Raw genomic sequence first — 72089 nt, 5'->3', positions numbered from 1 at the left:
CCTCCAACAGTTCTGGCATGAAAAACACGGAAAAGTGCCCCTTTATGGATTTGAAGAAAGTCTGTTTAGAAACTTTAGCTTAATAGTATCAGCTCTAATCAAATGGTTAGATAGTGATTTACCCTGAAGATAGACAAATTGTGAGGTGATTTTTTGTGCAGGAATCATGTATTGCTCCCATAGTACAGTGCCCCTTTCTTGGTTCCCACACACAGTATAATGTTCCCCCAGTACCTCCATCCCCAATTTTATTTTTTTGGGGTGTTTTTCATGCAATGTAGGGAAACCTGCATGAAAATGTTAAAAAATATCCCATCATATCCAGAGAAAGAAAAATACATATGGAGAATTTGGCATTAAATATCTCTTGTCTCCATGCTTTTTCAAACAAACTTTTATAAAAGCCTCAAACTTCTGAGTGTGAATCAAACATGAGATCTAACGTGATAGAAAATTACAGTCCAGTGAAGACGGGAAACATATAGACGACCGGTGGAGATGTAGTCAGTGACCGACTCTGGCTAAATATGTCTCTAGAGACATAGTAGAAGATGAAGATGTCGTCCTCATCATGAAGTAATTATTTTTCATTTAGCTTTATGGAAGATGAGTCTATGAGAAACGTATTCAGATGCAAACTCCAAGGAAGAAACTGCTTGTTGTCTGTGGCCTAAAATATATAGGTTTTATTAGTAGATGTAAAGAAGAAAACTAAATACTGTAAAATAATAAATCTCCTCATATGTTTCCCTTATTATCTCCAGTAATTGTATTATTACACAGGATTTTTATGATGTTACATCGGCTCATCATCTTCTCATTCAGGTCTCTACAATATCAGATCCTCTCAGTGAAGATCTATATAAGAGAATTTCCTGATTTACTCATCAAGGATGGATATGGATAGAGACAAGATGACGGAGAGGATATTACACCTCACCCTAGAGATCCTCTTCCGGCTTACTGGAGAGGTGAGAGATTCTGATGACGTCACATTACATCATTCTTATCTATGGGAATAACAGATGGACAGAACTGGAGAGGTGAGGACTCTGGAAATGTCTGTAGTGAGATTTATTAATGTGTCTCTCTATAACCAGGATTACAGAATAGTGAAGAAGACCTCTAGTGAGCGCTGTCAGGACCCTGTGTCTGAGGGATGGGGAAGACCCCTGAGCCCAATCACGGGACCTCCACCTCACCCCCTGATACATGAAGACATCAATGACCAGAAGATCCTAGAACTCACCTACAAGATGATTGAGCTGCTGACTGGAGAAGTGACACTGCTGGGAATGCTGGGACATTATACAGTAACGCTATGAAGGGATCAGGGGGATGACAGTATCATTGTATGTGTCAGGTTCCTATAAGGTGTCAGGATGTCGCTGTCTATTTTTCCATGGAGGAGTGGGAGTATTTAGAAGGACACAAAGATCTGTACAAGGACGTCATGATGGCGGTTCCTCAGCCCCTCATATCACCAGGTAATAGACAGGACTAAATACACACGGCCTATAATTATCTGTATGTAAAGAATGAATTCAGTCCCTGTATGTGTTTCCTCCAGATCTATCCAGTTACAGGACAACACCAGAGAGATGTCCCCGTCCTCTTCTTCCACAGGACTGTAAACAAGAAGATCCCAATATTCCTCAGGATCATCATGTAGATGGAGAGAAGGTGTCATGAGATCTCCCCTATGATGTGTAGACGGCTGTGAAGGTCTTGTGTTCAGTCTTGTTTTATCCACCAGTATTATATGTTTTATACTTGTGTAATGAGAACGGTGGAGATGACAGGATTAGAGCCGATCATAGATGTGACTTCTCCATCTGTCTGTGACTTTTACAATATTTGTTTCAGGGTGAAGATCTGACCCATATTAATACTACAGAGACATATGTGAGGGGTGATGAGCGGTGTAAAGAGGAGATTCCTACATATGACTACCCAGGTGAGTAGTAACCAATAAATGCAGAGAAGTCACAGATTCTTCTCAGTCAGCGGCTGTGGCTGCTTTATCGGTGGTGTAGTCTGGACGTATCACAATCGTGTGATCACCATTTTGCCGCTGGAGCATAACATTCTCCTCCACCCAAAAACTGTTCAAATGAATTAGGGCAAGGGTGGGCAATTCATTTTCCCGAGGGGCCACATTAGAGATCGTGACTGTTGTGAAGGGCCGAACCAATTGGCTGAAATTAATTCTGCTCAATATTAATATCAATATATTAATGATAATATTAATATAATTAATAATTAATTGCATCAATTAATTACATTAATATGGAGCTGAATTAAGCATGCTGACCTCTAACTATATACCACTTAAACCTGAATACAGCCCCTTCTATATATCGTATGAGCCCCCACACAGCCTCCCCATATACAGCATGAGCCCCCACACAGCCTCCCCATATACAGCATGAGCCCCCACACAGCCTCCCCATATACAGCATGAGCCCCCACACAGCCTCCTCAAATAAAGCATGAGCCCCACACAGCCTGCTCATATGCAGTATGTGCCCCACACAGCCACCCCATATACAGCATGAGCCCCACACAGCCTGCTCATATGCAGTATGAGCCCCACACAGCCTGCTCATATGCAGTATGAGCCCCACACAGCCTCCCCATATACAGCATGAGTTCAACACAGCTTCCCCATATACAGCATGAGCCCCCACCCAGCCTCCCCATACACAGCATGAGTTCAACACAGCCTCCCCATATACAACATGAGCCCCCGCACAGCTTCCCCATATACAGCATGAGCCCCCACCCAACCTCCCCATATACGGCATGAGCCCCACACAGCCTCCCCATATACAGCATGAGCCCCCACACAGCCTCCCCATATACAGCATGAGCCCCCACACAGCCTCCCCATATACAGCATGAGCCCCCACACAGCCTCCCCATATACAACATGAGCCCCCACACAGCCTCCCCATATACAGCATGAGCCCCCTCACAGCCTCCCCATATACAGCATGAGCCCCCTCACAGCCTCCCCATATACAGCATGAGCCCCCACACAGCCTCCCCATATACAGCATGAGCCCCCACACAGCCCATATTCAGCATGAGCCCCACACAGCCTCCCCATATACAGCATGAGCTCCACACAGCCTGCCCATATGCAGCATGAGCCCCATGCTCGGCATGAGAGCCCCATGGCCTGCCCCATGCTCGGCATGAGAGCCCCATGTCCTGCCCCATGCTCAGCATGAGAGCCCCATGGCCTTCCCCATGCTCGGCATGAGAGCCCAATGGCCTGCCCCATGCTCGGCATGAGAGCCCATGCTCACCTCGCTTCACCCGACGCTCTGCCTCTGTTGCCCTCTCCGCTGCTTCACATACTGATTTGTGGAGGAAGGGGCCAAAGGCCCCTCCTCCACCAATGTAGTCGGCGCGGATGGAGAGTTTGGAGACAGCAGACGGCCGGCGAGCAGGCGGTGGGGGAGGGCGTGGTGCGTCCCGTAGGCCACTGTTTTCCAGCCCCTCGGCCATTTCAGTCCGTGGGCTGGACTCGAGCAGCCAGAGGGCCGGATGTGCGGGCCGCACTTTGTCCAGGTTTGGCTTAGGGCAGTGAAAGCCCTTTTCTAGAGAACTTGCAACCTGGGAGGTCCACTGACCCCCTGGGATTAGAAGACGCTGACCATTACCTGCCCAGATCTGTAAACTACAAAGCCAAATGACAGCGTACGTAGAACGTGCTGACAAGTGAGAAAATCACTTGAAAAATAAATAGAAATTTTAGATTGCCAAGAGCCATTGAGCCCCATACTCCAATTACCCCAGAGAGGTTTCACCACTAGTTACTTATTTATTACTGATGAAGACTGTTGAGTTTGATCATTTCAGTAGATGTGTTGTTGTCTATACTCACAGTTTTGACTATAGTAGTTAGTGTCCAAAATACTCTGATTTAACCCCTTCCTGCAGCCAGTTTTGTTTTCCTAATTAGGCCCCATTTTTCAAATCTGACATGTGTCACTTTATGTGGTGATAACTTTGGAATTCTTCACAAAGGATAATAGGAAACAAATGGACCTTACAAATTATTTTCCAACTTCTCTTGAATCTGACAATCCCCTATATACGGTTGTACCCTACTGTCTGGCACATGGCAGGTTAAGAAGGGAAGGAGTGCCATTTAGCTATTTGAATGCAGATCTTGCTGGAATAGTTTGCAGACACAATGTATTGGGGTCACTGTTCGTGGTCACCTGGCAGCTCAAAAAATGGCCACCACAAACAGGCTTGGCTCTATCTATTCCGTTTTCCAAATCCCAGGGATTGTCTTGCTCATCACCCTTTAACACCTTCATGACCTTGACTTATGTATACGTCCAGGCGATTTTGTGTGCCCAGGAGCTATGCACACACAATCGCCACTGGCTGTCAGCTGATCTGATAGCTGACACCCAACACTCAGGGCACCGCTCCCAGCACTTTAACCCCCGAATTACTGTGATTGACATCCATCGCAGCATTTAGAAGACAGGCAGAGGGACAGAGCCCCCTCTGCCATCCGATCGGATTGCAAAAATCGGTGGTGGGCTCAGTGGCGTTTTTTTTTCCAGCACCGATTAGATTACGATCGCGCTGAAAAAAAATCGCAGCATGCTGGATTCAGATCACACACACATATATAAGACTTTGGGTGCGTGTGAAACATCGCACTGCACTCGGATATCACCCGAGCGCAGTTGATTCCCTCCGACACCAGCAACAGAGGAGTTGGAGAAATTGATTTCTCCATTCCCTCCGCAGCTGTGCTGCGATCCTCTCTGTGCTAGAGGATCAGAGCACTGACATTCGACTCCCGCTCGCAGCAAGCATGAGCTGAATGTCATTAGCATATCGGATCAGATACCTTATGCTAGTGGGCTCCCGGCCTTTCAGAGCATTTAGTGTGGAGAGGGCCTGGAGGCACGAGCTCTGGAGCTGTGATGTTCATGTTAAGCAAAGCTAAACCTTTGGTTGTTTATACTGAAGCGTGGCAAGGCAGGCACAGATCTGGCCAAGGTTACGAAAGAATTTCTGCATTACTCAAGGTTCTTAAGAGCACAATGTCCTCCATAATCCTTAAATGGAAGAAGTTTGGGACCACCAGAAGCCTTCCTAGACCTGGCCGTCCAGCCAAACTGAGCAATCGTGGGAGAAGAACCTTGGTGAGAGAGGTAAAGAAAAACCCCAAGATCACTGTGTCTGAGATCCAGAGATGCAGCAGGGAGATGGGAGAAAGTTTCACAAAGTCACTGCAGTCCTCCACCAGTGGACCGACATACAGTGCCTACAAGTAGTATTCAACCCCCTGCAGATTTAGCTGGTTTGATAAGATGCAAATAAGTTAGAGCCTTCAAACTGCAAACGAGAGTAGGATTTATGAACAGAAGCATAAATCTTACAAACCAAAAAGTTATATTGCTCAGTTGAATTTTATTAAATTTTAAACATAAAAGTGTGGGTCAATTATTATACAACCCCTATGTTTAATATTTTGTGGAATAACCCTTGTTTGCAATTACAGCTAATAATCATCTTTTATAAGACCTGATCAGGCCGGCACAGGTCTGTGGAGTTATCTTGGCCCACTCCTCCAAGCAGATCTTCTCCAAGTTATCTAGGTTCTTTGGGTGTCTCATGTGGACTTTATTCTTGAGCTCCTTCCACAAGTTTTCAATTGGGTTAAGGTCAGGAGACTGACTAGGCCACTCCAACACCTTGACTTTTTCCCTCTTGAACCAGGCCTTGGTTTTCTTGGCTGTGTGCTTTGGGTCGTTGTCTTGTTGGAAGATGAAATTACGACCCATCTTAAGATCCTTGATGGAGGAGCGGAGGTTCTTGGCCAAAATCTCCAGGTAGGCCGTGCTATCCATCTTCCCATGGATGCGGACCAGATGGCCAGGCCCCTTGGCAGAGAAACAGCCCCACAGCATGATGCTGCCACCACCATGCTTGACTGTAGGGATGGTATTCTTGGGGTCGTATGCAGTGCCATCCAGTCTCCAAACGTCACGTGTGTGGTTGACACCAAAGATCTCGATCTTGGTCTCATCAGACCATAGAACCTTGAACCAGTCTGTCTCAGAGTCCTCCAAGTGATCATGAGCAAACTGTAGACGAGCCTTGACATGACGTTTTGAAAGTAAAGGTACCTTACGGGCTCGTCTGGAACGGAGACCATTGCGGTGGAGTACGTTACTTATGGTATTGACTGAAACCATTGTCCCCACTGCCATGAGATCTTCCCGGAGCTCCTTCCTTGTTGTCCTTGGGTTAGCCTTGACTCTTCGGACAAGCCTGGCCTCGGCACGGGAGAACACTTTCAAAGGCTGTCCAGGCCGTGGAAGGCTAACAGTAGTTTCATAAGCCTTCCACTTACGGCTGATGCTCCCAACAGTGGAGACAGGTAGGCCCAACTCCTTGGAAAGGGTTTTGTACCCCTTGCCTGCCTTGTGACCCTCCACGATCTTGTCTCTGATGGCCTTGGAATGCTCCTTTGTCTTTCCCATGTTGACCATGTCTGAGTGCTGTTCACAAGTTTGGGGAGGGTCTTAAATAGTCAGAAAAGGCTGGCAAAAGATATCTTTAATCCACACATGTGAAGCTCATTATTCTTGGTGCCTGAACTACTTCTTAATACTTTAGGGGGACCAAACAGAATTCTTGTGGTTTGAGGGGTTGAATAATAAATGACACTCTGAATTAACTTTTAACGTTTAAAAAAAAAAAAAAAAAAAGTTGCTGCAGTGCATTTCCCACTTCCAGGCTGATCTACAGTACAAATGTCACAATGCCAAGTTAATTCTGCATGTGTCAACCAGCTAAATCTGCAGGGGGTTGAATACTACTTGTAGGCACTGTATACAGTACAGACCAAAAGTTTGTACAAACCAAAAGTTTGGACACACCTCATTTAAAGATTTTTCTGTATTTTCATGACTATGAAAATTGTACATTCACACTGAAGGCATCAAAACTATGAATTAACACATGTGGAATTATATACTTAACAAAAAAGTGTGAAACAACTGAAAATATGTCTTATATTCTAGGTTCTTCAAAGTAGCCACCTTTTGCTTTGATGACTGCTTTGCACGCTCTTGGCATTCTCTTGATGAGCTTCAATAGGTAGTCACCGGAAATGGTTTTCACTTCACAGGTGTGCCCTGTCAGGTTTAATAAGTGGGATTTCTTGCCTTATAAATGGGGTTGGGACCATCAGTTGTGTTGTGCAGAAGTCAGGTGGATACACAGCTGATAGTCCTACTGAATAGACTGTTAGCTGCTTTTTTCTTGCCATAATACAAATTCTAAGTAAAGAAAAACGAGTGGCCATCATTACTTTAAGAAATGAAGGTCAGTCAGTGCGAAAAATTGGGAAAACTTTGAATGTGTCCCCAAGTGCAGTTGCAAAAATCATCAAGCGCTACAAAGAAACTGGCTCACATGAGGACCACCCCAGGAAAGGAAGACCAAGAGTCACCTCTGCTTCTGAGGATAAGTTTATCTGAGTCACCAGCCTCAGAAATCGCAGGTCAACAGCAGCTCAGATTAGAGACCAGGTCAATGCCACACAGAGTTCTAGCAGCAGACACATCTCTACAACAACTGTTAAGAGGAGACTTTGTGCAGCAGGCCTTCATGGTAAAATAGCTGCTAGGAAACCACTGCTAAGGACAGGCAACAAGCAGAAGAGACTTGTTTGGGCTAAAGAACACAAGGAATGGACATTAGACCAGTGGAAATCTGTGCTTTGGTCTGATGAGTCCAAATTTGAGATCTTTAGTTCCAACCACCGTGTCTTTGTGCGACGCAGAAAAGGTGAACGGATGGACTCTACATGCCTGGTTCCCACCGTGAAGCATGGAGGAGGAGGTGTGATGGTGTGGGGGTGCTTTGCTGGTGACACTGTTGGGAATTTATTCAAAATTGAAGGCATACTGAACCAGCATGGCTACCACAGCATCTTGCAGCAACATGCTATTCCATCCGGTTTGCGTTTAGTTGGACCATCATTTATTTTTCAACAGGACAATGACCCCAAACACACCTCCAGGCTGTGTAAGGGCTATTTGACCAAGAAGGAGAGTGATGGGGTGCTACGCCAGATGACCTGGCCTCCACAGTCACCAGACCTGAATGGTTTGGTGTGAGCTGGACCGCAGAGTGAAGGCAAAAGGGCCAACAAGTGCTAAGCAGCTCTGGGAACTCCTCCAAGATTGTTGGAAGACCATTTCCGGTGACTACCTCTTGAAGCTCATCAAGAGAATGCCAAGAGTGTGCAAAGCAGTCATCAAAGCAAAAGGTGGCTACTTTGAAGAACCTAGAATATAAGACATATTTTCAGTTGTTTCACACTTTTTTTTTAAGTATATAATTCCACATGTGTTAATTCATAGTTTTGATGCCTTCAGTGTGAATGTACAATTTTCATAATCATGAAAATACAGAAAAATCTTTAAATGAGAAGGTGTGTCCAAACTTTTGGTCTGTACTGTATATGTTGTGGAGGATCCTGCAGTCTGATCCTTATTGGTCAATCTAGACTGTATAAATGACATCAATGCAGTTTAATAGCCATATAATAGCAATCTGTATATCAAAAAACAATACCTCACTGGTTATGCTATATCATATATAATCAATCCAATGACCGCACAAATGAAGAAAAATTTGCATATAAACCGATAAAAAAATATATATATATATATATATATATATATATATATACAACCAATGAGGTTTACATGGACCTGCACGATTTTGCATATACACCATACACACCATGTGTTTAGAGCTTGTATGCAAGTTAGAAGTTACTTACCGTCCATTAACATTCCTGACTGACAGTCCACGAGAGACGAGCAGCGGGACCTATGTAAGAAGGTCCGCAATAACTCACTGTGTCAGCGTTTTATTGCCCGATGCTTGTATGCAAGTTAGAAGTTAATTACTGTCCATTAACATTCCTGAATGACAGTCCACGAGAGACGAGCAGCGGGACCTATGTGAGAAGGTCCGCAATAACTCGTTGCGTCGGCGTTTTGATGTCCGATGCTTGAAGCTGTCAGTGCTGATTACTTGGATGTGGAGCTGGCGGCATGAGCACGCAGGGAGCCCCGGCCGGTGGCTTGCCTGCGGCTGAACTTGCCGCGTGTGAAGGAGCAGTGGCATTTTCCAGTTTTTATTTGTCAGTTCCACAGTTATTACCTCATAAAGTGATACTTGTCAGAATTGTAAAATTTGGACTGGTCATGAAGGTGAAAACAGGCTTTGGGGGGGTAAAGGAGTTAACCCCTACACATATATCTGGACTTACACAGAGACCTCAAGGCTTGGGCCACGGTGTAAGGCCACGGCCCCACTATCAGTATTTGGTCAGTATTTTCTCAGGAATGGTAGCCAAAACCAGGAGTGGGTGATAAATGCAGAATTGGTGACTTGTTTCTATTATACCTTTTCTCTGATTGTTCCTCACCTGGTTTTGGCTCCCACTCCGGAGAGAAAATACTGACCGAATCCTGAACAAATACTGATAGTGGGGCTGTGGCCTTACCTGCAGTTCTGTGGAGTGAGACGGCAAGAAGAATAGTCAGGTAGCCGGGTCAGAACCAGCAGGGCCGAGAAAATACAAAATCAGAAGACACCAGTAGTCAGTAAACGGGCCGAGGTCACAACAGAAACAAATACACAAGCCGTTAGCTGAGCACAGAGGACTGAACCAGAGGAGAACAAGGCTGTATCTGGCAGCTTCCGGCAATATGCTTCCAGCTTTAGTAGGGTGTGGTGCTTTCCAGTTGGCTGAAGCAGGGAGCAGATTACTCCAGCTGGACAGCACACACACCCATACTGCTAGACTGGATGGTACTACTGGTCCCAGGCACCCTAATCTTACTGGCTGGACAGAGCCTGCACCACCCAGAACTTCTGGTTCTGACGTCTCCTCCATCACCAGCGCCACCTGCAGGATGAATAAGGCGGCTCCTAGTGACGTCACAGGAGCAGATCCCGGAGGAGATGGGACACAATTACAGAAGCCCTAATATAACAAAATGGCAGAAAACCAGAGCAGTAGAAATCCCCATAAAGTGACTCAATTTTGGAAATTATAATTCTCAGTGAAATAATCTATAGGAGTAGTGAGTATTTTGACTCCACAGCACTTTCCTGAAATTAACACACACTGGATGTTGTAGATTGAAAATTGCAAATATATTATTTCATTACCCAACACATAGTGCCCATATTGTGCTAAAGGAGACACACAACATCAATTAAGTGGGTTCTTCTCACTATAGTAATGTCAAATACATGGAGGCTAAATGTGGCTTGGGGGCACTGCAAGGCTCAGAAGTGAGGGGGAGATCTGACTTTGGGGGAGTGGATATTGCTGGATTGGTTTATGGAAGCCATGTTGCTTTTCAAAAGCCTTTGAGCCACTAATAATGTGGAAACCTCTGTTTTTCCATTGACATATGATGGACCTGAGTGGGGACTTGTTTTTTGTGAGATGAGTAGAAGTTTTTATTGGTATTATTTTTGACTGCATAATATTCTTTTGTGGCTTTTTATTCCATATTTGGGAGGCAGAATGAACAATCAGTTGAACACCACGGTCTACTGCTTCATGCTATGAGGTTTTCTATTAGACTGTGAACTATCAGTGTCTTGGTGAATAATTCAATTTTTTTGCATAACTTGCCATTTTTACTGACAGTTTAAGTAGAAATGTTCAAAAATATAAAATTCAAGGATACTTTATTAAAAAAAATAATAATTTGCTTTCTTCTTGGCAGATGACTGTACCAGGAGATCAGAGGAACAGCTGACGTCTTCAATTTTCAAATCAAATAATTTTGAGATCCCACAGGATACAATTGAAGTGAATGCCATTATTCCAGATATACCATCATCCCTTCACAGCAAAGATCTGTCATCTGATCCTTTGAAACAGGTCCTGTCTTCTGATTCATTACCGACTACTAAGGAAAATCAAAGTCACAAAATAAGCATTAAAAAACGAATTGCTTCTAAAGCAAAAAAGCCATTTTCACATTCAGAATATGGAAATCATTTTCCGCTTGAAACGTCTTTTCTTAAACATCAAAAAATTCACACAGCAGATAATAGATTTTCGTGTGGGAGTTGTTTTAACCAGAAATCAGATCTTGTTAGTCACCAGAGAGTTCACACAGGGGAGAAGCCATTTTCATGTTCAGAATGTGGGAAATGTTTTGTGAAGAATATATCTCTTCTCAATCACCAGAGAGTCCACACAGGGGAAAAGCCTTTTTCATGTTCAGAATGTGGGAAATGTTTTAAATGGAAAACAAATCTTGATAGCCACCAGAGAATCCACAGAAGCGAGAAGCCATTTTCATGTTCAGAATGTGAGAAATCTTTTACAGAGAAAACACATCTCATCACACATCAGAGAACTCACACAGGGGAGAAGCCTTTTTCATGTTCAGAATGTGGGAAATGTTTTGCAAAGAAATCAACTCTTAATACACATCAGAGAACTCACACAGGAGAGAAGCCATTTTCATGTTCAGAATGTGGAAAATGTTTTATAGAGAAATCAAAGCTTATCAGACATCAGATAACTCACACAGGGAAGATGCCTTTTTCATGTTCAGAATGTGGAAAATGTTTTCTAGATAAATCAACTCTTTTTACACATCAAAGAACTCACACAGGGGAGAAGCCTTTTTCATGTTCAGAATGTGGGAAATGTTTTAACCAGAAATCAGATTTTGTTAAGCACCAGAGAATCCACACAGGGGAGAAGCCTTTTTCATGTTCAGAATGTGGGAAATGTTTTCGCCAGAAATCAGATTTTGTTAAGCACCAGAGAACCCACACAGGGGAGAAGCCTTTTTCATGTTCAGATTGTGGGAAAAGTTTTGTACAGAAATCACATCTTAATATACATCAGAGAACTCACACAGGGGAGAAGCCTTTTTCATGTTCAGAATGTGGGATATATTTTACACGGAAATCATCTCTTAAGAAACATCAGAGACGTCACACAGGGGAGAAGTCTTTTTCATGTTCAGAATGTGGGAAATGTTTTGTAGATAAATCATCTCTTCTTAGTCACCAGAGAAGTCACACAGGGTAAAAGCCTTTTTTATTTTCTTAAATTATATTCTTATTGTTCAGAATACATTTCCTCTTCTCAGACGGGACGTAAGCCCCTTAAGAAAAGTCTTTAAACGAGTATTTGAACCATATAATCAAATTTTATTGGAAAAAAATCATTATTTAAAACATGATAAAACTAATCACAGTGCTTCACAAATATGGACGGGCTAATAAATATGCAATCTAAACAGTATATGTGTAAACTTTTTATATCCCAATGTCACCAAAAATCATGAATCACTAGTTTACAATATATTATTCACAAATGTGACTATATTGCTATCTCATGACATGTAAAAGTAAAAATGAATCTAATAATAGCATTGAAAAATACCTATGTCTGTGAAGCAATTGTCACTATTAATTTGTATGGTGCTGTGTAATGACCATGCTGCCACCTTATGGAGAACTTAAAACTACAACCAATATTGTTAATAGTGTAGAAAGGTGCCCATAGGGAACAGAAACAGCTGTCAAAAAGTATGAAGCGCAATCACTATGTCACGTGGACAAAGGGATAAAAGCTAATGAATGGCATTACCTGAATCAATGTTATGTGCTGAAGCCCGTCCGTCCGTTATTGTTCAGAATGTAGGAAATATTTCATACAGAAATCAAATTTTGTTAAGCACCAGACTGAGCAGTCACACAGGTGAGAAGCTTTTTTCCTGTTCTTAATGTGGGAAATGTTTTACTTGGAAATCAATTCTTAATAAACTTCAAAGAAATCACACAGAGGAGAAGCCTTTTTCATGTTCAGAATGTTGAAAACGTTTTAACCGAAAATTGGATCTTCTTAAAGGGGTTGTTCACTACTAGGACAACCCTTTTTTCATGTTTGGCCTTGATAAAATAAAAAAACTCATACTCGGGTCCCGTGTTGGTGCTGTTCCAGCAGTGTTGTGACTCACATTATTTTACACGGAAATCAACTCTTAATACACATCAGAAAAGTCACACAGGGGTGAAACTTTTTCATGTTCAGAGTGTGGGAAATATTTTACATGGGAATCATCTCTTAAGAAACATCAGAAAAGTCACACAGAGGAGAAGCTTTTTTCATGTTCAAAATGTGGGAAATGTTTTAACTAGAAAGTGCATCTTGATAGCCACGGGAGAACCCACACAGAGGAGAATGCCGCGACTGCACCCTACTGGTCTCTGTACAGATTAGAAAGGCCATAGCTGCACAACTAAAAACACAACCTAGGACCTAACCCTTAAATAGGCATTTGAGGAGTTTCTCATACCAGAGAGGAGGCCGCAACACACTGTCAATAAAGGGAAAGAAAAGTGTGAAGTAAGATATGAAAAACCCTGAGTGAGAAACCCATTCATATAGGGCAAAGAAGACAAGCTAATGAGAACCAAAAATAAAAGGAATAAGTATAACTTTCCAGAAACCTAACCTTGGTAGAAAGAAAAGGTACTGGGAGGGAAAGCAAACAGAGAAGGAGGATTGTTTCACCTTTGTGGTGAAACTTACAAAATTCATTCTCACTCACAATTATTTGAATTTCATAACAACATTTATCTACAGGAGACTGGTACAGCAATGGGAAGTAAAATGGCTCCACAGTGCGCAAATCTTTTTCTGGTTTTCTGTTGTTTATCCCTCTGTGGATTCAGTGCTGCCTGCAGCCCTCCATTATACATACCACATGTGTTATGCATTTCACAACCCAGAAAGGTGAGAAATTTCTGTTTTCTCACAACTTAATCTGGTAACAGCGCAATTTGCGCTTCCCTTTTTATTTATTTTTAGTTTCCAGGTGGAGCATAGGCCTGGGAAAAAACATGGGAATGATGATACCTTATCAAGGGTCTTTGTATGGTGGCAGAAGGTGCCAAAGGTGGGCAGATGGGGGAGGGATTGTAAGGTTGCAGCTGGACATGTCGTGGACGGGAGGTAAGTGTCCTCAAGGTGCCAAGCCTTGGTGATGTACGGAAGACCAATTTTCCTCTTTACTCTCCAAATCACACCTCACCACCTGTGAACTTGACCCAATCCCGTCCCATCTCATCCCCAACCTTACCACAGTCTTCATCCCAACCCTTACCCACCTTTTCAACCTGTCAATAACAACTGGTATTTTCCCCTCATACTTCAAACATGCCTCGATCACACCCATCCTCAAAAAGCCCTCCCTTGACCCATCCTCTCTGACTAGCTATTGCCCCATATCACTTCTCCCTTACGTCTCAAAACTACTGGAACAACACATCCATTCTGAACTGTCTTCCCACCTCTTCTCCTGCTCTCTCTTTGACCGCCTCCAATCTGGCTTTCGACCGCACCATTCTACTGAGACTGCCCTGACTAAAGTCACCAACAACCAACTAACCACCAAATCCAAGCGACACTACTCTGTCTTCCTCCTCCTAGACCTGTCATCTGCCTTCGACACAGTGAACCATACCCTCTTACTACAAATTCTCTCATCTCTTGGCATCAAAGACTTGGCCGTATCTTGGATCTCCTCATACTTAACAGACAGGACATTCAGTGTCTCCCACTAACACACCACCTCCTCATCTCACCCCCTATCTGTCGATGTCCCCCAAGGTTCAGTCCTAAGACCCCTGCTCTTCTCCATCTACACCATTGGCTAGGACAACTCATAGAGTCTCATGGCTTTCAGTACCACCTCTATGCTGACGGCACACAGATCTACCTCTCTGGACCCGATATCTCCTCCCTACTAACCAAAATCCCACAATGTCTGTCCGCCATCTCATCCTTCTTCTCTGACAGATTTCTAAAACTTAACATGGATAAAACAGAATTCATGGTCTTTCCGCCATCTCATTCATCCCCCCGCCTGACCTATCTATCAACGTCAATGGCTGCCCACTCTACCCAGTCCCTCAAGCTCACTGCCCGATTAATCCACCTGTCCCCACGCTATTCCCCGGCCTCTCCCCTCTGTCAATCCCTTCACTGGCTCCCCGTTGCCCAGAGAATCCAGTTCAAAACCCTAACCCTGGCCTACAAAGCCATCCACAACCTGTCTCCTTATATCTCTGACCTAGTCTCCTGGTACATACCCGCACGCAACCTCCGATCCTCACAAGATCTCCTTCTCTACTCCCCTCTTATCTCCTCTTCCCACAATCGCGTACAAGATTTCTCCCGTGCATCCCCCCTACTCTGGAATTCTCTACCCCAACATATCAGACTCTCACCTACCATGGAAACCTTCAAAAGGAACCTGAAGACTCACCTCTTCCGACAAGCCTACAATCTGCAGTAACCATTGCTCCACCATACTGGTGCACGACTAGCTCTACCCTCACTTACTGTATGCTGAACTATCCCTTGTAGATATCCCCTGGATTTATAATTTTAACAGCATGATTTTAAAGGAATTCTAATAAACATGAAGTTTTAACACACATTCAGATTCCTATTTGGATGTTTGTTGTTGGATCCTTGCTTTTTGTTGATATCCCTTGTAGATTGTGAGCCCTCGCGGGCAGGGTCCTCGTTCCTCCTGTACCAGTTGTTGTCACGTTTTGTTAAAGATCTTTGTAATAGTTCATGTATGTATACCCCTTTTTCACATGTAAAGCGCCATGGAATAAATAGAGCTATAATAATAAATAATAATAATAATGTAGGACTCGGAAAAGTAGGCTGCAGCACACATAGTGCTGAGAGGTATTTAATGGGCTCGGATTATAGGGCCGTGTTTTACGGGCATCTAAAAGAGCTGGGGTGATCAGCTGCTCACTTACCTCCAGTCCAGGTCTTGGAAGGCCTGATTTAAGACAGCTGAGCTTGTCTCAGTCTGTGTGTGTGTGTTGTGCAAAGTGAGCAGACCTTGCATGTGCTGCTCAGACCTTGCTGAAGGCAGAGAAAGGCATCTGCATTTAAACGACTGAGGCCGCGCTGTATGGACTAGATATTTTGTGTTTTGTTCTGTTATACCTTTTTGGAACCTGAAATAGGCTGTTATGTTTTGTTTCCTGCCTGGTTTATGGACATTTAATAAACCACCAGTTTGTTTGAACCTGCGCACTGCATCCCTGTATGAACCAGCGCCTACCACAGAGCAAACTCCTCACAACACTTTAATATATTTCATCCCACCATCAACTCATCACGCAACTATTCACTCCTGTACTGAATTTAACTTTTTAGACACCTTCAAGCTATTGAACAATGAAATAGAGATGTCCCTGTCCCTCTACTTGGGTCAGTCTCCATCCAAAACACATAATAAAACTCTATTGTCTACAACCAACCCATTAGATATGTGATGGTGTGATATGATATGTGGGTATCTTTTTGTGTATAGTTATATTTTACTGATTTTCATAGTGTTCTCTTGTTGCTCTGTGTCCCTCTAATGTTGACTTCTCTTGTAGGATGAGTTGATATTTGTTAATTGATGAATAGCTGGTATTTATCATCTGATATCAGCTCCCACAGTTTATTATACTGTTATCTTTGCCCAGGGTCAGTGAATAATGCTGTTTGCTAATATGCTAATGACATATTGAACCAGGCTAGCTTGTTGATTTTGCAATGTAATGGAAATACCAGCAATGGGACCTCCCTCCCTGACCTGTGAATGAGGAGAAGGGACTTTTAAATATCACAGCCAGGAGAGACACTGGTGGGATTCTGTATGGGACGAGGATGTGAGGACAGCATGCCAGAGAGAATGGGAGAAGCCTGGATGACTTTGGAAATATTTCTTGAAGGAATATATATGGAGAAACATATGGACTATTTTATCCTCTGTCTGCTGGATTGTTGGACTCTCATCTCCCAGGGCGTTAGTACCATTACCGGACTGCATTCATGTTTCTGGACTATTTTTATCCTCTGTGTGGTGGATTGTATATGGATCTTTCAGTATTGCCTATAATAAAGGTCTTGGAATTGTTCAATCTTCTCTTGCTCTGTTGATTGTGTGATGTTGGAGAAGGACCCCGTGACAAGATACAATCAGATATGTTCCAACCCTATGGACAGAGACAACACCTTGGTGGCCTCAGAAGGACTTTTTTGAACGAGGGATACCATACAAGAAGAATTGAAAACCAGATTGCAAGAGCCACCAGAATATCAAGGAATCATCTCCTACATTACAAAACTAAACAAGAAAGCAATCTGGTGCCTCTAATAGTCCCCTAAAATCCAATTCTGGGGGTGCTAAGTAGAGCTACATGGAAATTACAACCATTATTACAAAAAGATGCCCGCTTACAATCTATATTTCCAGATCCCCCACTTCTGTGTTTTAGGCAGCCCCCAAAACTAAAAAGCATCATTTCAGAAGCTCCATGTCCTCACCAACAGCTACAGGAACTTTTCCCTGCAACCAGAAACAAATGTAAAATCTGTCTATTTATAATGAACACAGACAAGATAAAGATTCCCAACTCAAATCAGGAGACAACCACAAGATCCCAAGTACTTTCAGCTGCATCACATCTAATGTAGCGTGCTTAATTATATGTACCAAATGTCCAGATAGGGGTCTGTACGTAGGGGAGACAGGGCAAAAACTTAGAACAAGGATGAATTGTTATCGCCACACAATAAAAGAAAAAAGATTAGATCTACCTGTGGCCTAACATTTTTTTATCCCTGATCACAGCATCATGGACATGAAATTACTTGTATTAAAAGGTAACTTCAAATCTCAGACGGAAAAATGTGGAATTACAAACTTATGACAATCTTTGACACACTCAGGGAGCAGGAATTAATGTGTCACATGGATATATGTCTTTCTACATCAACTAAGGAATGTGCTCCTCAGACTGTTTGGGGGCATCACAATCATGGACCAGATCTCAATCACAGGGCAATAAAACTTTTATACTCCTTCTCAATGAACTGTTCCAATATTCACAGCCACAACTGCTTCTCCCTCTCCCATACTGATAGTTCTGTTTCACATCACTTGTCTTATCTATTGCATTATTCCTGTGCCCTGTTGTGTATAAATATGTGACTCTTCAGATTTTGTGTTATACTATGTCTACTGAAGAGATCTGAGTAGTCTCGAAAGCTTGTAATTTGTTACCATCTTTTCAGTTAAACAAAGGTATCAACCACTGAAGACTCTCAAATTTTAATATTTTTTTCCAAACAGCAATTTTAAGATCTATACACAGGTGTTCAATGGGATTTAGATCCGGACTCATTGCTGGTCACTTCACAACTCTACAGCACTTTGTTTCCATCCATTTCTGGGTGCTTCTTGATGTATGCTTGGGGTCATTGTCATTCTGGAAGACTCATTACCTAGAACATAAACCCAGCTTTTTGACACTAGGCACTACATTGCCACACAAAATCCTTTCTTAATCTTCAGATTTCAGGATGCCTTGCACACAGTCAAGGCACCCAGTGCCAGAGGCAGCAAAAGAACTCAAAAACATATTTGAACCTCCACCATATTTGACTGTAGTTACTGTGTTCTGTTCTTTTCTTTGTAGGCTTCATTTTCTTTAAACAGTAGAATGATGTGCTTTACCAAAAACTCTATATTGGTCTCATCTGTCCACAAGACGCTTCCCCAGAAGGATTTTGGCTTATTCATGTACATTTTGGCCAACTGCAGTGTAGCTTCTTTATGCCTCTGTGTCAGCAGTGAGGTCCTCCTGGGTCTCCTGCCATAGCGTTTCATTTAATTCAAATGTTGACTGATAGTTCACACTGGCACTGATGCACCCTGAGCATGCAAGATGGCTTGAATTTATTTGGAACTTTAGTGGGGCTGCTTATCCACCATCTGGACTATCCTGCGTTGCAACTTTTCGTCAGTTTCTCTCTTCTGTCCACATCCAGAGAGATTAGCTACAGTTCCATGGGTTGTAAATGTGTTGATTATGTTGCGCACCATGGACAAAGGAACATCCAGATCTCTGGAGATGGACTTGAAAATTATCAACAATTTCAAGGTTACAACAATTTTGGTTCTCAAGTCCTCAAACAGTTCTCTTCTTCTCTTTCGTTCTCCATACTTAGTGTGGCACACACATGCACACAATGCAAAGATTGAATCAACTTCTCCCTTTTTTATCTGGTTTCAGGTGTAATTTTCATGTTGCCACAATTGAGTTTGAACGAGCTTCACATGCATGAAATAAAGTTGTTTACCCACACCCCACAATTTTGACAAGGTGCCAACAATTTTGTCCGGCGCATTTTTGGTGGTTTTGTGTGAAATTATGTTCAATTTGCCTTTTTTTCTCTTTTTTTTTATTGTGTTGTTCCAATACACACAAAGGAAATAAACGTGTATAACAAAACATGTGTGATTGTAATAATTTTCTGGAACAATTTCAAGGGAGCCAACACTATGGCCATGACTTGTTTTTGTTGCCTTTTAAATGTGTTGCAGCATATCATCCTCTACATGTTCAGCTATATTAGGAGGCTTGCAGCAATCGCAAATTAGCAGCTTTCCATTATTGCCATTTCCATGTACATTTACCCATACTGGCCCTACATTGTCGTCATTGAGCACAGGTTATAAATTGGATTTAACGAAAATACCCATCCCTCTATCTTTTGTTTCTTTCCTAACTTTTTAAGTGTAGTGTAACCCTCTGTTTGTCACCCAGTCATGGCTTTCTAGCCAGGTTTCCGTAATGCCCACCACATTGTAATCTGTGGCTGACACAAGAGCCTCTAATTCATTCATTTTGTTTGCAAGTCTTATTGCATTTGCCAGCAGACATTTATTACTCCTACTCGCCTACTTAATTTCCTTGCATGTCCTAGCCCCCATAAATCCTCATTGACCCCTACTGTCTCTCTGTCTACTGTATGTCCTTATTTACACAAGTACCCTCCCTCCCCCCAGATCCTACTTTAAAAGCTCCTTCATCCATCTGACCATTTTTTCCCGCAGCACAGCTGCACCCTCCCCGTTAAGGTGCAGCCTGTCCCTATCGTAGCGCCTGTAGCTGACAGAGAAGCTGGCCCAGTTCTCCATGAATCCAAACCCTTTCTTCCTGCCACTTATTTAACTCTTTAAGATCCAGTTAACTTTCTAGTGATGATAGTGGAATCTGCAGTATTTCTGAAGACACTTCCTTGGAGGCCCTGTACTTCAGCTTCTCTCCTAATTCCCTGTAATCATTTTCAAAGACCCTCCACCTCCCTCTAACTTTGTCATTGGTACCCATGTGTACCATGACTGCTGGATTTTCCCCAGCCCCACCCAATAATCTGTCTATCTGATCACATGAAGATCCCCAAATTAATTTAGGAGCTATCTTAAGGACCATAATCTTTCCACTTAACGAGATAATGCAGACGGCACCTGACCCACCTGGAACAAAGCACTCGCCCTACCTCATACTACTGATACCCTTCCAAATCCACCTCAATTATGTCTTGAGGCCCCATCAATTTTTTTTTTAAAAGAGAAGAATAGAAAGAATTATGATTTTCCAGGCCATAGGAAGTTGCAACTTAACTTACAGGATTTAACATTTTTATAATTTTATAAGGACCTACAAATTTAGGCACAAACTTTCTAGATGTGATCTTTAAGTGCAGATATTTTGAAGACAACCACACAAAATCTCCCTCCCTAAAGATAGAAGCCTTCCTACCTCTGTGGTTAGCACCACTTTTGGCCTGGTCACTAGCTACTAAAAGATCCCTTTTGACCTCCCTCCAGACCTTAATTAATTGGGGACAAAATCTCTCCTCCTCTGACATGGAGGATTGTAATCCTGAAAAATTCCCAAACACTACAAACTACAGCAGCTAAAAAAAAAGCAAGGTCCCGGTAGTCTTAGAGGAATGGTTATTTAGAGCACACTTGGTATGGGACAAAAATTCCACCCAGTCTTTCTGATTAGAGGAGACAAAACATCCCTAATACTGCTCTATTTCCAGGATCATCCTTTTCTGTTTGACTGTTAGTCTCGGGATGATACACTAAGAGAAAAAACAGATTGATACCCAATCTGGAGCAAAAACTAAGCCAAAAACTAGCCAGAAATTGAACTCCTCAATCGAAAATTATGTTTTTGGGAACACCATGAAGTTTAACGATTTGAGAAATTAACAAAGTTGCTAAGATCCTAGCAGTTTGCATGTTTTGAAGTGGGACCAAAAGAACGATTTTGCTAAAACGGTCTACCACCACCCACATGACAGTAATACCACCAGTTAAGCAAATCAGTGACAAAGTCCATAGACAAGTGGGTCCAGGTTTGTAATGGAACATCGTTAGGGAAGAGATAACTAGAGGCTTTAGCCCTGGCACAGACTTTCAGACTTTGCATTTTCAGACATACTCTTCAATATCCTTAAGAGCATTCTGCCACTAAAAAGACCCAGAAAGTGATCTTGAAGAGGCAGAAGAACCCACATGGCCAGCGAAAAAGGAATCATGTACTTCATTAAGAAGATCTATGACTAAAGAGGGCAGTACATAAAGCTTATTTATAGGTAAACCTTCCTGCGCACTGTCCTGAGCATCCTGAATGTGTGAAGCCCAGCTGTGCTTGGTATCACAAATCCTAGAAGGGTGTGTTGAAGGATTCCTCCACAAGAGGCCCCCATAACCATTCACACATCTCCACCTTCCACCTCAGACCACCAGAGGGAGACCGTTAGGGATATAAAAGGGAAGGTGGAGCTAGGCAGCAGTTGGTTTGAGTCAGAGTCTAGTTCAGTCTGGTTTAGCAGTGAATCCAGTGCAGTCTGAGAGGAGTTACCTCAGAGGACAAAAGCCTGTTCCAGCTCCTGCAATTGCTAACCTGCAGTGGAGCTTATCCAGATCAAGACTCCGTGTAGCTCAGAGAGGTGAGCTTCAGGTGTGCCGGCGCCATAAGATCGGTGAAGCGCGGCAAGCTGCCGTTAGTGTGAGTAGCCTAGAGAGGGCCCAAGTAGGCCGAAGGCGAGTAGACAGAGTTAGTTCATAGGGGGCAGAGGAGCTTAACTAGCTCACCCCGAAGAAGCAGTTACCGGACACCGGGTCCGAAGCTTACCGGGATCTCCATGACCCAGTAAGATAAACCAGAATCCCTGGAGAACTACAAGTCCCAGGATCGCTAAAGTGCTGATACGTACCAGAGCCAGGAGACACATAGGCCCCGTAGGTCGGGAGCGTTCACTCCAAGAGAAGGCCCTACCACAAGGTCAGCTAGCGCAGGACAGAGACAAAGTTAGGCCTAGCTCCAGGCAGGTCAGAAACTTACTACGCAGAGTCAAGAAGCATGAGGCCCAAAACCTGCTCATTGGGGAAGATCCGGACATACACCCTTCACCCTACAGTGCTCCGGGGAGTGCCTGAATTTCCATCAGTAAAAGGTACTGAAGTGACTATTGTGTCCATCCCTGTTCTTGCTCTGACCCGGCTGAGTCTCTCCGTCCTGCATACCCCGTCCGTACCCTGCCCTGAGGCCTAGCTCCACCTGTGGGGAGCCATACCATCTAGCTGCCTGATCACCGGCCTCAGTGGACTGCGCAGCGCTGGTGAATATCATCAGAAACCATAGGTGGCGTCACAAACTCTTTTATAAACTTAACAAATCACTAACCCTTTTTTAAAGGAGAGGCCCAGGGTACGGGCCCGGGAGCCGACCACCGCGACATCCCTAAAGGCCAGGCTAAAGGCCCGGGTACCGATTCATCCCCATCTCCCCCTGGGCTAGTCAAATGCGCTGCCTGAGATCTTCCCCACCCCTTCACTAAGAATCTTGACTTGAATTTCGTGTTGACATTCGTAGAGCCAGGGAGATAAGTAACGGCAAAATCAAACCGGGCAAAAAATACAAGGCCCACCAAGCCTGTCTGGTGTTTAAGCACTTAGCACCGTCAACGTACAACAGATTCTTATGATCGGTCAAGACAGTCACCTTATCTGCTGGACCTCAAATTGACATTTCTCCAGTTTAGCAAATAAATGGTTGTCACATAGAGCCTGAAGAAACTCTCTGACATGCTCGTGATGCTCCTCCAGAGTATGTGAATAAATCAATATGTCATACAGGTAAATCACCACAAGTCTACCCACTAGTGAGCAAAAAATATTATGATATTTTAAAAGACTGAAGGTGCATTGCTTAACCCAAATGGCATCACCAAATTTTTAAAATGACACTGAGGCGTAATGAATGCGGTCTTCCGTTCGTCACCCTGATGTATGAGTATAAAGTTATATGCCCCTCTCAAGTCAAGTTTGGAAAACCATTTAGCTCCAGATAATTGCTTAAACTGGTTCGGTATAAGGGGCAAAGGACAGGGATTGTGAACCGTGATTTTATTAATCTCTCTAAAATTCAAGCACGGATGCAACTCTCCATCCTTTTTTTAACAAGTAAAAACCCCCACTACAACTGGAGAGGTGGATGGCCGTATATGACCCTTAGGGCAGAGACACACTGCCGTATAACTCGTGTGAGGATCGCATCGCACTGAATGGACTGGCCCGCACCTCTCCTGACCTGAACATGACAGCATGATGGATTTCTTTGCAGCTGTCAAGCTCAGGTCAGGAGAGGTGTCGGCCAGTATGAGGTTCGAGGCGATCCTCGCAGGAGAAGTACGGCCATCTGTCTCTGCCCTCAGCCGGACTCTTCTGAATATAGTCTGTCAAGGCCGCCCTCCCTGGAAAGGGTTAAACAAACTAGATTTCGGCCTTTTAGCTCCTGGTATGAGGTGGATAGCACAATCATATGCCGCCATATAGTAGACGTCCGGTAACTGGTAATAATCACCTCATGTGTCGTCTATTTGTCTCCAAGCAGGAAAATCCCACGTTACATTCACACATAAAACTGTAGAAAAGGCGGCGCGGGGTAATTGTGCCCGTAGTGAGGGGCAAATAATGCCGGAAATGTCACTGACTGCGGAGACGTCTCCATGTAGCGTCTTCACTCCGGATATCACTGTACAGGAGCCGCACAGTTCACACTGTGCATCCACTGAGGCCCCTGATCATGTGACCCCTGACTCCTCCCCTCCTGTGACCTCATCACAGGTCCTATGCGCACAGAACAGCCATATATGTGGTGGCGGCTCTGCAGGTGGAGGTATGTGGATATTCCCCATTACTGGGCATTAACCCCTTCTGCACGGAGACTCTTTTGGGGTCTCTGTGTGGTGTGAACAGTGAGATAACAGCTGTGGACAGAATGCGGCTTAGCTGGTTCCCGTCCACATTAGATCCATTCAGACGACTGCAGGATGAAGGACAGAAGCCCAGAGAAGTCCTCACACAACGCCATTATTCCTCTCCTAGCTCCAGCACAGTAATGTAGATGCTAGTGATGACATTCGGGGGATTTGCAGGAATATGTGGCAGATACTTGCTGGATCTTCTGCTTTCTGGACCGGTTCCACTTGTAAGTCTTATTAACCCTTTCACCCCAGAGTCTGTTTCACCTTCCTTACAGGTCACTTTTTTCAATTCTGACCAGTGTGTGAAGAATTAAAGCAATGGCAAAGGGAAAAAATTAAAATGTTACTTTTTCCCACAAAAATCTTACTTTACCCCCAAATTTTGCATTTTCAAAAGGGTAACAGGAGAAAGTGCATCATACAATTTGTTGTGCAATTTTTCCTGAGTAAGCCGATATCCTATGTGTGGTAGGAAAACTACTGTTTGGGTGTATGGCAGGGCTCGGAAGGGAAGGAGTCCACTTGACTTTTTGTATGCAAAAATTTTTGGAATCGAGAGCATACCCCATGTCGGCCCCTGATGTGCCTATACAGTGACAACCCCCCACAAGGGACACAATTTTTGAAGATAGACCCCTCAAGGAATTTATCTAGTTTTGTGGTGAGCACCTGGAACACACAGGTGCTTCACATAATGTTATAATAAGCCGAAGACTAACAACTCCCATACAACAAACTGTAATAATTATGTTATTGAACATATATTAAAAAGACAACAATTAAAAACAAAACCAGAATTAAAAAAGGGAAATCTACTGCAAATGAACAAGTAACAGGTAAAAAAGTTTTACTTATAGTTTATGCCAGATGTAAAAATACATATATAGATCCATATGGAGAAATATCTAATAAACACTAACTATATGATTACTTCATACATATAAATATAAAGTGCATAGTGCATGTATGAGCACCACATATCTGTTAGTAGTGTCAGTTCATTTTTTAATGTCTCCCCCGAGTGGGACCATATGGAATCTTATGAAAACTCCAGAAATAAAGATATTTGGTCTCATTCAAAATCCTCTATGGCTAGTTGCTGAGGTTATGCTATACAAATACAAAATTATTATTATTATTTATATAGCTCCATTGATTCCATGGCGCTGTACATAAGAAGGGGTTACATACAAAATACAGATATCACTTACAGTAAGCAAACTAACAATGATAGACTGGTACAGAGGGAAGAGGACCCTGCCCTTGTGGGCTTACATTCTACTGGACGATGGGGAAGGAGACAGTAGGTTGGGGGGTTGCAGTAGCTCCGGTGTTGTTGAGGTGGCAGCAAGCAAGGTCATGGCAGGCTGTAAGCTTGTTTAAAGAGATGTATTTTCAGGTTCCATCTGAAGGATAAAAGTGTGGTGGATAATCGGACGTGTTGAGGCACAGAATTTCATAGGATGAGGGATATTCGGAAGAAATCTTGGAGGCGATTAACCTCCACCTGTAGAGCCGCCACCACATATATGGTTGGTAGAGACTAAATCCAAGTTGACAAAATACAACTAGTGCTGTGATAGGGTAACAAGAGGTACACAATGTATTCAGGTATATTAATAACCCCTACAGAGCCATCTTTAATTGTTTAGCACAGGCTTTTGCAGAGCCTTTGTACTACCAGTAACGTGGAAGCCCCCTATATTTCCATTGACAGAAGACGCACCTGAGCGGGGACTTGCATTTTTTGTAGATTGAATTGAAGCATTTTTTGAAAACATTTTACATAACATTTTCTATCACATTTATCCTGCGCTCTACGTTGAGCACTTACATTGGGGTTTCCATCTACAGTGGGGGAAATAATTATTTGATCCCTTGCTGTTTTTGCAAGTTTGCCCACTGACAAAGACATGAACAGTCTATAATTTTAAGGGTAGGTTAATTTTAACATTAAAAAATGGAATATCCAAAACAATCAAGAAAATCACATTGTATAAATTATATATTTTTTTGCATTTGGCAGTGAGAAATAAGTATTTGATCCCTCTGGCAAACATCACTTAATACTTGGTGGCAAAACCCTTGTTGGCAAGCACAGCAGTCAGACGTTGTTTGTAGTTGATGATGAGGTTTGCGCACATGTCATGAGGAATTTTGGTCCACTCCTCTTTGCAGGTCATCTCTAAATCATTAAGATTTTGAGGCTGTCGCTTGGCAACTCAGAGCTTCAACTCCCTCCATAAGTTTTCTATGGGGCATGAACCCATCTATCTTCCTTTCAGTAAGGTGAAGTCATCTTGTCCCCTTTGCAGAAAAGCACCCTCAAAGTATAATGCTTCCCCCACCATGCTTCACGGTTGGGACGATGTTCTTAGGGTTGTACTCATTCTTCTTCTTCCTCCAAACATGGCGAGTTGAGTTAATGCCAAAGAGCTCAATTTTTGTCTCATCTGACCACAGCACCTTATCCCAATAACTCACAGAATCATCCAGGTGTTCATTGACAAAATTCAGACAAGCCTGCACATGTGCCTTGCTGAGCAGGGGGACCTTGAGGGCACTGCAGGATTTTAAACCTTTAATGTGTAATCTGTTACCAATGGTTTTCTTGGTGACTGTAGTCGCAGGTGCCTTGAGATCATTAACAAATTCCAGCCCATGTAGTTATAGCCTGATCTCTCACCTTCCTCATGATCAAGGATACCCCATGAGGTGAGATTTTGCATGGTGCCCCAGATCGATGTCGATTGACAGTCATTTTGTATTTCTTCCATTGTCTTACTATTGCACCAACAGTTGTCTCGTTCTCACCCAGCGTCTTACTTATGGTTTTGTAGCCCATTCCAGCTTTGTGCAGGTCTATAATCTTGTCCCTGACATCCTTAGAAAGCTCTTTGGTCTTGCCCATTTTGTAGAGGTTAGAGTCTGACTGATTAATTAAGTCTGTGGATAGTAGTCTTTTTCAGGTGACTATATAAGACAGCTGTCTTTAATGCAGGTAATGAGTTGATTAGGAGCATCTAACTGGTCTGTAGGAGTCAGAACTCATAATGGTTTGTAGGGCATCAAATACTTTTTTCTCACTGCAAAATACAAAAAATTATCTAATGTATACAATGAGATTTTCTTGATTTTATTTTTTGGATATTCTATCTCTCAATGTTAAAATTAACCTACCCTTAAAATTATAGACTGTTCATGTCTTTGTCAGTGGGCGAACTTACAAAAACAGCAAGGGATCAAATAATTATTTCCCTCCACTGTAAATCTCTGAGTGACATGATTCAGATAAAACCCATTCACTATAATGAGGCAGCAGAGTTACTGTCGACTCCATTTCGTCTCTGTTTAGCGTTGTCTTTTTTTCCAGAAGTACACAAAACTTTGGTCTATTGCGCTTTTATGCACGCTTAAAAATATGGACACTGCCAAATCATAGGACAGACTTGAGTCCACAGTGTCTTAATCTGCCTTATTATAGGGAATCTTCCATTGGGTTTTCCGTCTGAATCACATATTTCAGAGATCTACACGGAAACCCTGTTGTAAGCGCTCAGCGTAGAGCGCAGGATAAATGTGCGCCATGCCTTATTGCGATCTTTGGGAGGAAGAATGAACAAATCAACAGCAGGTGAAGAATTGTTTTTATTTATTTTTTATGCCATTCCTCATGTGGACGACTTTATTCTATGGGTTTTTGCCACCTTTTTTATTTTTTACACTGTTCACTGAAGGGGTTAACTAGTGTGACAGTTTTATAGATCAGATCGTTCTGGACGCGGTATTTGAGTACCAGGGGGTGACAGTAAGAGAGACATAACCAGTCCGGGATGAAAGCACTGTACCAGAAATGTATTTTTATTCAATAAGGAGTACTTCCACCAGTTCAGGGGCACCGCGATAGGCAGCCCGTGTGCACCATCATATGCCAACCTGCTCCTGGGCTAGTGGGAGGAAACTATTGTTTTTGGTGACACTTCGCAGTGCCCTGAGGAGAGTATTATCATGTGGCTCCGCTACATTGATGATATCTTTGTCATCTGGAAGGGCACTGCGGAGACGTTCAAGGATTTTGTCAAGAAACTCAATGTCAACAATATTGGGTTACATTTTATGTATGAGTTGAATTCATCTAGCCTGGCCTTTTTGGACATTAAAATTGAGATCAATTCCAAGGGTGAAATTATCACTAAGACCCATAGGAAAGAAACGGCCACAAATTCCCTCCTGAGGTGGGAGAGCAACCATCCGGCCCCCCTCAGGAGGGAAATCCCCAAGAGACAATATTTAAGAATGCACCAGAATTGCTCTACCTTGTGGTCCTTCAAGAAGCAGGCAGATGACCTCAAGATAAGGTTTAAAGACAGAGGTTACCTCGAAAGAGCCTTGAGGGAGGCATACAACAAGGCGTTAAAAAACCTGATCAAAGTGAAACTACACGATTCGTCATGAGATATTGCAATAGAGAGGAGATTAGATCAATCCTCCAAAGGAGTATTAAAGATGGACACAGACATGGAGAATGAGATCACACCTTACCCACAAATCACATACCGAAAAGGTAAATCTTTGAGGGATAGGCTAGTGCGTAGCCAGTGTCAGCTGAGAACCACCCCAACTTGGTTGGATAGAGGAATCAAAGGGTGTTTCACATGTGGGGTAAGATGTAAGATGTGTGAATCGATCCAGTCAGGCAATGTTCAGAAGCAATGTTACTGGTATCAGGTACTCCATTCGGCACTTCATAAATTGTCGCACTAAGGGCATCATCTATAAGGGCACATGTGAGAATGTGGTGGAGTACGTTGAAAAAACAAGAAGAGAATTTCGTAGGCGGGTGGGGAAACATACGAGATATATGGAATAAAAAAGACACACTGGTCGCTAATCACATCAACCTACTGCATCACGGAGATGTAAGGAAGATCCTATTTATGGGGGTAGAGAAAATTACATCTCCGGTGAAAGGAGGTAACTGGGATAGGTCGATTTTACAGAGGGAGACCCGTTGGATTTTCAACCTCACAACGGTACACCCGAATGGCCTGAATAAGCAAATGTCCTTAACTCCTTTCTTTGAAATAGAGGTGTAATAGGGACATATAGTCAGGGACAGCCACCGATGAGTGGGGGTGCCATTGCGCAGGACAGGGTGCCAACCTCCGCGTTAGGTAGGTGTGCAGATAGAGAGGGAAACGCTAGGGCATTTATAGATCTTTTCCACCCATTCTTTGGCAGTTTGGTTTGGTAGGGCAGTTCTGTATTGACTAGACACACCTGCCCACACTGTAACAAAACCCTCACTGGCAACAACAGTCGCTGATGAATAGCACTCTCTTTGATGTCTCCAACATCGTTGACAGCCATCATTTCTGCTCAGCGTGAATCGATTTTAACCAATGAACAGCACTGAAGTCCACTGTTCCCTCGTCCAGCGTAGATGCTACCTGGCCCATGCAAGTCGATGACGCCTGTGCCTGGTGGTGTGGTCAGGTACCCTAGCAGACCACACTGATGTAAACTGTTTTGAATGGTCTGACATGACACTTGGGTGCCTCTCACCTCCCTTAAATGTGCCTGCAGTTGTGTGGCGTTCATCATCCAGTTCCGAAAGGCATTGTTCACAATGAAGCAGTCATCAGTGTGGGGTGTGGCCAAAAGATGTCCACTTCTCTGCCTTTCTGTGACTTTTCCACTCTCTCTGTATCTCTATTGCAACCTGCTGATGATGACACTCGGTGACACTCAAAGCTCAGTGACCACTTTCATCTGAAAACATCCTGCTTCAATTTCAACGCCTACATTTTTTGGGCGATTCATGGATCAAACACTTGTTGTGAATTTTGCCATTAGGCTCCTTGTTAGAGAACAGCAAGTTGTGCAAAAAGTACTGTAGGGTTTCTACTCACTCAGCAGCGGTTGAGCAAGGCACCGGTTTCATTAAAATGTCCAGGCTAGTTTATTAGAACTTCATAAACCACTCAGCATAAGCTAACAAAAAGACGCCTTTAACATACCTGGCGGCGTCCTTGCATAGTGGTCCATCTCCCACTGTACAAGGGCGCGCACTTGATCTCCAGTCCAGTCTCCAGTTCAGTCAGTTGGCTTCTGGTCACTGATATGCCAGGTCCCGTTTATGTTTCCTGCCTCTGGTATCAGTTCCCGTGTTTGAACTGTGTCCTGTCTGTATTATCTTCTAGCCTGTTGTCTTCTGCCTATCCTGGAGGCTGTATTTCTAGGCCTGTGTGAACACGCTCCTTGCCTGTTCGTTCCGCCTTCTAGAGGCCGCATACCTAGACCCGCTCCTGTATCTTGCTGCTGTGTCTGTTCTTGTCTGAATACTCTCCTAGCCCCTTTCCTGTTTTTCTCTATGTCCGTACCTTCCCTTTTTCTGCAGAGTCTGAACTCGTACCTAACTCCTGCTCGTTGTCACTGTCACTTCCGTTTGTGAGTTTGTGGTCCACTCGCTACTTCACTGCAAGTACCCTGTGGGTATCTGGTTCTGCCTTTCCCTTCCTGTCTGTTCCGTGTGTACTGAGCCCTGTCCCCTCCGCTCTGCCTTGCTTGCCCCTTCGGCGGTTCATGCTTGCTCAGCCCTGTCCACCGCGTCTGCGGTTTCGCCTTGCTCAGCCCTGTCCACCGCGTCTGCGGTTTCGCTTTGCTCAGCCCTGTCCACCGCGTCTGCGGTTTCGCTTTGCTCAGCCCTGTCCACCGCGTCTGCGGTTTCGCTTTGCTCAGCCCTGTCCACCGCGTCTGCGGTTTCGCTTTGCTCAGCCCTGTCCACCGCTTCTGCGGTTTCGCTTTGCTCAGCCCTGTCCACCGCGTCTGCGGTTTCGCTTTGCTCAGCCCTGTCCACCGCGTCTGCGGTTTCGCTTTGCTCAGCCCTGTCCACCGCGTCTGCGGTTTCGCTTTGCTCAGCCCTGTCCACCGCATCTGCGGTTTCGCTTTGCTCAGCCCTGTCCACCGCGTCTGCGGTTTCGCTTTGCTCAGCCCTGTCCACCGCGTCTGCGGTTTCGCTTTGCTCAGCCCTGTAGACCGCGTCTGCGGTTTCGCTTTGCTCAGCCCTGTCCACCGCGTCTGTGGTTCTGCTCTGCTCTGCCTTGACTACCGCACCTGCGGTTTCGCTTTACTCTGTTTGTTTGCCAAATGTGCGGCTCCGAATTTGTCTCCCAGTCTGTACTGGACCCTACCCAGCCTGCGCTCTAGTCTGCCTGTTCCTGTATTCCCCGGTGTGGGTCAACAGCCGTGTCCGGAGTCTGACCTGGAGTAGACCCTGGTCCCTCTGCTCGGTTCCTCCCTGGTGCACTGGCGTCGTATGCCGTCGTGCGACCTTGGTCGGATCGGGCAGATACTTAGTTACGCCCCTCCAGACACTCTCCGGTTCATGGCACAGTGGAACCACTAAACACGCACACGCCAGTCAGTCCGGGCGTGTGCATTACAGCATGCTCATGCCATGGTTCCCGTTGAGCCCCACGGCCTTCGCTCTCTGAGACGTTTTCCAGCGAATATGTGCATTAAAAATAAATAAAAAAAAAAATATATATATTTTTTTTGTTTAGCTGAGTTCCAGGCGAATTACGCACCCGTCCAGATGGATCTTTCTGCACTCGTTCCTGCGGATCCGCCACGGTACTATGGGGATCCAAGACAGAGTCGTACATTTGTGGAGCAATGCATGCTACACTTCAAGTTCTACCCTCTTTGTTTTCCCACCGATCGGGCTAAGGTGGGATTCATGATGTCTTACCTAGCGGGTGATGCCTTGAAATGGATTACCCCCCTATGGGACGCACAGGATCCTATCGTCCTGGACATAATGGCCTTCCTGGTGGCCTTTCTAATGGTCTTCGATGATCCGAACCCGGAGGCTCCTGCTGAAGCTTCACTTTCCAATATCCCGGAGCAGCCCCGATGGGTAATGTGTGTGGGTAGCGCACTAGTCCTCCTGCCCGAAGAGACTACTGCCCATCCAGAATCCACACAGGATGACTACGCTCTTCGGAATACTTCTCCCAACCTCAAGAGGCAGTCCAGACGTGCTAGGCGTAGAGGCAAGCCGTCACGCCTGGGTCTGTCCTCCCAAAGACCTCCTGATTCCAACCTTGAAGTCCCTGCTGAAGCTTCATTTCCCTGTATCCCAGAGCAGCCCCTACGGGTAATATGCATGGGTAGCGCACCTGTTCTCCTGCCCGAAGAGACTTCTGCCCACCTAGAATCCTCCGGGATACCACCTGATGACAAATGGAGAGAGACTTCCCTACACCCGGTACCCGATACTTCGTCGGCTCCGTCCTGTGAGCCTGACAATGGGTACCTCAAAGCGGTAGTTAACCCCGAGTCTCTATACCCCTCCGACCAGGCGGAGGACCTCCAGTTGTCTCCAGAACCCTTCGGGGTGCTACCTGGTAGCAAATGTACAGAGTCTTCCCTATACTCTGTACCTGATACCTCGCCCGCTTCGTCCAGTGAGTCCGACCTAGTGTACTCCAAAGCAGAGGTTATCCCCGAGTCTCTACACCCCTCCGACCAGGCGGAGGACCTCCAGTTGTCTCCTGAACCCTTCGGAGTGCTACCTGATAGCGAATGGACAGAGACTCTCCTATACTCGGTATCTGATACCTCGCCCGCTTCTTCCAGTGAGTCCGACCTAGTGTACTCCGAAGCAGAGGTTATCCCCGAGTCTCTACACCCCTCCGACCAGGCGGAGGACCTCCAGTTGTCTCCTGAACCCTTCGGGGTGCTACCTGATAGCGAATGGACAGAGACTCTCCTATACTCGGTTCCTGATACGTCGCCCGCTTCTTCCAGTGAGTCCGACCTACTGCACTCCGAAGCAGAGGTTACCCATGAGTCTCTTCACCCTTCCGACCTGGCGGAGGACCTCCAGTTGTCTCCTGAACCCTTCGGGGTGCTACCTGGTAGCGAAAGGACAGAGACTCTCCTATACTCTGTACCTGATACCTCGCTCGCTTTGTCCAGTGAGTCCAACCTAGTGTACTCCGAAGCAGAGTTTACTCCCAAGTCTCTACACCCCTCCGACCAGGCGGAGGACCTCCAGTTGTCTCCAGAACCCTTCGGGGTGCCACCTGGTGGTGAATGGACAGAGACTTTTCTATATTCGGCACCCGATACCTCGCCTGCTTCGTCCAGTGAGTCCGACCTAGTGTTTTCTGAAGCAGAGGTTACCCCCGAGTCTCTGCACTCGTCTGACCCGGCAGAAGACCTCCAGGTGTCTCCTGAACCCTTCGGGGTGCTACTTGATAGCGAAGGAACAGAGACTCTCCTATACTCGGTACCTGATACCTCGCCTGCTTCATCCAGTGAGTCTGAACAAGTGTAGTCCGAAGCGGAGGTTACCCCCGAGTCTCTGCCCCCCTCCAACCCGGTGGAGGACTTCCAGTTGTCTTCTGTACCCTCTGGGGTGCCACCTGAAAATATGTGGAGAGAGACTTCCTTGTGTGCTGTTCCTGGTACTCCACCCGTTTCGTCTGTTGCTGAGGATGGCTGGATAGGAGGAAGCATCCAAGCTACCCAGAGGAGACCAGTTTTTCCGGTGGACAGTGGAAGTGATCTCCTTGAAGTGAAGGATTGGCCCTCGAATTCCCTGCGGAAGATTCTGGCAGGCCTGAAGAAGAGGGGGCGTAAGGGGGGGGTACTGTAACATACCTGGCGGCGTCCTTGCATAGTGGTCCATCTCCCACTGTACAAGGGCGTGCACTTGATCTCCAGTCCAGTCTGCCAGCCTGGCTTCCCTCCATGCTGTCTGTTTGCCTCTGTGTCTGCTGCTTAAGGGTGGCGCCCGATCACTTCCTGCTTTTTGTACCTGCTGCAGGCACACCCCTTGTGCATCCTCAGCCTATTGCTGTCTGTCACCTGGTATTTAAGCCAGCTGCTCCAATTAACCCATGCCTGAGCATTGTGTTCAGTTAGTTGGCTTCTGGTCACTGATATGCCAGGTCCCGTTTATGTTTCCTGCCTTTGGTATCAGTTCCCGTGTCTGAACTGTGTCCTGTCTGTATTATCTTCTAGCCTGTTGTCTTCTGCCTATCCTGGAGGCAGTATTTCCAGGCCTGTGTGAACACGCTCCTTGCCTGTTCGTTCCGCCTTCTAGGGGCCGCATACCTAGACTCGCTCCTGTATCTTGCTGCTGTGTCTGTTCTTGTCTGAATACTCTCCTAGCCCCTTTCCTGTTTTTCTCTATGTCCGTACCTTCCCTTTTTCTGCAGAGTCTGAACTCGTACCTAACTCCTGCTCGTTGTCACTGTACTTCTGTTTGTGAGTTTGTGGTCCACTCGCTACTTCACTGCAAGTACCCTGTGGGTATCTGGTTCTGCCTTTCCCTTCCTGTCTGTTCCATGTGTACTGAGCCCTGTCCCCTCCGCTCTGCCTTGCTTGCCCCTTCGGCGGTTCTTGCTTGCTCAGCCCTGTCCACCGCGTCTGCGGTTTCACTTTGCTCAGCCCTGTCCACTGCGTCTGCGGTTTCGCTTTGCTCAGCCTTGTCCACCGCGTCTGCAGTTTCGCTTTGCTCAGCCCTGTCCACCGCGTCTGTGGTTTCGCCTTGCTCAGCCCTGTCCACCACGGCTGCGGTTTCGCTTTGCTCAGCCCTGTCCACCGCGTCTGCGGTTTCGCTTTGCTCAGCCCTGTCCACCGCGTCTGCGGTTTCTCTTTGCTCAGCCCTGTCCACCGCGTCTGCGGTTTCGCTTTGCTCAGCCCTGTCCACCGCGTCTGCGGTTTCACTTTGCTCAGCCCTGTCCACCGCGTCTGCGGTTTCGCTTTGCTCAGCCCTGTCCACCACGTCTGCGGTTTCGCTTTGCTCAGCCCTGTCCACCGCGTCTGCGGTTTCGCTTTGCTCAGCACTGTCCACCGCGTCTGCGGTTTCGCTTTGCTCAGCCCTGTCCACCGCATCTGCGGTTTCACTTTGCTCAGCACTGTCCACCGCGTCTGCGGTTTCGCTTTGCTCAGCCCTGTCCACCGCGTCTGCGGTTTCGCTTTGCTCAGCCCTGTCCACCGCGTTTGCGGTTTCGCTTTGCTCAGCCCTGTCCACCGCGTCTGCAGTTTCGCTTTGCTCAGCCCTGTCCACTGCGTCTGCGGTTTCGCTTTGCTCAGCCCTGTCCACCACGTCTGCGGTTTCGCTGTGCTCAGCCCTGTCCATCGCGTCTGCGGTTTTGCTTTGCTCAGCCCTGTCCACCGCGTCTGCGGTTTTGCTTTGCTCAGCCCTGTCCACCGCGTCTGCGGTTTCGCTTTGCTCAGCCCTGTCCACCGCGTCTGCGGTTTCGCTTTGCTCAGCCCTGCCACCGCGTCTGCGGTTTCGCTTTGCTCAGCCCTATCCACCGCGGCTGCGGTTTCGCTTTACTCAGCCTTGTCCACAGCGTCTGCGGTTTCGCTTTACTCAGCCTTGTCCACCGCGTCTGCGGTTCTGCTCTGCTCAGCCTTGTCTACCGCGTCTGCGGTTCTGCTCTGCTCTGCCTTGACTACCGCACCTGCGGTTTCGCTTTACTCTGTTTGTTTACCGCATGTGCGGCTCCGAATTTGTCTCCCAGTCTGTACTGGACCCTACCCAGCCTGCGCTCTAGTCTGCCTGTTCCTGTATTCCCCGGTGTGGGTCAACAGCCGTGTCCGGAGTCTGACCTGGAGTAGACCCTGGTCCCTCTGCTCGGTTCCTCCCTGGTGCACTGGCGTCTTATGCCGTCGTGCGACCTTGGTCGGATCGGGCAGATACTTAGTTACGCCCCTCCAGACACTCTCCGGTTCATGGCACAGTGGAACCACTAAACACGCACACGCCAGTCAGCCCGGGCGTGTGCATTACAACGCCCTTTTCCAGCACAGTGAAAAACAGAAAGTAAATAGTTCAGACAGTGCTGTGGGTTCGCCTACTCAGGTCAGTGTCCTTTAGCAGATAGCCTGTAGGTCTCCACAGTTCCAGTCACAGACACTGAATGAGACACTTGGTCTTCATTTTATCTGCCATACCACACCCCCGGCTGGGACTATGTGAGCCCCACTCTTTGACTGCTCGTAAACTCGGCCCTGATACGCCCTATTAACCCTCAGCACTATCTGTCCTTGAGTCTGCTTTCCAAGGCTTACATCACCGAAGCTACCAACCTCGATGATATATATCTCCCCTCAAGCACCTGTGTTACATGCACGCCGCCTAAGCTCAGATAGGGGCGAGACCGATTACATGAATTCGTTGGAATTCTGGGGGAACAGTTATTCCGGGCGACCATAGGCTGCAGCTTCTCTGAGGCACAGGACAGATTCAATTGCTGACCAGACACATTTGAAAGAGTCCTCATAAACGGTAGAACAGTAACATTTAATGAGGTATGGCCAATGCAATGTACATGTCTCTTTGAGCAACAGGCTCCAGTAATAACAGTACAATCTTCTTTGCAACTCAGCAGTACACAGTGTATTATCCTGTAGCACAGTTTAAATGCATACACAACCACAGGCTTTTCCTTCACAAGGACTCAATTGTACACAGCATTCTTTATCCTGCATGGAGATGGGGGGGGGTGTTTGATGAGGGAGACGATCCCTATGACAGGATTACTTCCAGTCCTTATCTTCCTGGTCGACAATGCTCCACACTGTTAGTTCAGGGAGTCTATCTGACCTGTGTTTAGCTTCCCACCTGACCTGAATTCTGTTTTCTTGCCTTCTATGAGATACAGATCATAAGCCACCTTTCTCTTCGGCTCTGGACAGAGAGTAAACAACTTCCCCACAATCCCCCTGGGGCTCTGCTAAAACACTCCCCTTCTTCTGTGACTGTGTTAACCCCTCTAGTTGGTGGATGCTTCTGGAGCACAACACTTCCTGTCTCCTGTGCTTGTGTTACTTCTAATAGTTGCTGAATGCTTTTAAAGCAGCAGCACTACTTCTGCACGTCACACCTGTCCGGCGGCCATCTTACAGTACTGAAACATTGAACAGTTGGACATGTGTATCAAAACATTAAGAAATGGTCACATTAAAGAGGTTATCCACTGCAATGTGTAGTTGGCAGATGGATTTAAACCTAGGAAATAAGGCTTTCTTCAAATACCTTGTGTTTCCAAATGTGCCTGTGAGCAGCGCTATCGTTGTCCTCTTAGCACCATCATGTGACCCCCGGCTGCAGTTGCCTCTGATGTCTGGTGACTTCACGTCAAGTTCCGGAATTGATTGACTGGGCTGTGGGCAGCGTTTCACCACATGTCACAGCCCAGCATCGTGTGCGCTCTCTCTTCACTGCTTTCATTAACAGAGTGCCGCAAGCCCGCGAGATGCTGGGCTATGAAGTGATGAAACTTCGCCCACAGCCCGGTCAATCATTGAGACTGGGACATCAGTGATGTCGGGTCAACTTCCAGTTCTGGGAGTTGCCATTTTTGCCCAGTCTCTTTCTTATGGTGGAGTCATGAACATTGACCTTAACTGAGGCACGTGAGGTCTGCAGTTATTTGGATGTTGTTGTGGGGTCTTTTGTGAGCTCTAGGATGAGTCGTCGCTGCACTCTTGGGGTAATTTTGATCGGCAGGCCACTACTGGGAACATTCACCACTGTTCCATGTTTTTTGCTATTTGTGAATAATGGCTCTCACTGTGGTTCGCTGGCATGTCAAAGCTTTAGAAATGGCTTTATAACCTTTTCCAGACTGACAGATCCCAATTACTTTGTTTCTCATTTGTTCCTGAATTTCTTTGGATCGCAGCATGATGGCTAGCTTTTGAGGATCTTTTAGTCTACTTTACTTTTTCAGGCAGGTTCTATTTAAGTGATTCCTTGATTGAGAACAGGTGTGGCAGTAATCAGGCCTCTATATGGCTAGCGAAATTGAACTCCGCTTCCCAAAGATGTGATAAACCACAGTTAATTTATGTTTTAATGGGGAGTTGGGGGGGGGGGCAATCACTTTTTCACACAGGGCTCTGTAGGTTTGGATTTCTTTTTCCCTTAATAATAAAGACCTTCATTTAAAAACTGCATTTTGTGTTTACTTGTGTTACCTTTGTCTAATGTTTAAATTTATTTTGTGATCTGAAACATTTAAGTGTGAAAGAATAAGAAATCAGGAAAGGGTCGAACACTTTTTCACACCACTGTTGGTTTTATTAGTAGATGTAAAGGAATCTAAATACTGTACAATAATCTCCTCATATGTTCCCCTTATTATTCCCAGTAATTGTATTATTACACAGGATTTTTATGATATTACATCGGCTCATCATCTTCTCATTCTGATCTCTACAATATCGGATCCTCTTAGTGAATATCTTCTATATAAGAGAATTTTCCTGAATTACGCATCAAAGATGGATATGGACAGAGACAAGATGGCTGAGAAAATATTACACCTCACCCTAGAGATCCTCTTCCGACTTACTGGAGAGGTGAGAGATTCTGATGATGTCTCATTACATCATTCTTATCTAAGGGAATAACAGATGGACAGAACTGGAGAGGTGAGGACTCTGTAAATGTCTGGAGGGAGATTTATTAATGTGTCTCTCCATAATCAGGATTACACACTAGTGAAGAAGACCTCTAGCGAGCGCTGTCAGGACCCTGTGTCTGAATTATGGGGAAGACCCCTGAGTCCAATCACATGGCCTCCACCTCACCCCCTGATGCATGAGGACATCAATGACCAGAAGATCCTAGAACTCATCTACAAGATGATTGAGCTACTGACTGGAGAGGTGACACTGCTGGGAATGCTGGGACATTATACAGTAACGCTATGGAGGGATCGAGGTGGTGACTGTATCATTGTATGTGTCAGGTTCCTATAAGATGTCAGGATGTTGCTGTCTATTTCTCCATCGAGGAGTGGGAGTATTTAGAAGGACACAAAGATCTGTACAAGGACGTCATGATGGAGGTTCCCCAGCCCCTCACATCACCAGGTAATAGACAGGACTGAATACACACAGCCTATAATTATCTGTATGTAAAGAATAAATTCAGTCCCTGTATGTGTTTCCTCCAGATCTATCCAGTAAGAGGACAACACCAGAGAGATGTCCCCGTCCTCTTCTTCCACAGGACTGTGAACAAGAAGATCCCAATGTTCCTCAGGATCATCAGGTAGGTGGAGAGAAGGTGTCATGTGATCTCCCCTATGATGTATAGACGGCTGTGAAGGTCTTGTGTTCAGTCTTGTTTTATCCACCAGTATTATATGTTTTATACTTGTGTAATGAGAACGGTGGAGATGACAGGATTAGAGCTGCTCATAGATGTGACTTCTCCATCTGTCTGTGACTTTTATAATATTTGTTTCAGGGTGAAGATCTGACCCATATTAATACTACAGAGACATATGTGAGGGGTGATGAGCGGTGTAAAGAGCAGATTCCTACATATGACTACCCAGGTGAGTAGTAACCACTAAATGCAGAGAAGTCACAGATTCTTCTTAGGCACCGGCTGTGGCTGCTTTATCAGTGGTGTAGTCCGGCCGTATCACAATCGTGTGATCACCATTTTGCCTCTAGACCACAACATTCTCTCAAGACCAGGTCCCGTCTCCCTGAGCTAACTTAACTTTTATGATTGAAAATATTAAATGTGCAGTGAGGGCCAAGTGTGAATTTCTGTAAAATAACAGCAGTTTTACCCTTAATCCTGACTTTTCAATTTCTTTTTAAACCGACTAACTTCAAACCAGATTGTGATAAACTATACAGAAAACATTACATCTGTGCCATGATATATCTCTAAGCTGTGTGTGGCTGATGGCTGTAATATACATTTATTCACGTCTGCAGGAGATGTGTGGCCATGGCTCGAGCCCTGGTTTCATGGATTTGTTGAGGGCAATAACCCTTCATGGTTGACCAAGTGAGTGTCAAATTATTATGTTGATTGCAATCCACAGAAAACCAAACGGAAACAATGTTCTGTATTGGGAGGATTCAAAGAATCTCTGATCCCGTTTATTTTGCTTAGCATTTTATATTGTTTTGAGCATATCAATAGCCAATCACCTACAGGCTGACCAATGTTAGTACAATTATTACGGAAACACATATATGGTCACAGTAGTTCGAAGCACGATGGAATTTTACAAGGTCCATCCTGGCCTAAACTAGTTAGATAACAGGAGCGGAGTGTCTGACAAAAAAAAAAATGTTATTGTGAGAAAAGTTAGTGTGGGAAAGATGAGGCGAGAGAAAAGAAGGAAAGAATGTATGTTGTGCAAGGAGTGATAATAACATGATTTTGAAACAAGCAGACAAAATGGAGTTGCTATAGCATGAATATCATTATGTCCTTTACATTTTCCCCCCTAAAAATTATGTTATTATCAACATTAGAGGTGCTATCCCAGGGTCATGCTTTGAGCCTGAGGGACATTGGTCTTCACTCAATTAGTGCCCTTGTTACCAATCGAGGCTGTCGCGGCATGTCCATCCCCCCTTGTTGGTTGATATAATCATAAAGCTCTGATCTTCAGACGTGAGTTTGGTCGGGGCGTGCGGGTGAAGGTCATCATTCCCTTGTCGTCCAGGTCCTCAATGCTGGTCACATCTGGGAGGTCCGTGTACAGTACCACTGGATGTCGGTTAACAGCGTTCTCCTTGCTCTCTGATGACTGGCAGGTTTTCCTCATGCAAAATGGGATACAATAAAAGACTAGTTTTAGTAAGACATATATTAACAAGATGCAAGCAACAATATGCAACATTCCTTGTAATATTCCAGCAATCCACCCACCAATCCCTTTAAACCAATTAGCAGGATTTAAAAAGGAGAATGTATCAGACCACCAACTGTCTTTGATCAATTCGTTATGTTTGTTATATTCTTCCCTGAGTTTCCTAATGTCTTCCATTTTAGTCTTTAACCGTATGGTAGAGTCGGGGTCAATATAGTGACAACAGGCTGGGCCTATAACCTGACACATCCCTCCTTGAGCTGCTGTCAAATAGTCCAGCACTAAAGTATGTTGATTAGCTACTGTAATATGTTGATTCTGCACTGCAACAGTAGTATTAATTACTTCCAGCACACTCCAAATCTGGTCATCTAAGTAGTCAGTGACTTCCACTAATTTGTCCCACATTTGTGTTACAATAGGGTAGAGGAAGACAGTACTGGCTATCTTATTGGGTATACTCATTTGTACTAAATGAGGTCTTCCTGATGGGCGTGGATGGCTCTCATATCTACTTTACTATGGGGAATAAGATAAGTGGCTGGAGTAAGCCGGGCCAACGTACAAGTCCACCCTACTCTGACTGGGAGCCATTTATACGCATTATTCCCACAGACCCAATATGTGGCTGATGGCTGATCCCATAAAGCAGAGTGCTGTAATACTAATTTATGTACCAAATCGATAAAAGCGGTGTTATTTGATAACATACACCATGAAGGCATTTGTCCCAGGGGGCTACAGTATCCAATATCCGGATTGCCACATGTTGGATCACTAGGCTTATATTCAGAAGATTCATTGCAAGGGATGTTACCAGATATTTTATAACATGTGTCATTGGTACCTTTTATAAACAGATTTGCATGTACCCATGAGTGATTATGAATGTATCTTTCCAACAATGACAGTTTAAAAGCATCTGCCGTACTAGGAGTAGCATTAAAACTGATTTGTAGACCTTCAGTTGGTATGAAGCCTAAATTAGTCAAGGAAGACTTGTTTCTGGGCACCCATTTGTTTCCTTTAAGGGCAAGAAATTGTAGGTGTCTACTGGTAGCAGTAAGATTTCCTTGCCACCAGGGGAGATACAGTGGTGTTCCATAATCTACTAAACTTAGTAGCGTTATTAGCAAGGGCATCGCTACAATTGGGCCAGTTTAGTATTTCTTCCAGAGTGACTGGGACCGCCAGAAAAGGCATACTAGTGGCTGAAACTGGTGAGTGAGTACATATCCAACAGTCACTGATCGGGTTGTTCTCTAATTGACTCAATTCTTGTACCAAAATCTGGTGGTGAGTAATGAACTTGTTATTAAAAGGGTCAGTACTCTGTTGTAGGCTATTCCAGGTATTGACTAGTCTAACCATACATATTATCATAAAACATCTCAGGATGGTTGACGTTTGCAGTGTGAAGCATGGATCCATGTTGACTTCCCTTCAAGTTTTACTGCTGTTTGGGTTGTAAGGAGCACTTGGTATGGTCCGTCATACAATGGTTCTAGTCCGTGTTTCCGAACATGCCTCTTCACATACACATAATCTCCGGGCTTGAGGGTTATGATAACCTTCTGCATCAGCTGGATCTGGAATAGAAGATGATACTAACGCATGGGTGTTAGTTAAGGCTTTGGCAAGCTGAATCACATATTGCACAACATGATCTGTTTCTTCTGATAATCGGTGTGGGGTAAATCGAGCTATAGCTGGTTGTGACCGAAATAGTATCTCATAGGGTGACAGTTTATGTTTCCCTATGGGGGTGGTGTGTATGTGATATAGTGCAATGGGAAGGAGCTCAGGCCACTGGGCCGTAGTCTCCTGCATCATTTTGATCAATTGCCTTTTCAGTGTGCCATTCAATCTCTCCACCTTGCCGCTTGACTGTGGATGGTAAGGAGTATGCAGCACCACTGTTGATCCGATCATGGTAAGTATTTCTTGATATACGCATGAGGAAAAGGCTGGTCCCTGATCACTTTCAATAACTTCTGGGACTCCATACCGGCAAACAACTTCAGAGACCAGTTTCATGGCGGTAGTCTTGGCAGTCATATTTGGAACAGCAAATGCTTCTGGCCAGCTGGAAAACATATCCACTACCACTAAGCAGTATTCATATCGTCCTGCTTTACGGAGAGTGATATGATCAACTTGCAATCATTGGAACGGATACTCTGGTTTAGCAAGGTGTTTTGTCGGTACATTCTGTAATCTGCCTGGGTTGCAGGTTTGGCATATTGTGCAAACTTTGTTTTGTGCGCTCAACATGGTGGAAATTCATGGGGCCCAATAGAGTTTCTGTACCAGTAGCAAAGCTTGATTCTTCCCTCGATGCACCGGTCCATGGGCCAAGGCTGCAAAGGCCTGATATAGGAGTAGAGGCAAACAATACAGTTGTCCCTTTTTCCATAGCCCATCTATCAATTTAGCTCCCGCCTCCTTCCGTGACTCGTTCTTCTTTAGAGACTTTTTGCTATGTGCAGCGTAGCTTTGTGATTGGAGGGACCAGTTGATGAATTTCTGCAAGTTAATCCTGGGTTGGCACAGAATTTAGCTGTTTGGTCTGCTGCCACGTAACAGCCATGGACATGGATGTCGGAAGAAGAGCTGCTCGCTTAGCATGGAGATCAGCAAGTGCATTACCTCTTGCTTCAGGGGCATCTGGTTGGGTATGAGCTTTTACCTTTACGACAGCCAACTGTCTTGGTAGTTGTACCGCTTCCATCAATTGTCTGACGCTTTCAGCATTTTTCACAGGAGAACCTGCAGTCGTGACAAAGCCTCTCCTTGCCCAGATCTCCCCAAAGTCATGTGCAATCCCGAAGGCGTATCTCGAGTCAGTAAATATATTCACATGTTTTCCTTCGGCCTGTTAACAAGCAGCAATCCGAGCTTTGAGCTCTGCTTCATGTGCTGACATACTGGGAGGTAAGGCTGCAGCCTCTACCAATGTATCTTCAGTTGTGACAGCATATCCAGTATGAAACCTGCCAGAGGTGTCAGCATATCTGGATCCATCCGTATATAACGTAAGTTCTTGGTCATCCAAGGGTACTTCCCCCCACTAAAACAAGTGGAGTTGACTCCGCAGTAATTTTCTTCCAGACAATCATGTGGTGGAGCCTCTTTCCCCTCTCCCTCAGGTGCTGGTAGCAGGGTGGCCGGGTTGATGGTGGTGCACTGGTGTAATTTCACATTTTCTGGCAAAATCAACGTACACTGCAGGTGTCTCTGTGTGGACAGATGTTTAGGTTGCTGTAAAGCCAAAACAGCCGCAATATCGTGTGGAGCATAAATGTGAGTCTCATGTCCAAGGATGATGTCCGTCGTTTTTTCAAGTAACTGCTGTGTGGCATGAACCGCTTGTAGACAGCTGGGGGAGGCCCTGTCTACCGGGTCCAGACGCGCTGAGTAATAAACGACCGGGCGCTGCTTTGTACAGTGTCTCTGCGTGAGAACCCTGGCTGCATGCCCTCCTGTCTCGGAGACATACAAATGGAAAGTTTGAGCATAATCCGGGTTTCCAAGGGCAGGGACTGTCATTAGCCTTGATTTTAGTTGCTCAAAGGCTTGTTGCAGCAGTTCTTGGTGGTCCTTGTTGTTTACACCAGCCAGAGTGTCTTCTTTTAATGCATCATATAGGGGTTGCATCAGACGTGAGGCTCCTGGGATCCATTGTCTGCAATATGTACATAGTCCGAGGACCCGTTGCACCTCTATGGGATCTTTTGGGAATGGTACTAGGTAGATGGCCATCTTTCTTTCTTCTGTGAGATGTCTGGCACCCTGAGTAAGGCAGTGGCCTAAGAAAACCACTTGACCGAGGCAAAACTGAAGTTTCGAGGCTGAGACTCGACAATTCAGTTTTGCTAGATGCTTGAGGAGGCTAACACTGGCCCTGATGGACACTTGCTCCGTGGGGGGACACAAAAGAAGATCATCAACGTATTGTAATAGTACTACCTCAGAGTTGTCCAGCTGCCACAGCAGCAGACAGCTAGACATGTTCTTTGCAAACTGATTAGGGCTATTCTGCGCTCCGTGCGGCATCACCGTCCAAGTCAATTGCCTTCCCTGATATGTAAATGCAAACAGAAACTGACAGTCTTTATGTAGTGGAATGCTGAAAAAGGCGTTTGCTAAATCAATTACTGTAAACCAGGCTGTGGTAGATGGTATTTGTGAGAGAAGTGTATGTGGGTTAGGCACCACAGGAGTTTCCACGACTGTCGCTGCATTTACTGCCCTCAAATCCTGCAGCAATCGATAAGCGGGCGGCAGCCCCGGTTGGGATTTTTTCCTTACGGGGAACAACGGCTTATTGAATGGGGAGACACAGGGGATTAGTGCCCCTTTCTCTAACAAGGTGTGAATTTGCTGGTGTAGACCTTGTTCTTGTGCATGTGTGAGCGGGTACTGGCGAACCTTGGGAAAGGGCGCTTCGGGCTTGAGGTACACCTGTATTGGTTCTACCGGCAATCTCCCAATGTCGTCTGGGCCTTGTGACCACAGATGAGAAGGGATTTCCTCTGTGTATGGAGCTAACCTGGGATCTTTTGGGAGATTTCCAATCGTATTTGATATGTTAATCATAACCGTGGGTAGCGCCCGTAAGATGCAGACCTACTCTATGTGTGCATCATAGTTTGGATCCTTTAAAGTAAGGATCATCTGACCATTGTCCTGGTATTGAATTCGGGATCAGAATTTAGGTTTGCTCCTAAAAGATTTACCGGGCAGGTCGGGGATATGACAAATTGTGCCATTACTTCCGGAAATGGGCCAATCGGAATAGGTTTAGTGAGAGTGTGTTTGTTAGGTCTGCCATCTACACCGATCAATATTAGATTGTCGTTAGAAAATTGGACTGGGAGACCCTGAGGCAATTCAGTGGATTTTAAAATGGAGTTGGCCGCCCCAATGTCTACCATGAACTTCACCGGATTTCCTCCTATTGGGAGAACTACAGATGAACAGAGCCCGGGGGTGGTTACGGGCATCACGATGGCAGACTCTGGTTGGCCTCCATTTCAGACTGGATGGTTTTGGGGGACATTGTCTCGTGGGACGTGCGTCCTATTTCTAGATAGGGGGGCTTGGGCGGTGCACTGGCTAGCAGGGGTGTGACAGTCCCTTTGGAAATGTCCCGTCCGGCCACACCTCCAACACTGATGACAGGAATTCACTACTGGCCTTTTCCCGGGATACATTACTCGCTGATCAGGTACCACCATGGGGTAATAGTGGGGCTGTAAGGGAGGATACTGTGTTGCGGGTACTGCGGATGCATCAACTGCCACTGCAGCGGGTTTGGATTTAGGCTTAACCGCAGAAGCGGTCCGGGCGACACTTTTCTGGAAGCTTTTTGCTACCTTTAGGGCATCTCCTGGGGTGGCTGACACAACATCTGGTCGTACAGCCAATATCACGTCCTTGATTTCAGTCCGTAACCCCTGGATAAAGGTGGATACTAACAGCTGGCAATGACTTTTAGTATGTAAGGAGAACCCAAGGTCCTTATAGACCCGTATAAGGCCTCCATAAAACTTCTCAGCCGACTCTCCCTTCTCTTGAGTGACATCTGTGAGGGTAGTGGATTGATCAGCCAACTTATCCAGAGCCTATATTTTAGGGCTTGACAGAAGTCAACCCCACTCTCATTACGTATTGGCGTCTAATGCTCTATTATATGAGACATCAGCCTCTACCATGGGATAATATCCTTCACCGGCTTTTACATGGAGCAGGTGTAAAGGATCTTGCCTTGTTGTTGACTATATCTCTCTGTTTGCAGACATGCCCCTTTAAAAAGCCATGGGGGAATGTTCGGGATCCGGGAGACGGTTACACAGAGTATCCGTCTGTACTGGGGTAAACTGGGAATATTTGGGTGGGCTGGTATTGTGGTCCGCTTCCTCCATTTCCTCCATCTTTGTGAGAGGGGGTGAAGGTGGAAGAAAATCAGCATGAGTACTCTCTGTTGGGAGATCTTGGAGGTAGGGGAACACTGGGGGAGACCAGATATCGGGTTTGATTAGTTGAGCGGCATAATCAACGAGATCCCTGTCGATGGCCAAGAGTCTTATCTCTCTCAATTTAGTTGGATGCGTGTTGATGTTGCTTTATAGCCCCGACTATTATTTTGGCCACATCTTGTTTTGGATGTCAAAAAATACCGGTGGAAATAAATGGCAGGGCTAGGGTTGGGACCACATGAAGCTGTGATGCGTATGCTATGGTGTTTTGAATTATTTCTGTAAGCAGGTGTTGTGACCTGGGTACATCCAGAGGATCATATTTTGGTACCACCGCATGTATAACATACTGACATGATAGCTGTCCCGCTCTTGTAGCCATCACTTCTCCTTCTGTTAATGGACCGTGGTCACGGATGTAATCGTTGGATGCAGTTTGTATTGTAAATCCCCCAATACAAAATATTTCTGCTAGCCCTCCCCCCATGCTGTAGATTTGCATTTGCTGCGTTTACAATGATCCCAACTTGCTGTTGCGTTATACTCCCCATGCCTATTCTCAGTATAGTAGAAAATTCCGAAGGACCATTCAGTAATACAGACGCCACCTCCTGGTACTCGTGTCCATGTTCTATTTCCCCAGTTCGGAAGAGGGTGAATAGGGTAGAGTTCGGAGGTCCCTGGGTATCCCCGAATGAAGTGTGGACCATGGCGGGAGCAGGTGGGGGCAATGGTTTATAATACCCGCCGTCAGCGTTAAGTAATGGGAAGGTTGGTGCTACAGCACTGGGTCTGCGGGTTCCATTATTATTATGTCTCGCGCCATCCCAGATTGGTGGACCCAACACACATTACAAAGACAGCCATCTGGGTTATATGGTGGTGGCTGGCCACCAGTGGGAAGTGCAGGGTATTTAATCTCCTTAGGTATAAACTGCTCAGTTTCCGGATTCAGGGGCTGGGGTACGGCTACATTTGTGGGGGTAGGGGATGCTTCTTTAGGGGCTTCTGATTCAGTTTGTGGACACATAAGTTGGGAAGGGGAATCTTCTTCCTCCTCTACCTTTTTCCCATCAGCTTCATTTTGTAGCACAAAACAGCCAGTCTTTGTTACAGTGCTAGATAATTTTCCTTTCTTGACATAAAGATAATTGAAATAACCAGGCTTCATCTCCTCCTCTATTTGAACATATCCATCACCACAAATCTCATGTGCAACTTTCCTAAACTTTTCAGCATCTTCCAACAATCCACAGTCAACTAGTCTTCCCCTTTTCTGCCGGATTCCTTCGTCCCACAATGTAGGCTGAAGTCTCCCCTCCATGGGAAAATTTAACACCTTAAACACTTTTGGTGCATTCTTAAATGATCTTTTCCCCTCTCGACCGACCATGATAGTGATCACATCCTCTCCCTCCTGAGGGGGAGACACTTTCTTTCTGCTCCACGGAAACATTGATTAATCACTGCACTTCTGCCTTTCGACTAACAAAGATCCTTGATTTGTGCAGAGTATGAGTCCAGCCGGCCTCAACTGTTCCACTGACTCACCCCTCCCTTCGGGGAAGTTACGTACAGTACTAGGTGAAAGGAGGAGAGCTCGCGTCTGCAGCCGTCCGGACACTCGACATACTTATATCTGTGTGTGTGTCCTACCCAATCTTCCATCACCTGCCGCGACTTATACTAATAGTGTTCAGTCTCCTAAGAATCTTTGTCAGAAGTTAAGGAAGATTCATACAATATTCACTTGTCAATCCGAGGTGGTTCTGCTTTAAAAGTTATCAATATCAGACCCCTAATGGGACTACACCCCTATAGTCTCACCTTTGACTATATCCAACCAAGACATCCGGAGATACTGCAAACAACCATGCACCACGTGGAAACCACACCAAATGGTCAGTATCACTAGTAAAGAACTCGTGCACTTATCGTGGCTTTTGTGGGGGATGATCAGTCCCAATTCCAGTGGGGGAGGCCGAAAGCAAGTCTCTCTTTGTGGATGTCCAGAGGTGGTGGGGCCTCCCTGGTTAGGGATCCGAGTTACGGCACCAAGCTGTTGAGGTAGGGCAGCAATGACCCTTCACATTTGACCAAGTGAGTGTCAAATTATTATGTTACAAGGTTGATGTAAAGGACATATCGATATTCATGCTATAGTTACTTCATTTTGTGCTTGCTTCTAAAATCATGTTATTATTACACCTTGCATAGCATACATTCTTTCATTCTTTTCTCCAGCTTCACATGCAATTTTCTCACAAGAACCTTTTCTCTCAAGAACATTCTATGAAACACCCTGCTCCTGTTATCTAACTAGTCTGAGCCGGGATGTATAACCTTGTAACTTTCCATCATGTGCCGAACTAACAATAATATGACCATATGTGTGTTTCCGTAATAATCGTACTAACATTGGTTTAAGCCTGTAGTATGGCTGTAGGTGATTGGCTATTGATATACTCAAAACAATATATAATGCTAAGTAAAATAAATGGGATTAGAGATTCTCCGAACAGGAAACAAATACACAAGCCGGGAGCTGAGAACAGAGGACTGAACCAGAGGAGGAGAAGAAGGCTGTATCTGGCAGCTTCCGGCAATATGCTTCCAGCTTTAGTAGGGTGCAGTGCTTCCAGTTGGCTGAAGCAGGAAGCCGATTACTCCAGCTGGACAGCACACACACCCATACTGCCAGACTGGATAGTACTAATGGTCCCAGGCACCCTAATCTTAGTGGCTGGACAGAGCCTGCGCCGCCCAGAGTTTATGGTTCTGATGTCTCCTCCATCACCAGCGCCGCCTGCAGGATGAATAAGGCGGCTTCTGGTTAGAGAAGCAGACGTCGCAGGAGCAGATCCCAGAGGAGATGGGACCCACCATTTGCAGAAGCCCTCATGTGACCAAATTGCAGAAAACCAGAGCAATAGAAATCCCCATAAAGTGACTCCATTTTGGAAATTATAACCCTCAGTGAAATAATCTATAGGAGTAGTGACTATTTTGACTCCACAGGCACTTTCCAGAAATTAGCACGCAGTGGATGTTGGAGAGTGAAAATTACAAATATATAATTTCATTACCCAACACATAGTGCCCAGATTGTGCTCCAGGAGACACACACCATCAATTAAGTGGGTTCTTCTCACTATAGTAATGTCAAATATGTAACATACCTGGCGGCGTCCTTGCATAGTGGTTCATCTCCCACTGTGCAAGAGCGCGTACCTGATTTCCAGTCCAGACTTTGGCATCTTTCCATGTTGTCTGCTCTGCTCTGCTCTGTCTGCTTAGGGCGACGCCTGCTGAACTTCCTGTTACTTGTAGCTGCTGCAGACACACCCCTAATGCGTCCTCAGCCTATTGCTGTCTGTCACCTGGTATTTAACCCAGCTCCTCCCTGGAATCCTCGCCTGAGTATTGTGTTCTGTCAATTGGCTTCTAATCACTGATGTGCCAGGTCCTGTCTGTTTCCTGCCTTGCGGTATCAGTTCCCGTGTCTGAACTGTGTCCTGTCTGAACTATCTCCTAGCCTGTTATTTCCGCTATCTAGGGGCCGCATACCTAGACCCGTTCCTGTATCTTGCCTGTTCCTGTCTGAACACGCTCCTAGCCTGTTCTTTCCGCCTTCTAGGGGCCGCATACCTAGACCCGCTCCTGTATCTTGCTGTTGTGTCTGTTCTTGTCTGAATACTCTCCTAGCCTGTTTCCTATTTTTCTCTATGTCTGTACCTTCCCTTTTCTGCAGAGTCTGAACTCGTACCTAACTCCTGCTCGTTGTCACTGTACTTCCGTTTGTGAGTTTGTGGTCCACTCGCTACTTCACTGCAAGTACCCTGTGGGTATCTGGTTCTGCCATTCCCTTCCTGTCTGTTCCATGTGAACAGAGCCCTGTCCCCCCTGCTCTGCCTTGCTCACCGTTCCGGTGGTTCTTGCCTGCTCTGCCTTGCTCACCGCTCCGGTGGTTCTAGCCTGCTCTGCCTTGCTCACTGCTCCGGTGGTTCTAGCCTGCTCTGCCTTGCTCACCGCTCCGGCGGTTCTAGCCTGCTCTGCCTTGCTCACCGCTCCGGCGGTTATAGCCTGCTCTGCCTTGCTCACCGCTCCGGCGGTTCTAACCTGCTCTGCCTTGCTCACCGCTCCGGCGGTTCTAGCCTGCTCTGCCTTGCTCACCGCTCCGGCGGTTCTAGCCTGCTCTGCCTTTGCTCACCGCTCCGGTGGTTCTAGCTTGCTCTGCCTTTGCTCACCGTTCTGGCGGTTCTAGCCTGCTCTGCCTTTGCTCACTGCTCCGGCAGTTCTAGCCTGCTCTGACCCTTTGCTCACCGCTCCGGCAGTCTCGCTCTGCTCTGACCCTTTGCTCACTGCTCCGGCAGTCTTGCTCTGCTCTGACCCTTTGCTCACTGCTCCGGCAGTCTCGCTCTGCTCTGACCCTTTGCTCACTGTTCCGGCAGTCTCGCTATGCTCTGACCCTTTGCTCACTGCTCCGGCAGTCTCGCTCTGCTCTGACTCCTTGCTCACTGCTCCGGCAGTCTCGCCCTGCTCTGACCCTTTGCTCACCGCTCCAGGTGGCCTTGTCCTGCTCTACTCTCACTCACCGCTACTGGCGGTCTCGTCTTGCTCTGCTCTTGCTTGCCGCTCCGGGCGGTCTCACTCTGCTGTGTTTGTCCACCGCATCTGCGGTTCTGTTCCTGAGTCCCAGTCTGAACTGGGTCCTATCCACTCTGTGCTCCAGCCTGTCGTACCAGCCAGTACCTGCCTGCCTGCATACCAGTCATGCTCGCCAGCATCCACCCGTCTGCATTCCAGCCTTGTCTGCCTATACCCACCAGTCCGTGTGCCAGCCTAACCTGCCTGTTCCAGTATTCCCCTGTGTGGGTTAACAGCGGTGTGCGGAGTCTGACCTGGAGTAGCACCTGGTCCCTCTGCCCGGTTCCTCCTTGGTGCACTGGCATCGTATGCCGTCGTGCGACCTTGGCAGATACTTAGTTACGCCCCTCCAGGCACTCTCCGGTTCATGGCACAGTGGAATCACTAAACACGCACACGCCAGTCAGTCCGGGTGTGTGCATTACAAAATACATGGATGCTAAATGTGTTTTGTGCACATGCAAGGCTTTCAAGTGAAGGTGAGGTTTGACTTTGGGGGAGCGGATATTGCTGGATTGGTTTATGGAAGCCATGTTGCTTTTCAAAAGCCTTTGAGCCACTAATAATGTGGAAACCACTGGTTTTCCATTGACAGATGATGGACCTGAGTGGGGACTTGTTTTTTGTGAGATGAGTAGTTTTATTGGTGTTATTTCACCTACATAACATTGGTTGGTGGCTTTTTATTCCATATTTGGGAGGCAGAATTAACAAACAGTTGAACACTACGATCCACTGGTTCATCCTATGAGGTTTTTTATTAGACTGTGAACTGTTATTGTCTTGATGAATAATGACGGCTAACATAGGGCAAAATTAAAAAAAAATCACAGAAAAAGATACAGCTTTACTAACACCAAATCATATAACAAATGCACTAGCAGGATGCCACAGACCCCCATGATAAAGGTGGGGGCAGCGCAGGTGCAAAATACTGATGGAGCAACCACTCACAATCATACCAATTCATGGAGGGGGTGGTATTAAAGATGCACACAGAAGAAGCTTGCATAGGACGCCAGTCACACAGGTAGGTGAGATGCACAGTGTCTGGCGTAGCCTAATGATGCCCATACTATTACATCAGGAAGGCTGCCCAGCACTATATAAGTGCACCCCACATGGACAGACACCTCAGTACACCCAACCAACACTAAAATGCTAATGCATGTGTTAACTGATTTGGTGTTGGTAAGGCTAATTTTTTTCTGTGATATGTTTTCTTGCTAAATAATGATACTTTTACACAAAGTTCATTTTTACAGAGAGTTTAAGTAGAAATAATCAACAATACAAATTTTAAGGATATGTTATTCATAAATAATAATTGGTTTTATTCTTGGCAGATGACTGTACCAGGAGATCAGAGGAACAGCTGACATCTTCAATTTTTAAATCAGATGATCTTGAGATTACACAAGATACAATTGAAGTAAATGCCATTACTCCAGATATACCATCATCCCTTCACAGCAAAGATCTGTCATCTGATCATTTGAAACAGGTCCTGTCTTCTGATTCATTACCGACTACTAAGGAAAATCAAAGTCACAAAATAAGCATTAAAAAACAAATTGCTCCTAAAGCAAAGAAGCCATTTTCATGTTCAGAATATGGAAATAGTTTTTCTCTAGAAAAGTCTTTTCTTAAATATCAAAGCATTCACACAGCAGAAAATAGATTTTTTTGTTTCAAGTGTGGGAAATTTTTTAACCAGAAATCAAATCTTGTTAATCACCAGAGAAGTCACAAAGAGGAGAAGCCATTTTCTTGTTCAGAAAGTGGAAAATGTTTTACAGAGAAATCAAGTTTAATCAAATATCAGAGAACTCACACAGGGGAGAAGCCTTTTTGCTGTTCAGAATGTCAGAAATGTTTTAACCAGAAATCTTTTTCCTGTTCAGAATGTGGAAAATGTTTTAGCCGGAAAACAGATTTGGTTGAGCACAAGAGAACTCACACAGAAGAGAAGCCTTTTTCCTGTTCAGAATGTGGGAAATGTTTTAGCCGGAGATCAGTTTTGGTTGAGCACAAGAGAACTCACACAGGGGAGAAGCCTTTTTTCTGTTCAGAATGTGGAAAATATTTTAGCTGGAAATCAGTTTTGGTTAAGCACCAGAGAATTCACACAAGGGAGAAGCCTTTTTCCTGTTCAGAATGTGGAAAATGTTTTAGCCAGAAAACAGATTTGGTTGAGCACAAGAAAACTCACACAGGGGAGAAGCCTTTTTCCTGTTCAGAATGTGGAAAATATTTTAGCTGGAAATCAGGTTTGGTTGAGCACAAGAGAACTCACACAGGGGAGAAACCTTTTTCCTGTTCAGAATGTGGCAAATGTTTTAGCCGGAAATCAGTTTTGGTTCAGCACAACAGAACTCACACAGGGGAAAAACCTTTTTGCTGTTCAGAATGTGGGAAATGTTTTATCTGGAAATCAGATTTGGTTATACACCAGAGAACTCACACAGGGGAGAAGCCTTTTTCCTGTTCAGAATGTGAGAAATGTTTTATCCAGAAATCAGAGTTGCTTAAGCACAAGAGAACTCACACAGGGGAGAAGCCTTTTTTCTGTTCAGAATGTGGGAAATATTTTAGCTGGAAATCAGGTTTGGTTAATCACAACAGAACTCACACAGGGGAGAAGCCTTTTTCCTGTTCAGAATGTGGGAAATGTTTTATCCAGAAATCAGAGTTGCTTAAGCACAAGAGAACTCACACAGGGGAGAAGCCTTTTTTCTGTTCAGAATGTGGGAAATGTTTTAGCCGGAAATCAGGTTTGGTTAATCACAACAGAACTCACATAGGGGAAAAGCCTTTTTGCTGTTCAGAATGTGGGAAATGTTTTAGCCGGAAATCAGATTTGGTTATACACCAGAGAAATCACACAAGGGAGAAGCCTTTTTCCTGTTCAGAATGTGGGAAATGTTTTAAAGATAAATCAGAGTTGGTTAAGCACCAGAGAACTCACACAGGGAAGAAACCTTTTTCCTGTTCAGAATGTGGGAAATGTTTTGTGAAGAAATCATCACTTCGTATTCACCAGAGAACTCACACAGACGAGAAGCCATTTTCATGTTTTTAATGCGGGAAATGTTTTACACGGAAATCAACCCTTGACAAACTTCAGAGAAGTCACACAGGGGAGAAGTCTTTTTCATTTTTAACCGAAAATTATATCTTCATAAAGGGGTTGTCCACTACTAGGACAACTTCTTCTCATTCCTCATGTTTGGCCTTTTTAAAATAAAAACACTCATACGCACTTCCTGTTCTGCCGCCGTTCCATTGGTGTCACAACTCGCATTTCCGTAAGGATGTTAAATCACACAATCCTGCTCCCAATCAACGCCACCTTCAGACGTATTGTACATCAACAGGAAGGACATGGCCTGGACATAGCACCAAGAGGATGCACACACTGAGAGCACTCTCTTCAGACCGTGCTCCTGGGGGAATTATAAGCAATTTACAGCCTCAAACCAGGGGAGAAGTCCTGAGGAGATAATTTGCATATTCCCACTGCATTTTGGGGTAAGTGAAGAGTCTCCGCGAGCTCAAAGAACACTGGATTTTGGCTGTTGGAGCTGAAAAGAGGACATCGGTAAACCGCGCGCCTACCGGCGCGCGCATTTTGAAGCTTTTTTTTTAAGCTTTTTTCACTGTTTTCAGAACATTAACAATAAGAACATGGAAGAGTCCAGGAGCCATTTGGTGAACTGCATATCCTGCTACATGTTCACAGACTTGCCAGTGGAAAAGCCAAACTTCACATGCCAGAAATGCAAGCTTGTGTCCCTGTTGGAGGAAAAGTTGCGAAATCTAGAAGAGAGGTTAACTACCTTGAAAATCATTAAGGAAGGTGAAGAGTTCTTAGACAGAGCAGAATTATCTCTTCATGATTCAGAAAGAGATGAAATTCGAACTGCACCTGAGGAAACAGAGGAATGGAAGCATGTGACCCACAGAAGCAGGAGGATCGAGAGGCAGTCAGCACCCATACTGCTCAGGAACCAGTACCAGGCTCTCACCCAGGAGAACCATGAAGAAATACAGCAAAATAAGACTTTGCCAGCAATGAATAACCTTGTAAGCCCTCAAAATCCTCCTGGATGGAGAAAGAAGAATGTTGTGAAGAAAAAACGGAGAGTGGTGGTCATGGGGGATTCCCTGTTAAGAGGAACAGAGGCCGCTATCTGCAGACCAGACATAACCTCAAGAGAAATGTGCTGTCTTCCAGGAGCAAAAATTAAAGATGTGTCTGACAGGATATCAAGACTCTTCAGACCTACAGATCACTACCCATTCCTGCTAATACATGTGGGGACAAATGACACCGCAAGAAAGGACCTGGAAACCATCTGCAGTGACTTTGAAGACTTAGGCAAGAAAGTGAAAGAATTGGGAGCGCAGGTGGTCTTCTCATCCATCCTCCCAGTGGATGGCCATGGAACAATGAGGTGGAATAAGATTCTACAGGTGAACAACTGGCTACGTCGATGGTGCCGTCAACAAGGATTTGGATTTCTGGATCACGGAATGAATTACCTATACGATGGACTACTTGCTAGAGATGGGGTGCACCTTACGAAGACTGGAAAACATGTATTTGGAAGTCGCCTTGCTACACTCATCAGAAGAGCTTTAAACTAGAACAATGTGGGAAGGGAAGCAAAAGGCCAGAAAAAGCCATACAACTGACAAATACTATTGAGATCTCTGCTACTGGAAGTGGAAAGGAAGAACAAAGACAAAACAATTTAAATAATAAAAATATGGGAGGAAGAGAAACCAATCACAAACTAAAATGTTTTTATACAAATGCACAAAGCATGGGCAACAAACAAGGAGAATTGGAACTACTAATGCAGGAAAAGGAATATGATGTCATTGGAATCACTGAAACTTGGTGGGACGATACACATGATTGGAATAAAAGGCTAAAAGGATACAACTTATTTGCAAGAAACAGACTTGATAAACGAGGAGGAGGTGTTGCATTGTATGTTAGAAAAGCGTATATCTGCACAGAGATTGAAGCTTCAGAGACTGGGAGTTCTGTGGAAACTGTTTGGGTAAGAATACAAGGAGAGAACAACGGAAAGGACACCATTGTAGGCATTTACTACAGGCCACCTGGGCAAGCTGAAGATATGGATGAACTCTTTATGTATCAAATGACCAAGTTCTCCAAAAAATATGACGTAGTGGTCATGGGAGATTTCAACTATCCAGACATTTGTTGGGAATCTCTCTCAAGTAAAACTAACAGGTCAAGCAAATTCTTATCCTCTCTTGCTGACAACTTTATCTTCCAAAAGGTAGGGGAGAAAACAAGGGGATCTGCTACTTTGGATCTAATCCTTATAAACAGGGAGGAAATGGTTGAGGAGGTAAAGGTGGCTGGGACCCTAGGAGGCAGCGATCATGCTATTATAGAATTTTGGATAACTAGAGGAGGAAGACATGTGAAGACTCAAACTTCAAGGTTAGATTTTAGAAAGGCAGATTTTAAGAGACTCAGAAAGAGAATAGGAGGGATCCAATGGCTGGATGTCCTTAAGGACAAAAATGTCCAGGAAGGATGGGAAATTTTTAAAAATGAGATTCTCAAAGCACAATCGTTAACAATCCCGAAAAGTAGGAAGAATGGGAAGCATTTAAGGAAACCAGGATGGATGAACACAGAACTTAAACACATGCTAAAAAGAAAGAAAGAAATGTTTATTAAATGGAAAGAGGGAGGCATATCTAAAGAAGATTATAATGCAGTCTGCAGATCCTGCAGGGCACGTATCAGGTTAGCTAAAGCTGACAATGAATTAAGGCTTGCAAGAGATGTCAAAAGCAATAAAAAAGGATTTTGGGGGTATGTCAAAAGTAAAAGAAAAGTCAAAGATGCTATAGGATTTTTACAGGATGAAAATGGAGAAATGGTAAGAGAGGATGTTGAGAAGGCCGAACTTTTTAATTCCTATTTTGCATCTGTTTTCTCTCAGAAACAAAATGTAACATCAACTGATCTTCACTGTCCTTTTAAAGGAACAGAGGAATCCAAGTTATCTGTAAACAGAAAGATTGTGAGGGAATTTTTAGCTAACATAAATGAGTTCAAGTCTCCAGGTCCAGATGAATTACACCCCAGAGTACTGAAGGAGATCGTAGAAGAAATTTTAGAACCACTCTCCATAATCTTTGAAAATTCTTGGAGAACAGGAGAAGTCCCAGAAGACTGGAGAAGAGCAAATGTTGTTCCTATCTTCAAAAAGGGGAAGAAGGTGGACCCAGGGAACTATAGGCCGGTGAGTCTGACTTCTATACCAGGAAAGATCTTTGAACAAATTATTAAACAACATGTATGTAAGTACATGGATAAGAATGAAGTGATTAACCAGAGTCAGCATGGGTTTGTAACTAACAAGTCATGTCAGACTAACTTAATTTCCTTCTATGACAGAATCACTGACTGGGTGGATCAGGGAAATGCTGTAGATATAGTATATCTTGACTTCAGCAAAGCATTTGACAAAGTATCTCACACCATCCTTATTGAAAAAATGACCAAGTATGCAATGGACCAGGCAACTGTTAGGTGGATTCATAACTGGCTTAGTGATCGGACTCAAAGGGTGGTTGTAAATGGCTTCACATCCAGCTGGATGAATGTCTCAAGTGGGGTACCACAGGGCTCCGTCCTGGGACCTGTATTGTTCAACATCTTTATCAATGATTTAGATGAAGGAATTGAGGGTAAACTGATTAAATTTGCTGATGACACAAAGCTAGGAGGGATAGCTAATACTAGAGAAGAGAGAGAGAGGATTCAAAAAGACCTAAATAAACTGGAGCAGTGGGCAGCAACCAACAGAATGGTTTTTAACAGGGAAAAATGCAAAGTACTACATCTGGGCAATAAAAATGAAAAAAGCATATACAGAATGGGAGGAATAGAGCTAAGCAACAGTACATGTGAAAAAGACTTAGGTATACTAATAGATCATAGACTGAACATGAGTCAACAGTGTGATGCAGCAGCAAAAAAGGCAAATACAATTCTGGGATGTATTAACAGAAGCATACAGTCTAGATCACGTGAAGTCATTATCGGTCTTTACTCCTCTTTGGTCAGACCTCATCTGGAATACTGTGTACAGTTTTGGGCACCACATTTTAAAAAAGACATAGACAAACTGGAGCAAGTTCAGAGAAGAGCGACCAGAATGGTGACTGGTCTGCAAACCATGTCCTATGAGGAACGGTTGCAGGATTTGGGAATGTTTAGCTTGCAAAAAAGAAGACTGAGAGGAGACTTAATAGCTGTCTACAAATATGTCAAGGGCTGTCACATTGTAGAAGGATCATCTTTATTCTCATTTGCACAAGGAAAGACTAGAAGCAATGGGATGAAACTAAATGGGAGGAGACACAGATTAAATATTAGAAAAAACTTTTTGACAGTTAGGGTGATTAATGAGTGGAACAGGCTGCCACGAGAGGTGGTGAGTTCCCCTTCAATGGACGTCTTCAAACAGAGGCTGGACAGACATCTGTCTGAGATGATCTAGTGAATCCTGCTTTGAGCAGGGGGTTGGACCAGATGACCCAGGAGGTCCCTTCCAACTCTACCATTCTATGATTCTATGATTCTATGATTCTATGACTTTCGATATGGGAAAGAAAGAAGAGATCAGAGGTTAATCGGAGGTCCTCCACCTCTGTCAGCATGTCTGGTATGCAGCGTTTCTTATGGAAGGTCTTATCTTCTTGCTCCGGAGCTATTACTGCCTCACCTCAGCGTGGAAAAAGAAGCAGCCTTAACCCTCATGATGCCAGACAGCTCCAGGCTGTAAGTCCTGCACCAACTTCTCTCTTAATGTAGACCTCACAAAAAAACAGCTCCACAAATCTCCCTGTACTCTCACCAAAGCACATACTGAGCAGTGCTTGCTTCACAGGGACATTTACCCCCCAGCCACAGGTTATTCTGATATGGGGAACAACATGACTTATTTGTATATCAGATTGCGTCTATCCCTACTAAAGAAGATATGGAGCAATATATTCAGAGGCTGGAGACCACATACAATACTGAAATACATCCCCTCACTTCTATCCTGTCACAGCTTACTGACAAGGTACAGAGATTAGAGGATAATATCGTCCCAGTTAGAGGCCATTATAATGCTCAGAAACTAACACTGGATCTTCACAGCCAGTAAATAAACCATCTGTTTAATATGGTTGATGATCAAGAAAATCACAATAATATCTGGATAAGGGGTATACCTGAAAGCATCAATGCACAAGTGATTATGCCAACACTGCGATCATTATTCAATAATATCCTTGGTGATCCTATTGATAAGAAGCTGGAGATTTATAAGGCGCACCGTACAATAGGCAATCATGGCCCAGATCCTGAGTGTCCAAGGGACATTATCTGTCGCATACATTTTTTTCAATGTAGAAGAGGCCATTGTGAGGAAAGCAGAGGAGTTGGATCCTGGTGATTTAAATGGAAAACGCATATAATTGCTCACATATCTATCCTGAATGACACTTGCTAAAAGAAGGGTATTGAAACCGCTACTTGATGCCATCCGGGAAAATGGCCTGATGTACTCCTGGGGGTACCCATTCCAGCTGTATATTTTCAAAGATCCAAGCAACATGAGACCTATTTGTGATGCCCTGGACATTCCATATATCTGACTGGCCACCTGCTCCACCATTGCCACAGAGAGTTCCAGCACATCACAGAAGGTGTTCAATGGATCAGGAACTTGATGGTGATGCAGCCAGATGGGAAAGGAACCAGCCAATCATATGAGCTCCTGAAATGAATCTTGTCTTCCCTGATGAGAGACAGTTTGCAGATGCTTACTTATTTCTTTAAGCATATAATAAGATATATCTAAATAGAGCATTAGGTGACACTCTTCCACTATATAGAATGTCTAAGTTCATATAAGATCTTAGACCAGGATATAAGTTGAGTTCACATGATACTACTGTAATATCAGGCTGTATTACTTTACTCGCTATATATTCCATGGTTACACCTAATGGGAATCCTAGAACTGAAAGTTTGACTTACGTCTGTAAAGACAACCCCCAGTTAGGGACTTGCATTGGGATCTGCTTGTTTCGCAATTTCCTACTGTTTTGATATAGTCATAATCTATACTTCTTAGACACTGAGAGGTAGACGTTACTATCTACCGTCTATACTTCCTCTTTGCTCTTAATCTTTCTCTCTTCCATTCCCCCTTTTTTCATATAGTATGGCACAACTCAAAACTTGTTCATTGAATGTCAGAGGACTTAATGTTCCAGAGAAAGGAGCTCAAGTGTTTTATCACAGGCATAAACAGCACGTACATTTTCTCTTTCTTCAGGAGTCACACTTTAGAGGCGATCATATACTGTACCTCAGATTACTAATAGATATTATTCATCTTGGTGTCCCAGAAAAATGCTGTTTTGAAGTCTAAGGTGTTGAGTATAGGCCACCACAGATCACTGCTGCATACTATTGTAGAAACACTGTCTGACACGGAGGGGAGGTATGTGTTTGTTAAGATCTCCATCTACTAAAAATTTTGACTTTAGAAAACTTCTGTCTCCTTAATTGTGAATAAATTAAGACATGTCGTCATTACTTAAACAAGCTAAAATATTTTGCGGAGGACCTTATCATCATTGGAGGTGACTCTAATTTTGTCTTGGATCCTTCTTTAGACGCGTCCCTGGGCTGGAGTCACCAATCTAAAACACAAACAAAAGCTTTGCTAAACGTGCTCCGGTCTCAACCGGGCAATGTATGGAGGATACTACATCCAGACGTAAAGAATTATACCTATTATTCTCCTTTACACAATATGCATAGCCATATAGTCCTTTTCTTAATTAGCCGTCACTTGCCTACATGGCAACCTACATCACAGGTAGGAACTACTGTATGGTCAGATCATGCTCCTGTATATTGTAATCTGACTATACCTGACTCCACCAAGGCTTCAGATGTTGGAACCTAAATGATAATCTGCTGAAAGACTCACTCTGTGTCTCAGACCTTCTTGAGACTATAGACTCCTTCAAATATATGAGCATGATGAAACTGCCTTACCATTTAAATGGGAAGCACTCACATGTGTCCCCAGAGGGATAATAATAAAACATAGATAAAGGCTAAAAAAAGGAGAGAACAGCTAAAGTCTCCCATTTGCTTGTCAAGGAGATCAATCCGCTCAAACAACGTAAACGATCTGCTTCCCTCCAGGTATATGTAGACCTGCTTAACACTAGAAGGGAGCTAAAGTAGTTTCATGGATGGGGTACTTGAAAATATTGTGTAATTTCAGGGCACCTACTTATGGAAGGAACAAAGTGGAAGCTTCCATTCTCAGTACTAGATATGGGGCCTCCTCGAGAAAATGACTTAAAATGTCCTACACTAAAGTTAATATATAAGGCGTGGGATAGGGGTAAAAATATTCTGGGGATTGGAAAGTACACAAACTATACTCCTTTATGGCACAGCTATAACTTACCAGAGCTACATAAACTAAAAAATGTTAGTGAGTGGGAGGATAAGGGTATATGCTTGGTGTCACAACTCTTGAGGGATGGATTATTCAAGATGTTTGAACAAATAAAGGCAGATTTTAACCTTCTGCATAGGGTGTTTTATCAATATCTGCAAATACATCTTCATATAGTTCACAACTAGAATAAACGCCATACTGATTGACATTACTCAATAGACACCATTACTACATCGTTAGATACAAAAGGTCTAATATCCCTTATTTATAGGCAGTTACTGGCCCTACATTTGGATAAATATCCTTTGATAGTTAAGACATGGGATGGGGATGAGGGTCCCTTATCTGAGGAGCAATGGGGGAAATACTGGATTTGACACCGAAACTTTCATTGTCAGAGTCACAAAGATTGTCCCGAATTCTTCTCATTCATAGGGTATATAGATCCCCAAGTATTTTATTTAAAATTGAAATACAAACGGATGACACATGTCCTAGATGTGGTCAAAAGGACACCCACCTGATGCATATGATGTGGGAATGTGTGAATATTGGCGACTAATGGAAGGGGGTGATCGCTCTTGTACTATCTGTATTTGGGATACAACTTCAGTTGGAACCTAAAATCTGTATCCTAGGACTCCTGGGAGAGGACGTAGATCCAGACTCCCATATGGCAGTAGCTAGCTCAAGAATATCATTCCAAGCCAGATAGTTGTTGGCCCTACATTGGATAGACAATTCTCCCCCAACGATAACAGAACTAAAATCCAGGATAAATAACACTCTATGCTTGGAAAGTGGAGCTTATATAAAAAGGAACGCTCTCAAGAAATCCATACACATATGGGAGCAATGGTTAATTACCCCAGGTATTGCTTCAGAAATACTATACTGGACCATTTGTACATATCCCTGCAGTAAACCAGGAATTTATATCCTTATACCCAAGGTGTCAGCAAATAATAATTGTCTCAGTCCACACAATTGCCCCTTCTTAGATTTTTCTTTTGACGTCCCAATAGGGGAAAAAAAGCCGTCAGGAAGTATTCAGATATTTATGTACAAATGTAAAATTACTATTCCAAAACCTTGTACTATAGAGCGATATTGGGATTTATATCATTGTAAACCGGTTCTTGTATTGTTTACTGGTTTTTCTTTCTTTTTATTTTTTTTGTCACAAAGTTTATATGACAAAAACAAAATGTTGGTCTTTCTTTGTTTTGTTAAATAAAAATTATCTGATTGAAAAAAAGAAAGGAGCGAAGGTCTTTACTAGATCAAACATATACAAAATATCAAGATCGCATGTGAAGGTACTCGTATGAATTCACAGATAAATGTGGTCTCTCATTGACAAGGAAGTTACATCCACGGATACAAAGGACATACGGCTCCGGCAAAGATTAAGAGACCACTGAACAGTTTTCTGTTGGAAAGCATGGAAAGACTGGTGGAAAGCATGGCAAGAGGAATGAAAGCTGTGATTAAAAATCATGGTTAGTCCACCAAATATTGATTTCACATTTAAAACATGAGTAATTTGAGGTCTGAAAGCACTGTGTTTCTTTTTTAGTATTTTGACACTTTATCATTTGCTGCAAATAAATACAACATTTTTAGCTTTGAATTTCGGAGACCTGTTGTCAGTAGTTTATAGACTAAAACAACAATGTACATTTTACTCTATAATATACCTATAAAGAGAAAAATCAGAGAAATTGAAAATTTTGCAGTGGTCTCTTAATTTTTGCCAGAGCTGTATGTATCCAAAACAAAAGGAGCCGCACTGCTATAAATTCATAACCCCACTGACATAGCTGACGCATTTCATTGCTGTTATAGCTCAATTCATAATATTCATGGAAAATACCACGACATGCCACCTAATTTTCTTGAAACAAAAATTGACAAATATATTATGGACACTGCCGTTCCTTCCTTACAGACCCCTGAGCAGGAGGTACTAGACAAAGCTTTCACTAAACAACAGGTAGGGAATGATTTAATGGCCTGTCCTATCGGGAAGAGCCCTGGGCCAGATGGATTCAATAATAGATTTTATAACATGTTTGCACCTCTGTTGTTACCATTAGTGTTCAATAATATCTCAGAAGACTCCACTTTGCCCCCCAATCACTTGATGCTCACATAACAGTTTTACCAAAGCCTGGAAAAGAACTAAATGCCTGCCCTAATGTTCATCCAATTTCATTAATTAGTGTAGATGTCACCATATTCTCTAATATAATTGTATCATGGCTCTCCCACTACTTACCCTCAATTGTTAGCAACGATCAGGTTGGCTTCGTTAAGGGTAGAGAAGTGCGTGATAATACAAATAAAACATTGTTAGTTTCACGTGCAAAAAAAACGGGATCCCAATGTGCCTTGTTTCTGTGGACGCTGAAAAAGGGTTTGACAGAATGCACTGGACTTTCTTGAAGAGCACCTTACGAAAAATTGGGTTAGGCTCTTTTTTATTATCTAAAATTCTATCCTTTTACACTGACCCTAAAGCGATAGGGTAAACGGCCTTCTATGACACATTTTCTGTTAAAAATTAGACAAAGCAAGAGTGTCCCTTATCGCCTCTCCTATACACATTGGTGATGGAACATTTCTCGGTAGCATTACAAAAAAATCCAGATATTAGTGGAGTTACTATAGGCTCACATCACTGTAAACTAGCTCTATACGCAGATGACCTATTGCTCTATTTTCAAACCCAATTATCTAATTCCCTTCTATACTAAAGGAATTTGAAGAATTTGGCCAAGTAAGCGATTTTAAAGTCAACTACTCTAAATCAGAAGCAATAACATAAGACAACAGCTAATTTTTAACTTTCCCTTTAAGTGGCAGAAAGACACATCTAAGTACCTCAGTACACAAATTCCAGGCAACATGGATGATCTGTATAGTTTAAATTATATCCCTGTCCTTGAACAAACTCTTCAAAATTTAATGAATTATAAATTCAGACCCTTGTCCTGGTTTGGTTGTATTTATGTGATAAAATGGACATTTTGCCAAAACTTCTTTATATATTCCAGATCGTTCCTGTCTGCGTTCCTCAGACCTTTTTCTCCCATTTCGACAACGCTATTAGGTAGTATGGGGAACGTCGAGGTCTAGGATACGTTTTAAAATATTGTGATGTTCCAAAAATAAAGGGGGTACTAGTATGCCTGATCTAAAAAAATTACCATCAATCTTTGATTCTTATTAGAGCAGTGGACTGGTTTACGTCTGTGGAACATAAGCAATGGGTGAAACTGGAAGGGGACCTCTATCCGTGGATACTCACATCTCTACCTTGGATTGACTAAATACATGTACAAACTAAACAATTACCAATACCCATTCAACACATTTTGAAAACATGGGATCAAGTCTTAATCTCTTCATCTATACCACGTAGGTTGGGTCCATTAATGCCCTTGTTTGGCAACCCAGATTTTCCCTCTGCTTCAGGTACGGGCTCATTTCTAATCTGGGACTGATCTGATGGGGTTAGATTGAGACATGTTCTCATGGGATCAGGCTCTTTTCCTTCCTTTATAGAACTTCGTGGCTCCTTTCCAATTAGGAGTCTATCCTGCCTGACTTTTTTTCAGCTCAGGTCATTTATAAATTCTCACATGTTACTAGTATAAAGGATGAACTCACTCCGTTTGAACCCATAATCACTCAAGTAGGTCCTTGTTCTAAACTATCTTGCATACACAGAGCAACACAAATGGACACCAGCAATGACCCTCTACCCTTTACTGGGGTTGGGAGAAGGAATTGGGTCGTCAAATTTCAGAGAAGGATAGGCAAAAAACATTCACACTCTCCCACAAATTATCTATTACTTGCCGTGCCCAGGAGAAAAACGATAAGATTTTATCTAGATGGCACCATTGTCGCACTATGCTATGTAGCATCTTCGAACTTGTGCTGGCGGTGTGGTGGTGCAGACGGGTCTGTGTTACATATATGGTGGGAATGCCCATCATCGTCGGATTCGGTGGACTACGTTGGACCTGCATGCTTCTTTTTTTGGGGGGGGGGTTTAATAAAATAGTGAACCAGGAAAAGTGTTGAGGAGTGTTTATTCAAATTAAGTATTTTTTCGTGGGTGTTTTTATTTTTGATTACTGGGTCAGTAATGGGTTTGTCTGATAGACACCTCTCCATTACTATCACCAGAGTTTGATGCCAGCTGTGATTTTTGACAAACCACAGCTGCCATTAACCCCAAGATACTTTACACCAATTGTCAATGCATCTGGGCAATTGGGAAGAGCAAAGGCAAAAAGCCATAATTGGTGCATCTCATGTGATGCTCCACTTCTGGGGCAGCTATGAGCTGGTATTTTTAGGCTGGGGAGGGCCCAATAACAAGGGACCTTCCCAACTTGATAATATCAGCTCTCAGCTGTCTGCTTTACCTTTGCTGGTTACAAAAAAATAGAGGGAACCCATGTTGTTGTTTTTTAATTATTTATTAGGTTAAACAAGGCTCAACTCCCTTTAGCTCCAGATGAAAGGCTCTAAAGGGCGCAAATTTATAACATATAGGGGGTTGTGAAATGATATATCTGCAGGACATCTATCTATTATCTATCATATCTCTAACATCTTTCTATCGATAACTGTATATAAGATTGTTTTCTTAGTTTTGTAATCAGCTTTTAGTTACATAGAGGATTATAGTCAGTAAAAGACGATGTTAATAACGCATTGTATATGGATGCAGGCGAGAAAAACATCGCACACTCGCATGACACTCGTCTAACTATTCGAGATGAACATTGGAGCGATTTATAATCCGCTGATGTGAACGAACCCTTAGCCAGACTCTTCTGAACATAGTCTTTCAAAGCCGCCCTACCTGGAAGGGGTTAAACATACGAGATTTCTGCCTTTTAGCTCCTGGTATGAAGTGGATAGCACAATCATATGCCTCCATATAGTAGACGTCCGGTAACTGGTAATAATCACCTCATGTGTCGTCTATTTGTCTCCAAGCAGGAAAATCCCACTTTACATTCCTCACATAAAACTGTAGAAAAGGCGGCGCGGGGTAATTGTGCCCGTAGTGAGGGGCAAATAATGCCGGAAATGTCACTGACTGCGGAGACGTCTCCATGTAGCGTCTTCACTCCGGATATCACTGTACAGGAGCCGCACAGTTCACACTGTGCATTCACTGAGGCCCCTGATCATGTGACCTCTGACTCCTCCCCTCCTGTGACCTCATCAGAGCTCCTGTGCGCACAGAGCAGCCATATATGTGGTGACGGCTCTGCAGGTGGAGGTATGTGGAGATCCCCCATTACTGGGCGCAGGGGGCATTAACCCCTTCAGCACGGAGGCTCTTTTGGGGTCTCTGTGTGGTGTGAACAGTGAGGTAACAGCTGTGGACAGAATGCGGCTTAGCTGGTTCCCGTCCACATTAGATCCATTCAGACGACTGCAGGATGAAGGACAGAAGCCCAGAGAAGTCCTCACACAACGCCATTATTCCTCTCCTAGTTCCAGCACAGTAATGTAGATAGTTAACCATATATTCATCAGGTGCATAGTAATAAACCACTCTACCCAAGTTTGGGTCCCAAAATATGAGAAAGTGGAAATATATGCCACTCCATGCGATAAATATGTATGCTATCACAAACCACAGGAGTTTTGTTGGCAATAATAAAAAGGCAAATATTTTATTAAAAATATACAGACATGGGACATACAAGAAGGAACAACCCGGCATGAGAAGTGGGGCTGCATAAATACATATATGTAGATACACCAATCATAAAGAGTAAAAGTAACAATGGATAAAAACAAGTGCCACAATATTAAACCCTTCGTGGGATAGTTGTCTGAGTGCTGTGTACGGAAAAAGTCTAAAGAAAATCTAAAGTTCTAAAGAACATTTTGTATATTTAGTATAACAAATCGTATCAGCACATAGACTCCTAAGATCAAAATTCAGATCATGATATTGCACGCTTACCCATTGTTAAATAGCAGCCACACAAGAAAAAAATCCCCAACGCACGTTTCGCTTTGTGTATTTGATCGCTTCCTCGGGGGGAATGCAGAAAAGGACCTTCCATGCCGATTTAAGTATGTTCAGGACCTGCGATCACATGGTCACAGTGGACCAATCACGTAATGGTATATCGGCGCATGCGCACTGAGCCGTGTGCGTCAGCCGCACCGCCCACGGCTATCAAGGCAGACTGCACGTGTCCGGAAGAGCAGGGTGAGTAACCATGGCTCCCAGACAACAAACAGGCTCCATAAAGATGCCGGGGGCGGAGCGGGGACAACAGACAGCGCAGCACACACGCACACACCATTAAACACAGATTAATGGCAACAACTAATACATATATTTATAAGAGAAAGCACCAAATGACAATTGTAAATCCAGTCAGAGTGGTATGAATTCATAAATTGAAGGATGATGCCAATTCATGATGCAGGATAATAAATCAAGCTATGGAAGAAAAAGAAAAAAATAAATATACACAGGACAAGAAGCATAATAAAACATTAAAAATGTGGAAACATAAAATAATAAAAATAAATGTACCAAAGGGTTACTGTTGTTCACAAAAACGGGGCGAAGCTTAACGTTTCGTTAAGGCCATTGGGAAACATAGTTCCCAGTTCTATTATCCATTTGGCCTCTCTCTGAGCTGAAAGTTTTTTTATATTGCCTCCTCGGATGCCACCATGGATGGCCTCAATTCCCCGTACCATGAAGGTTTTGGGGTTACTATCATGATGTTGCCTAAAATGGCGTGGGATAGTTTTTAAAGAAGGGATGCCTGTCACCGTCCTTGCTGCACCAATGTCTCTCACATGCTCCCTAATCCTCACCCGCATTTCTCTAGATGTGAGTCCGATGTATATTTTTCCACACCCGCAGGTTGCATGGTATACAACATTAGAGGTCCCACATGAGATGAATTCATTAATCTTATAGTTGCGGTTTCCCGAGGAATTAGAGAACTCAGTACTGCGAGAGACATTGGTGCACGCCAGACAGTGACCACATGGCACGCATCCCTTTCTTGGTCCCCTTGACCCAAAAGGATTAGGTCTGGGCGCAACATAGTGACTTTTAACCAGAATATCTTTAATATTTCTGCATCTCCTGGAAGTCATAAGAGGAGATGCTGAAATATACGGAGCCAGTGAAGGTTCATTCAATAAAATCGACCAATGTCGTTGCATAATTGTTCTCATAAGTGACCAGTCTTGATTATATGTGGAGATAAATCTAGGTGGTCCAAAATTTTCCTTTGATTTAATAATGGGGCCTAACAATTTATTACGTGAGGTAGCCCTCGCTCTCCTATACCCTTGTTTAACACAACGTTTGCTGTAACCTCTCTCCGCAAACCGTTGGAAAAGGTCCATAGCCTGTTCCTCAAATTTAGCCTCAGAAGAGCAAATCCGCTTCATCCTGAGAAATTGACCAACTGGGACAGCCCTGACTGTAGAAACATTATGTGCTGAATCGGCATGTAATAATGCATTCACTGATGTGGATTTTCGATAGACATCAGTTTGGATATATCCTTGTTCGTCTACCCCAAGGGAGATATCCAAAAAATCAATTTTTTTAGCACTATATTGGAAGGTCAGTTTAATGTTAAAGGGGTTGTCATTAAGTTGGTCCATGAATTGCTCCAGCTCAGAGGCGGTGCCTTGCCAAATAATGAAAAGATCATCAATATATCTTAGCCAGCACTGCACATGGCTGGCGGCCCGCGCCCCCGCATCACCAAACAAACACCTCTCCCAGAAACCAAGGAAAAGGTTTGCGTACGCGGGCGCACAGGCCGCCCCCATGGCAGTGCCGCGTCTCTGCAAATAAAAAGTGTCTTTAAAAACAAAAAAATTTTGTGTGTTAACACAAACCGGAGCAACTCAAGGACCAAATCACCCAATTGGCTGTCCCAGTTTGAACTCCCCAGGAAGAAGCGGACCGCTCTAATGCCATCTTCATGGTCAATGCAGGTGTAAAGGGATTCAATATCCGCAGTAACCAACAACATATCTGATTCCACAAAGATCCCGTCCACCCTTCCCAGCACATCCGTCGTGTCCCTAACAAATGACGGTAAGGTTTCCACCATAGGTTTTAAATAGTAATCTATAAACTTACATACTGGTTCACATAACCCATCTATTCCTGACACGATCGGACGGCCAGGAGGGTCAACGGGATCCTTGTGGACTTTTGGAAGGAGGTAAAAGGTTGGGATTTTTGGGTATTTAACCATTAGTCCCTCAAAAATTTGTTTTGTGATAATCCCTTGATCAAAGGCTTCGCAGAGTATGGAGTGCAGCTGAGCCGAAAAAGAAGCGAGGGGTGAGAAAGCTAGTTTTTCATAAGTGTTTCTATCTCTCAGTTGTCTGAGAGCCTTTCTCATATTTGTTTATAGGCAAGATAACGATATTTCCCCCCTTGTCCGCAGCCTTGAAGACTACATCATCAAGTGCCTGCAGCTCCTTCAAGGCTTGTCTTTGTCTGTAGCTAAGATTACCATGTCTTGGTTGTGTAGAGATTTTCTTGAAATCATCCAAAACTAATTTAGTGAAGATTTCAACAGCTGGACATAGGGACAAGGGGGGAAACCTCGTTGATCTGGGTATAACATCCTGAGGAAACATACCTTGTTTCTCAATACTCTGCTCTTGTAATAATTCCTCCAAAATGGAGAGGGCCTCCCGCTCAGCTGTACTATCCAGGCCAAAATCCAATGTACCACGATTATGTAGTTTTTTCATGATCAATTTACGGGAGAAGATATAAAGATCTTTCATGGCTGTAAACAGATGAAATGGGTTAGTTGGTGCAAAGGACAGACCTCTACTCAGTACTTCGCATTGTGCTGAACTGAGATTATGTGATGATAAATTAATTACCTGTAGGCTTGTCTTAGTTTTTTTATCCTGTTGATTGTTTGTCAAATTCTTACGTTTAGCGGCCAATCTAGTTTTGTTGTATCTAAAAATAGGGGTTTGGCCATCATTTCCCTCCATATTTGTCTTTGTTTGACTTTCATCCACAGATGTAAGGGATACACTCGATCCTGATCTGGAGCGAGATCCAGGTCTAGTGTAATAAATAGTACGTGATCGACTAGTATTCATCTTCCACTTATAAACCCGACTGGTCGCTTTGTCATTTAAGTCTCTCTGGAACTTCTTAGTTTTGGTAGATACAATTTCTTTCTCCCATAATTGGAGATCATGATCTAACTCTTCACTGAGTTTTTTCAATGCGTCAGCTGATAATTCCTTTTTTAAGATCTCCTGTAATTCCTCTATTTCGTTTTCGAGGCTATTCAATGTAGTTTGATTAAAGTTACATAGTAGTTCCATAAAACCTTTTGCACATGAGTCTGCCAAGTCCTCCCATTTGGACTTGAAGACATCATCTTCCAGAGGGAAGGACGGGAACACCTGCACCCTCAATCCACGGGGAATTAATCCTCTTTGAATATACTTCTCGAGGAAGGCACGATTCCACCATATTTTAATCCTTTTATTTAAAAGGCTCTTAAGTCTCACCACCGTTTGTTGTAAACCCTTGTCACTGGTATCAATCATAAAGCCAGAGTCATCCTTGAACACTTCATTTAATTTAAGGAGCCACGCCTGATCACGGGCCCTAAAGTCCATATTACCCTTTGAATCTGCTGTGAAGGACACAGAAAGATAGACAGTTAACCATATATTCATCAGGTGCATAGTAATAAACCACTCTACCCAAGTTTGGGTCCCAAAATATGAGAAAGTGGAAATATATGCCACTCCATACGATAAATATGTATGCTATCACAAACCACAGGAGTTTTGTTGGCAATAATAAAAAGGCAAATATTTTATTAAACATATACAGACATGGGACATACAAGAAGGAACAACCCGGCATGAGAAGTGGGGCTGCATAAATACATAT

General features: G+C 44.2%; 3 protein-coding genes across 5 annotated transcripts; all 3 read left to right on the top strand.

Annotated features, from left to right (window-relative positions):
- The first annotated feature begins 829 nt into the window (after nucleotides 1–829).
- Nucleotides 830–1325, top strand: LOC141176171 (oocyte zinc finger protein XlCOF29-like). The gene is made up of 2 exons (XM_073660167.1): nucleotides 830–971; nucleotides 1101–1325. Exons 1-2 carry the CDS (start codon nucleotides 894–896, stop codon nucleotides 1323–1325), a joined length of 303 nt encoding a protein of 100 aa, XP_073516268.1. The 5' UTR covers nucleotides 830–893.
- Nucleotides 1326–1795: 470 nt separating this feature from the next.
- On the top strand, nucleotides 1796–13707 carry LOC141176170 (uncharacterized). The gene is made up of 3 exons (XM_073660166.1): nucleotides 1796–1822; nucleotides 1867–1957; nucleotides 10815–13707. Exons 1-3 carry the CDS (start codon nucleotides 1796–1798, stop codon nucleotides 12140–12142), a joined length of 1446 nt encoding a protein of 481 aa, XP_073516267.1. The 3' UTR covers nucleotides 12143–13707.
- Nucleotides 13708–24136: 10429 nt separating this feature from the next.
- On the top strand, nucleotides 24137–55944 carry LOC141176016 (uncharacterized). 3 transcript variants are annotated; one of them, XM_073659986.1, is made up of 8 exons: nucleotides 24137–24501; nucleotides 25677–25888; nucleotides 38545–38668; nucleotides 38798–38977; nucleotides 39061–39184; nucleotides 39268–39365; nucleotides 39564–39654; nucleotides 52913–55943. In XM_073659986.1, exons 3-8 carry the CDS (start codon nucleotides 38591–38593, stop codon nucleotides 54646–54648), a joined length of 2307 nt encoding a protein of 768 aa, XP_073516087.1. In that variant the 5' UTR covers nucleotides 24137–24501; nucleotides 25677–25888; nucleotides 38545–38590; the 3' UTR covers nucleotides 54649–55943. The 3 variants fall into 3 exon arrangements, with proteins under 3 accessions (XP_073516087.1, XP_073516086.1, XP_073516088.1); XM_073659985.1 differs by lacking the exon at nucleotides 25677–25888 and having other exon boundaries at nucleotides 24137–24189; nucleotides 52913–55944; XM_073659987.1 differs by lacking the exon at nucleotides 25677–25888.
- The last annotated feature ends 16145 nt before the right edge of the window (nucleotides 55945–72089 follow it).

Source organism: Phyllobates terribilis, unplaced genomic scaffold (genome assembly GCF_046119375.1).
Source record: "Phyllobates terribilis strain yellow unplaced genomic scaffold, ASM4611937v1 Scaffold_17__1_contigs__length_24005725, whole genome shotgun sequence".
NCBI lineage: Eukaryota > Metazoa > Chordata > Amphibia > Anura > Dendrobatidae > Phyllobates > Phyllobates terribilis.
Note: the sequence above shows the minus strand (reverse complement) of the source record. Positions and strands in the feature narration are given on the sequence as shown.

Excerpts from the sequence above, each read along its gene's own strand:
- LOC141176171 (XM_073660167.1), top strand. The coding sequence starts at position 894 with ATGGATATGGATAGAGACAAGATGACGGAGAGGATATTACACCTCACC. Across the intron at positions 972-1,100 it reads TCTTCCGGCTTACTGGAGAG|GATTACAGAATAGTGAAGAA; the intron begins GTGAGAGATTCT and ends CTCTATAACCAG.
- LOC141176170 (XM_073660166.1), top strand. The coding sequence starts at position 1,796 with ATGACAGGATTAGAGCCGATCATAGAT. Across the intron at positions 1,823-1,866 it reads GATTAGAGCCGATCATAGAT|GGTGAAGATCTGACCCATAT; the intron begins GTGACTTCTCCA and ends TATTTGTTTCAG. Across the intron at positions 1,958-10,814 it reads TCCTACATATGACTACCCAG|ATGACTGTACCAGGAGATCA; the intron begins GTGAGTAGTAAC and ends TCTTCTTGGCAG.
- LOC141176016 (XM_073659985.1), top strand. The coding sequence starts at position 24,143 with ATGCGCACAGAACAGCCATATATGTGGTGGCGGCTCTGCAGGTGGAG. Across the intron at positions 24,190-38,544 it reads TGGCGGCTCTGCAGGTGGAG|TGAATATCTTCTATATAAGA; the intron begins GTATGTGGATAT and ends GGATCCTCTTAG. Across the intron at positions 39,185-39,267 it reads CCAGCCCCTCACATCACCAG|ATCTATCCAGTAAGAGGACA; the intron begins GTAATAGACAGG and ends TGTTTCCTCCAG.